The sequence below is a fragment of the Saccostrea cucullata genome, unplaced genomic scaffold (assembly GCF_032062105.1).
Source record: "Saccostrea cucullata isolate Sc308-1 unplaced genomic scaffold, CSIRO_AGI_Scuc_v1 ctg3411, whole genome shotgun sequence".
In the NCBI taxonomy this organism is placed as follows: domain Eukaryota; kingdom Metazoa; phylum Mollusca; class Bivalvia; order Ostreida; family Ostreidae; genus Saccostrea; species Saccostrea cuccullata.
This window is the reverse complement of record NW_026932846.1, coordinates 1-53,945: the sequence shown is the minus strand read 5'-3', so window position 1 is coordinate 53,945 and position 53,945 is coordinate 1. Positions and strand designations below refer to the sequence as shown.

The 53,945-nt window shown below is 33.1% G+C and overlaps 2 protein-coding genes and 2 long non-coding RNA genes across 4 annotated transcripts; all 4 read right to left on the bottom strand.

The window, feature by feature from the left end:
* Positions 1–5,957: 5,957 nt before the first annotated feature.
* On the bottom strand, positions 5,958–19,080 carry LOC134236329 (mucin-2-like). Its single transcript, XM_062718499.1, has 6 exons — positions 18,986–19,080; positions 18,571–18,682; positions 18,340–18,482; positions 17,650–18,073; positions 7,853–7,995; positions 5,958–7,692 (listed from the first exon to the last, which is right to left on the bottom strand). Exons 1-6 carry the CDS (start codon positions 19,078–19,080, stop codon positions 5,958–5,960), a joined length of 2,652 nt encoding a protein of 883 aa, XP_062574483.1.
* Positions 19,081–26,537: 7,457 nt separating this feature from the next.
* On the bottom strand, positions 26,538–29,122 carry LOC134236328 (mucin-2-like). Its single transcript, XM_062718498.1, has 2 exons — positions 29,109–29,122; positions 26,538–28,764 (listed from the first exon to the last, which is right to left on the bottom strand). The coding sequence occupies exons 1-2, from the start codon at positions 29,120–29,122 to the stop codon at positions 26,538–26,540; spliced, it is 2,241 nt and encodes a 746-aa protein (XP_062574482.1).
* A 26-nt stretch (positions 29,123–29,148) lies between these two features.
* Positions 29,149–29,846, bottom strand: LOC134236331 (uncharacterized). Its single transcript, XR_009985594.1, has 3 exons — positions 29,722–29,846; positions 29,390–29,504; positions 29,149–29,283 (listed from the first exon to the last, which is right to left on the bottom strand). It is a non-coding gene; the product is annotated as an uncharacterized LOC134236331 (long non-coding RNA).
* Positions 29,847–39,401: 9,555 nt separating this feature from the next.
* On the bottom strand, positions 39,402–40,147 carry LOC134236330 (uncharacterized). Its single transcript, XR_009985593.1, has 3 exons — positions 40,022–40,147; positions 39,640–39,728; positions 39,402–39,529 (listed from the first exon to the last, which is right to left on the bottom strand). It is a non-coding gene; the product is annotated as an uncharacterized LOC134236330 (long non-coding RNA).
* Between the last annotated feature and the right edge of the window lie 13,798 nt (positions 40,148–53,945).

The following is a 53,945-nucleotide window of genomic DNA, read 5'->3' as shown; positions in this document are numbered from 1 at the left end:
CACGACCGGAAGTGACGATCTCAATACAAAAAATTTCCAATAAGGCTCAGACCAATATCTATCAGATCTGAAAGTTTCATGAAAATCCAGCGAGCCGTTTTCGAGAACTCGCGTGCACAAAATCGGTAAGAATATAGAAAAATAATAATAAGAAGAGGGAAAAAGAAACAGAACGAAAACAATAAGGTCTTCCGTTGGAGACGGAAGACCTTAATAAAGGTAAAAAAGAAACCGAAGAATAATAGAAGGGTCTTCCGCTGAAGACGGAAGACCCTAAAAAGAAACAATAGAATAATAGAAGGGTCTTCCGCTGGAGACGGAAGACCCTAATAACTAGATACGATCTCGTTGCGAGCAACGAGTGGGTCTTCCGTCCGATTCTTGATAAGATGAGATAAACAACTATTCAGAGATTCTTTTTCGTTTTCGAGTTATTTGCATGAGTAATATTTAGAGGCCAACCCTTCAACTCCTTAATGGTCACGTTTAGCGAAAAATGAAAGGTTGCATATTGTTCAGAACATGATTTTGGACATCTTTTGTTCAATATAAGGTATCAAAATATCTCTCACTTTCGAGATATAAAGCGTCGAATATTTGGCATTCTGGCCCCTTGTGGCCCCTAATTATGTACCATACGACATAAAAATCATAATATATAGTTGTTAATGGTTGAGTTAAACATCTTTGCTTCAGTAATGTATTACAAAATATTAACTGATAAAGAGTTATCGATTAAAGCCTTTTGGCCCCTCTTGGCCACTAATTTGAGTGCCCAGCCCCTTTTTCTTAATTTCATTTTAAAGCTCTAATGATTTTGAACACTTTTTGTTCAACAACTATTCAGAGATTCTTTTTCATTTTCGAGTTATTTGCAAAAGAAATATTTAGGGGCCAACCCTTCAACTCCCTAACGGGGACGTATAGCGAAAAATGAAAGGTAGCATATTGTTCAGAACATTATTTTGAACATCTTTTGTTCAATATTACTTATCAAAATATTTCTCTCTTTCGAGATATAAAGCATCGAAGATTTAGCATTCTGGCCCCTTTTGGCCCCTAATTATGTACCATACAACATAAAAATCATAATATATAGTTGAAGATTGTTGAGATAAACATTTTTGCATCAATAATGTATAACAAAATATTGACTGCTAGAAAGTTATTGGATAAAGAGTTTTGGCCCCTTTCAGCCCTTAATGTGATGAGTCAGCACTTTTTTCTTGATATCATATGAAAGATCTTGTAGTTCTGCACAAATATTGCTCATTATGTTTTAACAAAATAATTATACTTAAAAAGATACAATGCAAAATGTCTCAAAAATCAGTCATGATTCGTGTCCTAAATTTTGACCCCTACCGAGCTTCCATACTAGGCACTTCCGGAAAATATCCTGACCCAGGTGCAATATGGCAACATGTCCTCTATCATCCCTGAAATTTTCAACATTCTATCTTGAGCCGTTTTTGATTTCCATCACAGACATGAAGGTCATCTAAATTTTGATCAAAGGGCGATAACTTCCGACCGGAAGTGATTTTTTCAAAATCGAAGTGCCGGTACAAACTTCAGATAGGAACACATAAACTCTGAAAATTTGAACGAAATCGATCGAGCCATCTCTAAGAAATCTTCTGCACAAAATCGGTAAGGAAAAAATAGAAAAATAATAATAATAACTAGAGCAAAGCTCGTTGCAAAGCAACGATTAGGTCTTCCGTCCTGTTTCACCGGAAGTAGCTTTCATTTTCAACAAAAATGAGAAATGACGCCCTAAATGGTTTGAATCCTCTAAACCTATGTTAATTAATGCAAAAAATACGGAATTTTTGCTACTTCCGGTTTAACCGAAAGTGACGACGACGCACGGAAAATTAATTTTTATGCTCCCAGAGACATATGTTACCCAAAAAACTTGACAAGAACGGCGAAAACCTGCGTTTTTGACTACTTCTGGTTTGGCCGGAAGTGACGACGCCGGACGTATTTTGACGACTCAAGTAGATTAAGCTGGTCATTTTAAACAACTTTGCTTCTTTGAAGTATTACAAATTCTCAATACTTTTCGAGATATCAAGTAAAAACTTTTGGCCCCTTTAGATCCCTAATTTTAGGGGTCAGCCCTTTTTTCGAGATATCATTTGAAAGATCTTAGAATTCTTCACAATTTTTGTTCTATATGTTTTAACAAAATATTTACAAGTAAAACGATATAATAGAAAAAGTGTAAGAAATTTTGAAACGCTCAATATGACTTTTTTCAGACCATACCAAGCGTTAACGTGCAGTACTTCCGGTAAAAGTTAACAACACAATGCAAATCTACATTTGTTGCTCTATCTTCCAGAAAAGGTTTCATCTTGCTGTGGTGAGCGGTTTTTAAGAAGAGCGACGGACAAAATGAGCCTTAAAAATCACAAAATTGCGAAAATCTTCGAACCGGAAGTGACGTCATCAAAACGAAAAAAAATGCATCAAGTTTCTTTTATGTTCTATCAGACCTGAAAGTTTCATAAAAATATAACCAACCGTTTTTGAGAAATCGTGTGCACAAAATCGGAGAGAAAAAAAATAATAAGAAAAACAGTGGAAAAGAAACAAACGAATAACAAGAAGGTCTTCCGCTGAAGACGGAAGACCTTAATAATAATAATAATAACTAGAGCCGAGCTCGTTGCAAAGCAACGAGAAGGTCTTCCGTCCGGTTTTGACCGGAAGTACCGGAAGTGACGTCAACAAAGAAAGCAATGAGCTCAGTAGTCTCCAGTGACTTTATAATTTCAATTGTGCATCAAAACCTTCAAAAGAAGCTATTTCAGGCTACTTCCGGTTTGACCGGGAGTGACGTCGACGGACGGAAAATTACGTTTTAAACTTCCAGTGACATTTGTAACCCCCAAACCTGTCAAAAACGGCAAAAATATTCAATTTTGGAACACTTCCGGTTTGACCGGAAGTGACGTCGCTGGACGTATTTTGACGAAACCATTAGATAAAGCTTGACATTTTGAACAACTTTGCTTCTTTGATGTATTACAAATTCTCAATACTTTTTGAGATATAAAGAAAAATCGTTCGGCCCCTGTGAGCCCCTAATTTTAGGGGCTAGCCCTTTTTCCGAGATATTATTTGAAAGATCTTGGAATTCTACACTTCTTTTGTTCTATATGTATTCACAAAATATTTCAAGGTAAAAAGATTTCGTAGAAAAAGTGTTAAAAATTTTGAAATTCGCGATACGACTATTTTCGGACCATAGCGAGCGCCGACGTGCGGCACTTCCGATTAAAATGAAATACGTTATACATATCTACAGACTTTGGGTTATCATACCTGAAAGTTTCATGTTTCTATCTTGAGCCATTATTGAGAAAGTCTGCGGACAAACTGACCTTTCAAAAATCATAAAATCGGCAATATCTCCAAACCGGAAGTGACGTCATCGAATCGGAAAAAAATGCATAAGGTTCAAGTAATGTAAAATAAGTCCTGAAAGTTTCATGGAAATCCATCGAGCCGTTTTTGAGAAATCGCGTGCACAAAATCGGTAAGAAAAAAAAGAATAATAAAAGTGGAAAAGAAACCTAAGAATAAGAAGAAGGTCTTCCGCTGAAGACGGAAGACCTTAATAAAAGTGAAAAAGAAACCGAAGAATAATAGAAGGGTCTTCCGTTGAAATCGACTTTTGGCTCCTCACGGCCCCAAACATTAGGGATCAGCCCTTTTTCTTCATATCATCTGAAAGCTCTCATGATTTTGATGACTTTTTGTTCAACGATTATTCAGAGATTCCTTTTCGTTTTTGAGTTATTCGCATAAGAAATATTTAGGGGCCAGCCCTTCAACTCCTTAATGGGGACGTTAGCGAAAAATGAAAGGTTGCATATTGTTCAGAACATTATTTTGAACATCTTTTGTTCAATATTACTTACCAATATATTTCAGATTTTCCAGATATAAAGCGTCAAAGATTTAGCATTCTGGCCCCTTTTGACCCCTAATTATGTAATATACGACATTAAAATCATAATACACAGTTGTAGATTGATGAGATAAACATTTTTGCTTCAGTAATGTATCACAAAATATTACCTGTTAAAGAGTAATCGAAAAAAGACTTTTAGCCCCTTTTGGCCCCTAATTTCACTGCCCAGCCCCTTTTTCTTGATCTCATTTTGAAGCTCTTGGGATTTTAAACACTTTTTGTTCAACAACTATTCAGAGATTCTTTTTCGTTTTCGAGTTATTTGCATAAGAAATATTTAGGGGCCAACCCTTCAACTCCCTAATGGGGACGTTTAGCGAAAAATGGAAGGTTGCATATTGTTCAGAACATGATTTTGAACATCTTTTGTTCAATATAACTTGTCAAAATATTTCTCACTTTCAAGATATAAAGCGTCAAAGATTTAGCCTTCTGGCCCCTTTGGCCCCTAATTATGTAATATATGACATTAAAATCATAATATACAGTTGTAGATTGTTGAGATAAACATTTTTGCTTCAGTAATGTATCACAAAATATTGACTGTTAAAGAGTTATCGGAAAAAGACTTTTAGCCCCTTTTGGCCCCTAATCTGAGTGCCCAGCCCTTTTTCTTGATTTCATCTTGAAGCTCTTGGGATTTTGAACACTTTTTGTTCAAAAACCATTCGGAGATTCTTTTTCGTTTCGAGTTATTTGCATAAGAAATATTTAGGGGCCAACCCTTCAACTCCCTAATGGGGACGTTTAGCGAAAAATGGAAGGTTGCATATTGTTCAGAACATGATTTTGAACATCTTTTGTTCAATATTACTTGTCAAAATATTTCTCGCTTTCGAGATATAAAGCGTCAAAGATTTAGCATTGTGGCCCCTTTGGGCCCCTAATTATGTAATATATGACATTAAAATCATAATATTCAGTTGTAGATTGTTGTTCCGACGCCAGTGAACTATATGTAAAAATCCCACGGAAAAATAACATTCATTACCATATTACCGTATGGTTTTACTGTATTTTGTACATATTTATATATTTCCATTTACTAAATAAATTCATTTCAAAAGCAATCAAATAATCATCTCTAGATTTATAAGAAGTTTTGAGACATTTTTCAAATTTTGCCAAAGTTTGGAACATGCCGCATTTTTTTAAAACTTATTTTTGGCTGTTAATTAGTGAAGGATATATAAAGAAAAGAACATTATTCAATATCAAAGTCCATGAACAATACAGAATAGGAGCAGATGAAACACGGACCTTCAAAACATCAGAGGTGGGATCAAGGTCCATGGAGGAGTCAACATCTCCTGCCGACAGGTCACATCCGCCTAGTGAAAAATGCTGAACTTATCTACTGAATATTGCATTTTTAACATAGGATATATACTTTGCATTCGCCAAAAGAAAAGACAATGAACTAATGTGATTAAAAACAACTCTTCCTCACTTAAATGGGCAAAATGCCTGCAAGTGAAGGTTTCAATCTATTTATCATAGCCTATTACAATGCTGTAAATGCTAGATTTGATCACAAATTAATTAATAAACTATCAATTTCAATTCCTTGAATTCAAAATCAAAGGGCAGATTACTCTATCTTCATAAAAATGCCACAAAAACCGAACTCTTTAGTGTGTAGAGTATAGAAAGCTCATAAATCGTTGTCCCAGCCCCTTAAGTGCTTAAGTTATAACCTAGATTGCTGTAAAATTGTGATCATATACTTATCCTTACAGATACTTTATATATAAAGACAGTACTCATATTTCATGCTTTAGACAAATGGTATTACTTTGATGGAGTAATGAAAATTTAAAATAAACATAAAATGATTGTTTTGCATTCGAAATTTTAATCATGCTCATGTACATTAAAAATATTTTAATACTTTAAAAATATCCATGCAAACTTTCATATTTTTCCACATATTTGTTTTTAAACTAAATAATGTAATAACCTAATTTTAATTCATGGAGAGGAAAAACATGATTATACTGATATTGCCATGACTCCAAGGTCGGTTTGTTGACGGATTTGCTTGTCTGGTCATTGATGATGTCGTGATTATCCTTGTTGTTGCTTTCGGTGTTATTGGCGGTTTTAGCGTTCTAGTTGTTGTTGCTGTTGATTTTGGTGTACTTGTTGTTGTTGCTGTTGATTTTGGTGTACTGGTTGTTGTTATTGGTTTTGGTGTACTGGTTGTTGTTATTGGTTTTGGTGTACTTGTTGTTGTTATTGGTTTTGTTGTACTGGTTGTTGTTATTGGTTTTTGTGCTCTGGTTGTTGTTTTTGTTTTTTGTGTACTGGTTGTTGTTGTTGTTTTTGTTTTTTGTGTACTGGTTGTTGTTGTTGGTTTTGGTGTTTTTGTTGGGTTTGGTGTACTGGTTGTTGTTGTTGGTTTTTGTGTACTGGTTATTGTTTTTTGTTTTTTTGTACTCGTTGTTGTTGCTTTTGGTGTAATTGTTGGTATTAGCGTACTGATTGTTATTGTTGGTTTAGGTGTACTGGTTGTTGTTGTTTTTTGTGTACCAGTTGTTGTTGCTTCTGGTGTTATTGTTGGTTTTTGTGTACTGGTTGTTGTTGTTGGTTTTTTTGTACTGGTTGTTGTTGTTGGTTTTGTTGTACTGGTTGTTGTTGTTGGTTTTGTTGTACTGGTTGTTGTTATTGGTTTTTGTGTACTTGTTGTTATTGTTGGTTGTGGTGTAGTTGTTGTTGTTGTTGGTTTTTGTGCTCTGGTTGTTGTTTTTGGTTTTTGTGTACTGGTTGTTGTTGTTGGATTATGTGTACTGGTTGTTATTGATGGTTTTTGTGTACTCGTTGTTGTTGCTTTTGGTGTAATTATTGGTATTAGGGTACTGGTTGTTATTGTTGGTTTAGGTGTACTGGTTGTTGTTGTTCTTGTTTTTCGTGTACCAGTTGTTGTTGCTTCTGGTGTTATTGTTGGTTTTAGCGTACTGGTTGTTATTGTTGGTTTTTGTGGTCTGGTTGTTGTTTTTGGTTTTTGTGTACTGGTTGTTGTTGTTGGTTTTGTTGTACTGGTTGTTGTTATTGGTTTTTGTGTACTACTTGTCGTTATTGTTGGTTGTGGTGTAGTTGTTGTTGTTGATGGTTTTTGTGCTCTGGTTGTTGTTTTTGGTTTTTGTGTACTGGTTGTTGTTGTTGGATTTTGTGAACTGGTTGTTGTTGATGGTTTTGGTGTGGTAGTTGTTGTTGTTTGTGGTATGGTTGTTGTTGTTGGTTTTTGTGTACTGGTTGTTGTTGTTGGTTTTTGTGCTCTGGTTGTTGTTTTTGGTTTTTGTGTACTGGTTGTTGTTGTTGGTTTTTGTGTACTGGTTGTTATTGATGGTTTTGTTGTACTGGTTGTTGTTGTTGGTTTTTGTGTACTGGTTGTTATTGATGGTTTTGTTGTACTGGTTGTTGTTGTTGGTTTTTGTGTACTGGTTGTTGTTGGTTTTTGTGTATTCGTTGTTGTTGCTTTTGGTGTTATTGTTGGTTTTAGCGTACTGGTAGTTATTGGTGTTAGTTTAGAGTTCGACGCTGTTTTCATTTGGGTAGTGATCGTTGTTGTTGGTTTAGTAGGGGTTGTTGTTCTTGTAGCTCTTAATGTCGCTGTAGTTGTCATTGTTGTTTCTCGTTTCTGATCACACCAAACACCAAAATAATTTGCAGAGCACGACGTCATTAGTTCCAATTTTATCCTAGATAAAGAAAAAAAAAATAAACTTATTAAACTCGAGAATGCTCCTTAAATCATTTCACGAAATTACATATAATTTTTTTCAAAAAAAATGTATGGATCTGAATGACTGACACCCGTTAGCTTTTTAAAAACATATTTTCGAAACAAAGAGAATTTACCGTAAATTTTTACTCCCAGGTCTTGTGGTGACAATCAATCCTGTATTTGTATTCCCTCTGTACACGTAGCTTGTCACGCCAAGATCATCATTGTCACCGAAAGCATCGTGGTCATAAGCATGGATTGATATTTGAAAGGAGGGCTGTGCACAAATATGGTTAAAAAGAAAGGGAATAAAAAGTACTATGAGCGCCAACTCTCAACCATCTAATTCAATATTATTTGCATTTTGGTCATTTAATCCTATTATAAAGACGAAGAATAGTTCATTAGAAATTGGTTTTTTAATTTGAATCACCGACAAAAAGTTAAATTCTTTTTTCAAATCTTTTAATAAGGGTGCTTGGTCGTCGGTGTGGCGAGGTGCATAGTAAAACGACTATCACTGGTACTTGTTTACTTGTTTCTGTGATTAATTTCTAACAGTAATTGCAAGATATACAGCTCTGAATTACATGAAGTATATCAAATACCAAATACTACACATGTTTGGCTTTTTATTTTCTTTCATCTCCGTAAACAGCGTCAAAACTCTGCTTACCGAGTGGAAAAGGCGAATTTTTATACAGAATAAAATAAAAAAGAATAATAGGGTTTTAAAATCAATTCCATTGTTAAATACAAAATTTTCAAATAAGTATGGAAGCGGATAAATGACCACTAAATCTTTCTGCATAGAAAATTTATAATTCAATGTATAGATTCAGAATATATCTAAAATCTTTTTCTTTGTTTCAATTGAAAAATACCATTTATGTTTTTTTCTGTAAACCCACGGGCACTAGAAGTTAATGTAAATATATAGTATGAGCATGTATAAAAAAAAAAAGAAGGGTAGGACACTCTTTTTTAGGCAAATTAGGGTTTGGGGTATTGTTGGCCTTTCTCAGAAGACTTGACGCGATTAATCGTTCACATATAACTTACTATTAATATATGTACCCTTTCGTTCCGCTCCAATGCCGTTCCTTCGAAGGAAAAGATGTGTTTATACTTCCACATGGCTAAGAATTTCGCTATGCTGCCTTACTTCCCTTTTATTCGCACTAAATAAAAATGTAAGTATTGATTGGTCAATAATACAATAAAATTTAATATTTTTTTTCCAGCTCGATAGACATGAAGCGTACATTCAAATGTGTAAACATTGACCAATCAAAACTTACCTTTTTATTCAGTGCGGATAAAAGAGAAGTAAGGCAGCATAGCGAAATTCTTCGCCACTTGGAGGTATAAACACATCCTTTTCTTCAAAGGAACGGTATTGGAGCGGAACGAAACGGTACATATATTGATAGTAAGTTATGTGTGAACGATTAATCGCGTCAAGTCTTCTGAGAAAGGCCCACAATACCCCAAATCCGAATTTGCCTAAAAAAGAATGTCCTACCCTTCTTCTTTTTTTTTTTATACATGTACATACTATATATTTACATTAACTTCCAGTGCCCGTGTGTAAACCTATGTTCACTATCCCCGAGGAAACAGAAAAAAAAATTGGCGTGAATTTTTGATATTATATTCCATGATACGAGTGATTAACTCACAGGCACCTGAAGTATGGTTCGTTAATAACCCCCCCCCCCTTTCTTAATGAAAAAAAAAATGTAAGAGTGTATAATACCTCGAAAATATAAAATTTTCCCGTCAAACACATCTATATGTCGTTACATGCAAGCAGATTGTACTTTTTCTCACGTTTAAAGAATGGTCCTTTATTATACCGAATAGGGCCATTCTTTAAACGGTAGAAAAAGTAGAAAAAGTACATTTTATTCATTAAAAAAAATGGGGGGGGGTATTTTCCATACTTCAGGTGCCTGTGATGAACTTTCGCTTCACCGCTTTACTTTGATTTCTATAATGAAAAGTACAAGTTTTTTCTTAGAAAATATCTAGCCTATTTTCCAATTGTAATAAGTAGTGTTTTGTGAATATTCACATAAATATCTATATAAATATAAAAAAAACTTTCAAAAATATTTTGAAACGTAAATAATTATGCAGACAATTGCTATGTATTCATTTGTAATTATGTTTTAAAGTGTAGAATTTTACCTGCCCTATAATATTCCTCCACGTGTAAGAATCAGCACCTCTTAGGGCGTTAGCGTATAAAAAGTGATGCGTGTCATTAACTCGTTGGTTTTTATCATTTCCGAAGCACATTTGTCTGAAAAAAGGTAGTAGTCATTTGATTTTAATTTACTATTTTGTAATCTTTTGTATGTAACATATTTTATCTGTATTATCAATCCACATTTTTTCGTGCAAAAATCATTTTCTTTCATTTGCATGTGAAATATTTAATGTTTAAATAATTGAAATGTCATTTAGTTACTCAAAATGTATATTTGAACTAAATTAATATCTTAAGGTTGGTCTGTACTTTCAAAATGTTCTGTCAAACCAATAATTCTTTAAATTTGAATAGCTTAAATAAGCCATAAACTAATTAAACACCCATAAAAGACATATCTTTGCAGGTGAATTTTCATACAACACGTTTCAGAGTATATACCTCTAAAACTTCCACAGCCAAATTTGATCTTAAAGAAGTGGGACATCATATTATATTTAGTTAGGCACCAAATCACATTAAATTTATTTTAAAACTTATGAAAATCAAAAATATTCATTTGCCAAGAGAATAATTGGAAATCTTTCTCGAAAAACATTAACAAATTGATGTTGAATCTGTCCACGTCTTTCAGTTAAAAATCTTAAATATTCTTTATTTTTAATATTTCTCAAAATTAAAAACTGTTTATGTTTCATTTTTTCTTTAAAACTATCAAGAATTATATCTAAGGTTTACAAAAAATAGTTAATTATGCATAACCAGATAAATTTAACAATACAACCTTTTGAACACGTATACCCCCATATTTGAAATATCAATTTTTCAATCATTCTTTGCAAAAGTTTTAGAAAAGTAAAATTCAAAAAGATGATATAGGCTTTAAAAGAATTCAAAATAGATCTCAAGTTAGTTTGTTAAAAAAAATAAAAACCATTAGGTCCATAAAGGCAATAAAGAATTTTGTGTCTGTGTATGTAATAAATGACACATAGTTCCTATGGATAGAGTACAAAGTGTTAAAATTTCCATAAATAACGATATTGAATGCTTTGTATGCTCAGTGACATCATAATAAACAAATACATAATTGGTAAACTATTTTCAATCATCCAAAAAGATTTTTTCAACAGATAATTGATAATTAGAATTTTATATTGGTGTGGAAAATCAAAACCGGATCCGTAAAAGTGTGGACCTTCCTTAAAGGTACTTGGACACAGATTTGAAGTCAATATTTTCTCTATAATATTACGACTTATATATTTGAATAGCATTTTACACAAATATTAATTAAAAATCTTATTTCATATAAAAGATATTAAAATTTCAAATTTTTGGCGGGTTTGATTGACACATCCTTGCACTTTCACAAATTAATTGTATTCCTAATCCTTAGGAAAAGTGGCAATCTCGTTGTGTATAAATGAAAAATATTAATACTATAATGCAGAAAATTGAGAGTAGACATGTTTGAAAGCAAAACAAACTCACAAAATATTGGCAGTCCTTGCAGTTGTGGTAAGCAGACTGTGACGTGACGACTGAACGCACCCGGTAAATTGTAAACATAAACAATAACAGAACTTTTGCCCTATTTACAAAAACTGTGTACATAACACGAGTTTGCTCGATTTTCAAAACTCTGTATGCAACTCTTAGTTCGGAACGACGATACTTGTGAATGAATTTTGCTTTCTAACATATCTTCTCTGAATAAAATTATTTTTCTGGATAAAAGTTTTAATATTTCTAATTAATACACTACAAGATTGCCACTTTCCCCAAGGATTAAGAATAAGTTTAAAATTTGTGAAAGTGCAAGGATGTGTCAATCAAACCCGCCAAAAAATTTCAAGTTTTAATAACTTTCAAATGAAATAAGATTTTTAATTAATTTTTGTGTGAATTGCTATTAAACTATATAAGTTGTAATATTATAGAGAAAATATTGACTTCAAATCTGTGTCCAAGTACCTTTAAAACGTTTGAGAGATATAGAGTGACAAACCCTTGTGTAGGTAGTAAAGGTTGCAGACAAACTTGAAAATAAACGTCACATTCGCCGCATTTCCAAAACATCTGATTATCACAACTACAGTCCGGGTCTCTGTTATACTCCAGTAACTTTAACGACACGTCATAGTTTCCCGTAACCTGTCAATAAACAGTAGGCCTTTCAGCTAATTTTTCAAGTTGCATATATGGTAAAAAACATTGTATAGATAGATTTATAGGTACATGAAATTATTTAAAAAGATAATAACTTATGCATACTTTAATTACATCATTAAAAAGTTTAATCATTTATAATTGACTTTTCCGATGTTGTGTTTTAAGGACAGGTAACTTAGGAATGACATATAGGCTGCTTCAGCATTGGTATTGTTATGTACACAAAAGGGTTCCTTACATTGTTTTGTACACAAAAATGTTGACCAAGAGAAAGAGAATGCCTTCACTTTACCTGAAATAACAGGGTCAAATGAATGGGGAACAGACTATATTCAATAGTTTTAACTCTCTTTGACGATTATTATGAAGAAGAAATTTAATGTCATGTTTTTTGTGTGCTCACTTTTTCGCTTCTTGTGTAAATATATATATATTCAAAGTAAATGCAACAATTGATCATCTTATTTGTGTTACTGACCACGAAGGGGAACGACCGAGTATAAAAATTTAATAAGGTTAGAACTGAGAAGGAGGGTATATTTCACTTTTTATTTTAATTAAAAATTTTAATTATATGTAGTAAACCGGTGTCCGCAACTAAACAGTAAATAAGTTTAACATTGATGCTAAATTTGAAAACCACTGGATTCTACTGAGAGCAAAGAAACACTTGGGAAATGCTAAAAACTGCCTTGCGTGTAAACAGTTAGATACCACGAGCCTGCTTTAAACAAGTTTCAGCAGTGAGTTATCGTTCATAACACAGACCCCTAGCGGCAGTTGAAAGGCCTATAAACAGTGACAAGGATAGTAATGATATGAAAATATATATCATGCATTAGTCGACTTGGATTTCACTCAATCAAAATATCTTATTTGTAAGGAGAAAATCATGGCAACCTCAGAATGACACTACAGAAGAACCATGCTAGAACCTGGACATCCGAGGGGTGATTACACGAGGGTTGTTCAATAAGTAATGCAATAAAAGGAGCAGTTAATTAGTTTTATTTTGTCACAAAATCATCGAATAAAATATGTTTTCGCCTGTATTCGCAAAGAAATTTTGAAAATCTTGAAAAAGATATTGTCATTGAGGTTAATACTGTTTTAAAAAAGACTTTTTCAAAAAGATGACAACAAGGACTACCTGAAAACTGCAGTTTGTTACAAATTTAGCGTAGAAACCGAAAAGGAAGTTTTTATCAATTAATTTCCATATTTTTTTATACAAGTGCACAACATATCTAATTTGATGTAATCATTTTAACATGATCAATTTATTGAATGGGATCGAAAAATAACATGCAATTTATCTATGATTATGCTTCTAGGAAAAAACGTAAACAGATTTATATTTTAGCTTGTAGACTTGTTTCATATGGATTTTGTCCATTATTAACAATGTTTTTTCTTAACACTTTACAATTTTCAAGTTCATTTTTTTTTAAATATCGAATTGTATTTGAATGTAGATTCATCGAGAAAATATCCAAATAGTTACAGTTACTGTTTTACATTAATCCCATATGCTAATAACATCCTAATATTTACCAGAGAGACATTCCCAAGGAAGAAAACCACGACCAATATCCATGTGTTCATCTTTATATAATTATTTTTCTTCTGAACTCAAACTCAACTCTCATCGACAGCCACCTCCCCAAGAACAACAAATTTTTAATAAATCTCATCTTAAAGTGTACTTTGTTTGCTCTAGCTTCTTAAAATCCCCTGAAGAGATAAAAATGATAAAAATTGTTCAGAATTTGGAAACACTTGTTTTTATATCTGATATTTGCCTTCGTTTTTGAACAAATCTGAAAAGTTAAGGTATATCTAATAAAAATCAATTGAAAATCACTATTATCTTTTTCGTTGTAGAATGCAACATAATTAAACAATACTGGCTGATTTGAATAGACTTAAATTCAAATTGCCCTCAATAAGAGATGACATACAGTATCCAAGCTCAAAAGTCAATTAAACATAACAAAATAGGATCTGAGCAAACACAGATCTCCAAAACATCAGAGGTGGGATCTAGTGCAATGGAGGAGTAAGCATCCCCTACCGACAACGACAATATAGTGTGTAAATAATGGTCTAACAATCAATATAAAAAGTCCGTCAGCATTTGAGTTAATGATAAATAAAATTTAATGTTTTATATTTTCTAGCCAAATCCATGGATACTATAGTTTCTTGAGAGAAATTTTAGGAAAGTATTGATTTTTTTATTATTTCCTAATTTCTTCCCTTAAAAGAGGGATTGATTCTGAAAAATATCCCCTTTAGTTCAGTAGAAAAATACATGTACCCTAGTAGTTCTAGAGAAAATACCGGTAGTAAAAAGTTTACAGACAGCACACTTCACATGATACATGACAGACAACAGACAGACAGACAGACAGACGCCGGAACTGTAACAAGTATATATGGCTTTATCTTCTATCATTATGGGTGATTCTTGGTCGATCATACAAATTTGTATCGTACTTTATTTGTCTTAGTTTTTGAGACACTTTAGAAGAGATAGATATATCTTATAAGACTTGATAAGACTTTGATAAGACTTGTCTGAAATTAGTCGGTATCTGTCTCCTTAAAAGTTTTACGATTACAATTCTTTTAACATTCAAACTAATACTAGGGCTACTAATTTTTTTTACATACATATGATTCAGATATTCATAATATTTTAAATAAAACTTAGTATCATGTATGTGTGAATTTCAAAGCATTTTAAAATAATTAAGAAGATAATAAAGTACCTGCATTTCACAATTATACGATTAGACTCACTGCCCTGCAATATCATGTGAACAAAATATCTATTAGATTACGGGTCGTACAACTGATTTTGAGACTCACCTGCTCCTCAGGCTCTATAACGTACAGGAAATTTTGAAACTTTAATTTCAAAGTTTAGATACACATTAAGCACATTAGATATTCATTGATCAAAGAAAAATATAAATCATTGTTTTAATTCATTTTTCGAGTTAAACAAAACAAAGATATTGGGCATATATAGAGGATATTCAATGTTTTGTGTTAAATATGGAAATATTTTCACGTGTGGGACAGAATTTTGGATATTTTCACGAGTGCAAAGCACGAGTGAAAATATACTATATTCGGCTACAAATAATTGAATTTTCTGTTTATTACATTATTTAAAAAGGTGAAAACACCATAAACATGGATTTAGCAACATATTTTTGGTAATTTTGACAGTTTTATTCGTTGTCAGAAGGGTTTATTTTATCTTATATTAGGTCAAGGAAGAATTTTTTTACAACATCTTTGTGATGGGAAGGGAAATATCGAGGGTTTTCCCGCATTTCTGATATTAGTCACACTGTGACAGGAAATCATTTTGATGTCCTTTCACACTGTAACAGGATATCATTTTTATTCAATGAATAAATTGCAATATTTCACGGGTAAAAATATAATGATTCGTCATATTCCATGATCTTAAAAATAAATGAAATATAGCACATTTTGACATTAAAATGGTAACGGTAGGTAATTAAAATGCGCCTTCATGTCGAATTAAAGGCCATTGCATACCTTCATCACCTGCATACGGAATATATATATCTCAGTTGATTCGATACGCAAGAGCATGCTCTACGTATGTACAATTTCTTAAACGAGGTAAATTATTGACAAGCAAGTTGATGAAACAAGAATATCAACAGTCTCGTTTAAAGTCATCTTTTCGTAAATTCTATGGTCGATACATTGACCTTGTCAGCAAATACAATTTATCATTGAGTCAAATGCTGACTGACGTTTTTCATACCAATTGTTAGTCCATTATTTATACACTGAATTGACGACGGATTTTTTCCGATATTTCCTGATCATGACAAGGAGCACACGGCGGGTGTGACCGGTCGGCAGGGGATGCTCACTCCTCCATGGCACCTGATTCCACCTCTGATGTTTTGGAGGTCCGTGTTTGCTCTGCTCTTGTTTGTATATTGTTTAATGGACGTTGAGATTGAGTACTGTTCGTTATTTTCATATTCTTCTCCTCCCCCATGTATAAGTTTAGAATAAATTTTGCTTCATATGAAAACAAAATACTAGTACATGTAGGTGTGCTAATATTCGGGCACAGTTTGTATACATTGCAATTCCGACAGTTGCTTTTAAGACATGATATCCAATAACTGTATAAGTACTGGTAACAGTTACTCAAGAATCTTCTCTTTTACTTTTTTTAAGAATAAATAAAGCTGTGTTGCTGAATGCTCCATGATGTTAACAAGTGACGTTTATGGGGACAATGTGGGTCAAATCTTTTTAACATAACAATTAAAAACAAATCAATGTAAGTTTTCAAAGATTTGGTTTGTGGGAGAACTGCCAAAGCTAAATTCTTAAAGTCCAAATTATCAGTTAAAAAGATAAATTGCAGGAGGAAGTGTACAATATTAAGCAATGAGATTTTTTTTTTAAACTTCAGTGAATAATTTGGAAAATCCGTTCTTTGTAATCAACTTTGAACTTGAGGTGGTGAACATATTTTGATATTTGCTAAAACTATATTAAAATTTGCTTTTTTGAAAAAAAAATCCACTATACTCAAAAGTGTACCAGAGCAGTAAATGCTATTTATATAATAGTGTTGTGTTTTGCGTGCACTATGCCTAAATAGTCAGGGTTTTACACATGGTGCACAAATCGTGTACAAATTGGGTGGAATATTATATGATTAATAATTGATTACTAATGACACATTTTTAAAAGAAACTAATAAGCAGGTCACACAAAAGTTTAGCTCTTTACGAGTCGTATTCACCTTTAATTGAAAATTTGAATACAATGTATAAACCTTTATTCAAGTTCATCAACAATTGTAAGATTTATATTCCAGGATCGATACGACGGATTGTGAAAAAAAATCATAAAAATATATATTTTTTTAAATATAAAAAATATATAAATTAAATCTTTTGAAAAATGACAGATGTGTTATTTAGTAAAAATATTTACTGAAGATATTACCTTGTTTTTGTGAAATACAAACACGTTACAACACCGATTATAACTAGTAATACGGCAGCTGACACGCCGACAATTACAGGCATCAATTTCTGTGTGAATGTTTATAGTGCATAGGATTAAATATAAATATATGTCTCAAACAATAATCATTAATTCATTAAAAAATAATACATCAAATATAGAGCTAACAAACACTATTCGTGCTCAAAGTCTATTTGGAGAATATGGAGATAAAGAACGGTATTAATTACCATTACAATGTCCATAAAACAATACAAAATAGGAGCAGAGCAAACTCGGACCTCCAAACGATCAGAAGTGGGATCAGGTGCCATGGAGGAGTGAGCATCCCCTGCTGACCGGTCACACCCGCCCTGAGCTGTTTTGTCATTATCGGAAGATAACAGATTTTTTTTTACAGTTTAGTATGTCACTATTAAATGACCTAACAATCAGTATTAAAAAGCCTTTCAGTGTTAGACATAATGATAAGCTGTTCATGAAAGTTTAATGTACCTTAATAAAGGTTGATGTTTTTGGTCCAGTTTTTGTTGACGGTAGTGTGACTGTTCTTGCCCTTGTTATTGTAGGTAAAACTGTCGTTCTTGTTGTTGTTGTTGATGTAGTACGTGGAGTGATTGTTGTTGATGATAAAATGTTCGTTGTTGAAGGGTTATTTGTCGCTATTGCTGGTGTGTTAGTCATTCTTTCTGGGAAAGTATTTGTTGTTGGTTTACTAATCGTTGTTCTTGGTGTATTAACCGTTGGTGTCTTGAGTGGTCGTTGTGAAGTTGATTTTGATAATGTATTTATTTCTATATTTTCTAAGGTCGTTGAAATAATTGATGTTGATTGTGTGGTCTTTTTTGCGTTTTCTATCTGTTCACAGTGCATAGCGGAATTATTAATTGAAAACGATACTGTAAGTTGTATTTTTATCCTAGATAAGAAAAATAATTATTTATAAAACATAGAATATATAATTTTATAAAACAATAGCAGGTATTATGTGAGAATAATCCCATTTTGCATCATTTATCAATACAGTTTAATGACTTGTGTCTCGGGTAAAACTTTGAAGCATTAATTGATATAACAAGAAAATAAAATAAAAGATTTCAAGGAGGAATCTAATATTATTGACTCTTGATAAGTGAAGACCCTAGTAATAAAGCCAAAAAAATATCAGTTTTATTTTCTTCTCACGATAAGTTCTTATTTCCGGGTGTTGTCGTGACGGTCAGTCCCTCAGTTGTATTCCCTCTGTACACGTAGCTTGTCACGCCAAGATCATCATTGCCACCGACAGAATCGTAGTCGTAAGCATGGACTGATATATTAAATGAGGGCTGACAACAAAAAAGTAATAAGAAGGGTAAAATATATTTGACTTTAATCCATTAAATTTGTAAATTTGTTTATTTGTAAAATACATACCTCTTTGATGCACCTCCATGTGTAGGAATCTGCGTCTCTCAGAGCGTTAGCGAATAAAAAGTGATTTGTGTCATGAACTCGCTGGTTTTCATTATTTCCATAACACAACTGTCTGAAAGAACTAATCACGTAATGCAGTACACAACAGATAAGCAAACATTTTCCTTAAATTAATTTTTTTAACTGTCATGATATTTTGCAATATATACAATATCTCTTTAGCCTATATAATACCAAAAATATCCTCGTATTTCCTCGAGATTGTGAAATCAGACATTCCACTTCCGAATGCACTTGTTTAAAAAATTACAAAAAACACCTTTGTTACCAAAATTTATTCAGAAATAAATATCCTAAAGCTTGGGAGAGAAAGAGAGATGTACCTTTGTGTCGGAATTAAAGGTTGCAGACAAACTTGAAAATAAACGTCACACTCTTGACATCCCCATCCCCAATCACAACTACAGTCCTGGTCCCTGTTGTACTCCAGTGACTTGACTGACACGTCATAGTGTCCTGTAATCTATCAGGATATATGGAAAAATTAGTGTTGGTTTAGAGAATATATATTGTTATGCACCAGTCGACTTAGAAATCAAACCCCCTAATCAATTAAAAAATTAAAGTTTAATTCTTTTGAAATTCATTTATGTCGTCACTACATATTGTACATAACAACAAGAGTGACGTGAAATATATGGAAGAAAAGAGGCTTGATAGCACATTTACTGGAATGGATCTTTGCATTAAAAGAAGATGGGCACATTTGGCGAGTGATCTGCAGGAATCATTTGTACGAAACATTTATGGTTTAAATGTCCATGATTTGGTTTGCTGAACATAGCTGGTCAAATTTTACAAGCACGTGCATAGGTTTTTTTTCATTCAGTTTGAAAGACCTTGTGAAATTGTAACATTTATGTCCGTTTTTCCTAGATGGTACTATAACATAGTAATGTTTCACAAAAAGTCAACACCCAAAATATTTAATGCATAGTTGCATGATACTTGTACATGTACATTATTGAATAGAAGATTAGAATTGATTTCGCTCGAGAACCAAACTGAATCAAAATATATCTAATTCAAAATTTTATTACATCAGAACATAAAACGAAACGGGCAAAATAAATGATCGTTTGCAGGAAAAAGAAAAACAACTCCCCATGCCAGGCTTGAACCAAAAACTTTTCGCTTTGAGTGCACTGAACAGGAAGCCCTACATACCGAGCTATCAAAGCTAGACATACATAGAATATTATAAAAGGACAAAGAAGCACCACATTCACACATTTGGATTTTTTAAGGAAAAATTCATTTTTCGTGGTCTCTGGGTCTTCAATTTATTTTTTTAAAAAGTGTATCCCTTCCATTGAATCAAAATACACACAAATAACGTTTCAAAATTATAGAGAGAAGACCCAGAGATAGAAAAAAATTAGGAAAACGTGTTTAAAAATGTACCATTTTGTACCAAATGTCTGCTCTGGCCAACTTTCAAGTTAGTTTTTAGCAATTCAAAGCTCAATTTAGTGAAAGTATTTTCCTTTCTGTTGCACAAATGCAAGAACCCGATAAATAAAAAGAATGTTAAAATTTCATGTGACATCTCGATAAAGTTTTCACTTTTCAATTACGCCCAGATTCCTGCCGAATGCCAATCAAAAGCGCCCTCGTTCTTTAGATCAGCGGAGAACTATAATTGTTCAGCATTTAAATAAATTAGAAGATTAAGTTAAAGAATCGGTTGACTTAATGTCCTATTTTGGATCTTTTTGCGGCTCGTCTACTAAGCTGTTAATGAAGCGAATCCAAAATATGTTACAAGCAATGGAAAGAGCTACGTATACTTGGTTATATTAGGTGGAACATTTGAACAAAATCAGTGCCCTGTTGCCATGTATCAAAATTGAAGCAACGATACTTGTGTCGTCATTCAAAATTTGACATGTACTCGGAGTGGTTTTTAGGTCACATAATCAATGTTTATTGGAGGAGGGGCTATCGATCGGCGTCATTGCTGACATATTTCTCTCCAAAACTTCGAATACGTGTTTAGCATATTACAGCGATGTCAATATAAAATTATTCAATAAGTTTTATGACAAACAAAATTATAACAAAATTTAATTCGCTAAATTCTGAAAACAGCAACCAAACACGCTCAGAGACGTGATTCAGAACGAGGTCAGGTAGAAGAATACAATGTAACTGTTTTGACGAGTTTTTACACTTCGCAAGTGGACATCACGTGGTGAATTGTAATATTTAACAGGTCGATCGCAGTCATAACAATGAAAGCGAGAAGTTTATTTTGAACATGTTTTTTTGTTAAATTAATTTTGAGCGCACGTTTGTCGGCACTTTTTAATATGACATTATTTTGTTCAATACATGTATACAACTACAGTTTTCTTAAGAACAGCCGACAAACATGCACTGACTATATATTCAGACGACGAAAAACGCGTGACCATGATTATTTATTGATAATCAAGAAATCGTCAGGCACCATATCTTCGATATTTATTAAGTTTACCCAGAAAAGAGCGTTTTAAATTCCCTTCTGTACCATGAAGACACAGTTAAGATTTCTGGGGTTAATATGATAGAAAAAAAAATCAAAATTTTATGAAACCTAAATTTACGGATTTTTTTCTAGCCAGTGAAGTCCATCCATTCTTTTGATATATACATGATTTTAATTGAAATCAAAGGGTAATAAAGAGAGCCTCAAAGATCTGCTACGTAAAATCAAAGAGTTTAAGCTGTTTGTAATACATATGTATGAGGAAAATAAAAATGAATACATTGTGAAATAAAATGGATGTTATTAAATACTGTATACAGCGAAAGATATTTTCACCCCCGTTTTATATTCGCTCCTTTCACCCTTGTCACAAGTCGGCGAATTTATAACAGGGCGAATTCAAAGAACACAGTATAAATTCTTAAACAGACCTGGGAGTAGGCAAATTTAAAACGAGGCAAATTTGTAAACAGGTATAAAATGGTGAAAATAACACGGGGCAAATATAACACTGTATACAGCATTCTTTGATAATTTTGATTAATATCATATTCTGTTGATAATAGTCCAAATTATATCTATAATTTATATTCAGAAAATAAGCCTATATTTAGCATACAAGGCTAAATATCTGATGGAATTTTAATCATAATAAGTGATAATTGATGATCCATGACACCTGATCCCACCTCTGATATTCTGGAGCTCCGTGTTTGTTTTGCTTCTATTCTGTATTGTTTAATAAACTTTTGAGCTTAAATAATGTTCATTATTTCTATTTGTGTTTCATTGTTCAAATAAAACATCAATTTAAAACAAATAACTCAAAAATAGTTTGCTTTAAAAGAGATCACAATTTTATAAATATTTTTAAATTAATGTGCTTAACCCTAACCAACAATAATTCTTCATTTCAGAAAAGAGCACATATTGAGTAGGTATTACTCATTCATCTTCTTGTCAATTGACAATAAAAATATGAAGATGTTTCAATGTATGCATGCAGAGCTTATTTTTCTTCTCTAGACATCCTCCACCCGGGCACAAAATTAAAAACCTTTAGAACAACAATTATTTTATAGATAGCTACACGGACTATGTAAAATAACTCGAAGTGTGCTACTCGAATAAAATCTTGATTGATTTCACAGTTTAGTTAAGATATATCATTTACACTGTTTCGGACTCGTAGACTTCATTGCTCAATTACTTCAGATGAATTTTGTCCATGACATTTGGCAAAGGAATCTGATATTGTATACATTTATGGCTTAATCGAGAAAATATCCCAAAGAAGTCTACATTTATAAAATCATTTTATATACTAAAATTTCTAATATTTACCTGAGGAACATTCCAAAGTAAGAAAATCACGACAAACATCGAATTATTCATTTGAATAATATCTTTTTTTTCCTCTTCTTCAAGCAGTTCTAAACTCTGAAAAGGATTTTCATGTCTGGTCTTGTACTATACTTTGTTTGCATTAGTTTCTAAAATCCCTTTAAGCAAAGAGATAAAATAATAATCCTATATTGGAGACACCTGTTTCATCTTTTACTTTACTGATATTTGATTACTTTTCTGTGAACTTTGAAAAATTGACATTTTTTCTCAGAGCGGAGGATTGTCCACGCCTTATACGCCCTCTTTCTTTGCAGACCTCCAAAGGCAAGTGGTGGTGTTTCCATATGAGTGAAAAAATTGTCAAGATGGGCGTAAAACAAAATAAAGAAACAAGCAAGACTTTTACTTAAATAATTTAAATTCTTTCTTCTGTTGTGGCCCTGACAATCTTACAAGAAACAACATTTTACCAAATCTGAATCTCCAGTGGCTGAGGGGACTTCTTCATTAATATGACTAATGGAGTTTTAAGAAAAAATAATTTAACATTCGATAGAAATTGGAGTTGTTCTCTGTTTAAATTGTAAAGGTCAGTCGTTGATTAAAAAAGAGCATGTAAGTCTCTTCACAAAACTTTAATAATGGCTTTGCTATATACTAGAAAGATTTTTAAAGATATGAATGTATCATATAATCCTATATAAAACGCTGTACTCTAGATGTCTTCATACAAAAACTCCGCAAACTGCGGTAAAGAGGACTGAGCTCAAGTTCATTCATCAATTTCAATAAACTTCTAGGCTTCATGCAAAGAAAAAGTTTAAGATTTATTAATTTGGAGTTAAAGATTACTTTCCTATAAATACTAAATATATAAACGTAGTTAAGACAAGTTCAACATGTTCACAATACTTTGCTAAAAAGTTCATATCCTATGAAAGACAAATTTCGAGAAAATGGAAATACAATGGTTGACTTCAAAGATCTAGTCGAATTGAATAAAATAGGACGAATGGAGATTACGAAAGTACAAGTAATCGATTTCAAAATTTATAGTACAAATACAAACAGTACAACTATATAAACACGAATCCCTGGTGGGATCAGGTGCCTAGGAGGAGTAAGCATCCCCTGTTGATGGTCACAGCCTCCGTGGGCTCTATGTATTGATCAGCTTGACAACATATTTCTTATTGAAGGTTTTTTTACTTATATTTTCATGAGGAATGCATGGTTGTTAACAGTGTAAAAAACTGTACGTGCGATTTGATGTTACTGACGACTGACTTTTGAAATTTGTCAACTTTCTTTTCATAATTGTCTTTTTCTAAGAATCCGCAACTCATATACCCAAGTACCAAATAAAGCACTTCGTCTTTCCGTTTTTACTACCTCTGATCTAGTGGAAACGAAAAGATAAATGATTTGTATGTTGCAAAAGGTTTGTGATGTTTGCTACAAGCTAGGATATCATAATTTGTACTTGAAAATACACTTTATGTTAATGTATTTATAAAGTAATTTTTTTTTCACCTTTTCATGCTTTATTAGTTTTATTATAAAATTTTTTTTTTTTATTTGCCAGTATTATTCCACAGAACAATTGTAAAGGAGTCTTGAATATCTATAGGATAAAGAGGTTTAATGGTGTTCTTGATTTTTGATCTTCACAGTTAACATTGCAAACACTTAGCCGAGATAAAACAGAAGTATGATGTACCTAAAGAATACATGTACTTGAGATACTCAGTGGGGGAGTCGTAAGATCTTGATAGGTACAATGAACATATTTATATCTAGAGAATGTTTTATATTAATTGGTCTATATCTGTGTTAAATTATTTTTAACATTGAAAGAGAAAAAAGATTTGTTTAATCTCTGATTTATGTAAAATATTAAATAAATAATAAAATAAATTAGTATCTGTCTCCTCTTATATAAATATAATGTGAAGATCTTGAACAGAAAGGAAGATCAAAATACATGCATCTGATTTAACCTTAAAAACTGAGAGCAGTCAGAACCAGATTCCTGAAAACAAAAAAGGTGCAAATAATTAGCTGTAATGGTCAGGAAGATGTAAATTTTTATTGTCAACATCATACATGCGCCACCATTCTTTGTCTTCATTAAGAAAATGATTATTGCGTCGAAAAAATGATATGTAAATAATGTTATCAATATTTGTTTTCAGAATGGCAGTCAACATTAGACCCTGTACATGTGTATATGTGAAAAAATGCATCAAGAATAGAATTTTCAAATACTGTTTAAAACTAATATAATGAAGTCCTTTTAGTCAAAGGTTATACAATATATGATATTTTTAAGAGCTGTTAGAACTTGAACTTAGAACTTGTTTACCACGAAAGAAAACAAAATGATAATAGAATATTTTTTTTTGCTTTGGTTGAAGACTTTTATATTTTCACCATAGAATAAAATAATATTTCGCAGAAGAGTTTTGATCGACATAATTTCATATCTTTCAGTTAAAAAAAGTTCAGTCAAAGTACTAAAAAACAAATGGAATGTGACGTTTACACATTTGATATCGAGAAAGCGGACGATAATCAAACTCAGAAGTTCATCAAAACAATACAAAAAATACCTTTCATTCTCCTCTGCATGAAGTTTTTAGTAAATTTACTTTTCTCACATTGATATATTAGTTAACCCTTCGGAAAAGGCTAATCTTAGTTTGTTGTGAAAAAAAATATTTCGACGATGTTAAATCCTTCTATCAAATTTGTCCCACAGATGCTCGATTGGAGAAAATGTTGGACTTTTTAGAGGTCAGAGGGGTGGATTTATGAGGTTGTTTCGCAAGAAAGTCTTAAAAAATCCTGGCTACCTAAGGCTAGAGGTGAACAAACTGACAAATTAAGCATGATAATTATACGTGTGTGAGAAACAGAAGCAGTAACGTATACGTTTAGTTGGCAACTTTATAACCCAAAATCGAGCAATGGGTTTCATTCAGTTCTGATGTGAATGTGAAGATTGTATACGCATGATCTCCCACTTGTATTAAAAGCGAACACGACGTGGCGATTACACTTGTAGCCGAATAAAAGCCCAATATTGACGTTAAGCACCACGGTTGGTAAAATAAATCCCTAAAGTTCCTCTCTGATGACGCATAATATGCTTTAATCGTGGAAAATAAAACAAAATATGCACAGTATATGATTGTTGCTTTTTCTTTACTTAAAAAACAAGACAACAAGAAATTTCCTTCAGCTGTTCCATGATTGCAAGAAAATCAATTTATCTATAAATATCAAACGTACCTCCAGTGCATGAAGTTGTATTACAAACCAAATTTAATAGCATCCCTATTTTTGTATTCATATGAAGCAGATTATGCAAGGAAAGAAGAAAGTACTTGCTGTCGCCTTCAACTCAACGTTTAGACATATCAGCGACGTATTATCAATTAACAATGGTAATTTTCATTCTTATGTCGATTTGACATATCCTTATGAGCTTGAGATATCAGATACCACAGAGTCTGACAAATTTCTTTCATATATGGATATTTTACTTGAAAAAGACGTAAATGGTAATCTTACAACAAGCTCTATGATAAATGTGATGACTTTAACTTTTCTACTTCCCTTATCTATGCAACAATATACCTTCATCACCTGCATACGGAGTATATATATCTCAGCAAGAGCATGCGCTGCGTATGAAAAAATTCTAAAAGGAGGAAAATTCTTGAAAAACAAGTTGGTGAAAAAAGAATATCAGCAGTCTCGCTTAAGTCAAATGCTTTCATACTAATTATTAGTCCATTATTTATACACTGAATTGACTACTATTTTCCCCCTATTATTTCCCGATCATGGCGACAAGGAGTACAGTGCGGGTGTGACCGGTTAGCAGGGGATGCTCACTCCTCCATCGCATCTGATCTTACTTCTGATGCTTCAGAGGTCAGTGTTTGCTCTGCTCCTGTTTTATATTTTTAAATGGAATTTTGGTCGTGAATACTGTTCGTTATCTCCATTATATATTCATGCGTACTTTTATAATTATTTCACATAATTTTCATTTTAAACCAAACATCATAAAGACATAATTTTAATTCAAAGAGAGGAAAAACATAATTATATTGATATTGCCATAGCTCCAAGGTCGGTTAGCTTGTTTGCTAATTGATGATGTCGTGGTTGAACTTGATGTTAGTGTTTTGTGTTGTGAAGGAAGCATTAATGGGTTATTAATTGTTGTTGGCGAGGTATTTCTTGTTATCCTATTGGAGGTTGTTGATATGGTTGATTTTGATGAAGTTGTTGAAAATATGGTTGTTGTTTGTCTAATTCTTGTTGGTGAAGTGGTTGTTAATGTTGGCGAAGTGGTAATGGTTGTTGTAGGTGTTGTTTTCTGTGTTGTGGTAGTTGTTGTTGGTTTCATGGTTATTGTTGCTGTGGTAGTTGTTGTTGTTGGTTTCATGGATGTTGTTGCTGTGGTTGTAGTTGTCGTTGGTTTCATGGTTATTCTTGCTGTGGTAGTTGTTGTTGTTGGTTTCATGGTTGTTGTTGTTGGGGAAGTGGTTGTTGTTGGTTTCATGGTTATTGTTGCTGTGGTAGTTGTTGTTGTTGGTTTCATGGTTTTTGTTGCTATGGTAGCTGTTCTTGTTGGTTTCATGGTTGTTGTTGCTGTGGTAGTAGCTGTTGTTGGTTTCATGGTTGTTCTTGCTGTGGTTGTTGTTGTTGGTGGTTTCATGGCTGTCATTGTTGTGGTAGTTGTTGTTGGTTTCATGGTTATTGTTGCTGTGGTAGTTGTTGTTGTTGGTTTCATGGTTGTTCTTGCTGTGGTAGTTGTTATTGGTTTCATGGTTGTTGTTGTTGTGGAAGTAGTTGTTGTTGGTTTCATGGATGTTGTTGCTGTGGTAGTAGTTGTTGTTGGTTTCATGGTTGTTCTTGCTGTGGTAGTTGTTGTTGTTGGTTTCATGGTTGTTGTTGTTGGGGAAGTAGTTGTTGTTGGTTTCATGGTTATTGTTGTGGTAGTTGTTGTCGTTGGTTTCATGGTTATTCTTGCTGTGGTAGTTGTTGTTGTTGGTTTCATGGTTGTTGTTGTTGGGGAAGTAGTTGTTGGTTTCATGGTTATTGTTGTGGTAGTTGTTGTTGTTGGTTTCATGGTTGTTCTTGCTGTGGTAGTTGTTGTTGTTGGTTTCATGGTTGTTCTTGCTGTGGTAGTTGTTGTTGTTGGTTTCATGGTTGTTGTTGCTGTGGTAGTAGTTGTTGTTGGTTTCATGGTTGTTATTGTTGTGGAAGTAGTTGTTGTTGGTTTCATGGTTATTGTTGTGGTAGTTGTTGTTGTTGGTTTCATGGTTGTTCTTGCTGTGGTAGTTGTTGTTGTTGGTTTCATGGTTGTTGTTGCTATGGTAGTTGTTGTTGTTGGTTTCTTGGTTATTGTTGCTGTGGTAGTTGTTGTTGGTTCATGGTTGTTCTTGCTGTGGTAGTTGTTGTTGTTGGTTTCATGGTTGTTGTTGCTATGGTAGCTGTTCTTGTTGGTTTCATGGTTGTTGTTGCTGTGGTAGTTGTTGTTGTTGGTTTCAAGGTTGTTGTTATTGTGGAAGTAGTTGTTTTTGGTTTCATGGTTGTTATTGTTGTGGAAGTAGTTGTTGTTGGCTTCATGGATGTTGTTGCTGTGGTAGTAGTTGTTGTTCGTTTCATGGTTGTTATTGTTGTGGAAGTAGTTGTTTTTGGTTTCATGGTTATTGTTGCTGTGGTAGCTGTTCTTGTTGGTTTCATGGTTATTGTTGCTGTGGTAGTTGTTGTTGTTGGCTTCATGGATGTTGTTGCTGTGGTAGTAGTTGTTGTTGGTTTCATGGTTGTTATTGTTGTGGAAGTAGTTGTTGTTGGCTTCATGGATGTTGTTGCTGTGGTAGTAGTTGTTGTTGGTTTCATGGTTGTTATTGTTGTGGAAGTAGTTGTTTTTGGTTTCATGGTTATTGTTGCTGTGGTAGTTGTTGTTGTTGGTTTCATGGTTGTTCTTGCTGTGGTAGTTGTTGTTGTTGGTTTCATGGTTGTTGTTGCTATGGTAGCTGTTCTTGTTGGTTTCATGGTTGTAATTGTTGTGGAAGTAGTTGTTGTTGGTTTCATGGTTGTTGTTGCTGTAGTTGTTGTTGTTGTAGGTTTCATAGTTGTTGTTGTGGTCGTTGTTGCTGTTGGCTTCAAAGTTGTTGTTGTTGTGGTCGTTGTTGTTGTTTGCTTCATGGTTTTTGTTGTTGTTGGCTTCATGGTTGTTGTTGCTGTAGTGGTTGTCGGAATTGTTGCTTTTGTTTGTGTATTTGTTGCTTCTCCTGTAGTTGTTGTTTTAGTTATTGATGTCCTTTTATAACTCATTGTTGTTTCCTGCTCACACTGTTGACCAATATAATTTGTCGAGCAAGAAATTATCAGTTGTAATTTGATCCTAGATAACGGAAACAAGAACTATTAAACATGAGTTAATATTTAAAGTTTTACTAGATTTCAAGGGAATTATTCAAGTTAATCTCTTTTTTTTTAGAACAAAATTTCTTGACTAATATCACGATTAAAACGATTCTTATATCATAAATCAATATTACAGAAAAATTAAAAAGAACTCTTTTGAATCTGAAAGATTTACTCCCTTTCAACATTTAAAACTTAGTTTCGAAACCAAGAGTGTAACATGATTTGATTGTTTCTCACGTTAGGTTTTTACTTCCGGGTGTTGTCGTAACTGTCAATCCTGTAGTTGTATTCCCTCTGTACACGTAACCTGTCACTCCAAAATCATTATTGTCACCGACAGTACTATAGTCGTAGACATAAACTGGTATACTAAATGAGGGCTGTGCGCAAAAAATGGTAAAAAGAAAAATAACATGCTTGACCCTATATCATTTATAATATGTTTTTAATAAATCATATTATATAAATATTATATAGAACATATACCTGCCCTTTGATGTTCCTCCATGTGTACAAATCAGCGCCTCTCAAAGCGTCAGAAAATAAAAAGTGATGTGTGTTATCAACTCTCTGGTTTTCATCATTTCCATAGCACATTTGTCTAAAGGAAAAACATAAATCTGATAAATTATATTTAATAAAAAAAATTGCGTAATTCAATTTTTTCAGTCAACATTTTATCTGTATTACAACCCACATTTCATCGTGCATACAGACATCACATAGACATTTTCTATATAAATAGGTATATCATATATTCTTTTATTTTAAATATCATATATTCTTTAATTTTGAATATATTCTAGATAAAGATTTACTTTGGTATTGGTAGCAAAGGTTGTAGACAAACTTGAAAATAAACGTCACACTCGCCACATCCCCATAATGTCCAATCACACTTACAGTCCTGGTCTCTATTGTACTCCAGTAACTTCACTGACACGTCATAATCTCCTGTAATCTTTCAGTTCACAGTGACATTCATTTATAGTGTTGGTATATGCAAAATATGCTATGCATTAGTCAACACGGAAATCAATCAAAATATTTCATATTTCATGAGAAAATCAATGATAATATAAAATTACAACGACAGAAAAACAATGACAGAATCTGCATTTCGAAGAGTGGTAATACGAGAGTCGTTCGATTAGTAATGCATCATACAGTATATCATAATAAATGGAGCAGAAGTTAAATTTATTTTGTAACACAAAGCAAATTCTAATTAGGAACTCCTAATCACCGCAAGGAATTTTTTTCGCCTGTTTTCGCAAAGAAATTCATTTTAAAATAGATTTTGCCACTGAGATTAAAACAGTTTTAAAAAGGACTTTGTCAAGATGATGACAACAAGGACTCTCTGAAAACTGCAGATAATTACAAATGTCGCAAAGGAACGTAAAAGGGGTTTTTTATCAACGAATTTCTATATTTCCTTATATATGTACATAATATATATAATTTGATATAATCATTTTAACTTGATTCATTTATTGACTGGAATTGAAGGCATACTTAACATACAAATTATCTATGAGTACTAAGAAAATGCGTCACCAAATGGTATTTGAGCTAGTAGACTTGGCTTACTTCATATGTATTTTCCCACAATTAACATGGTTTATTTGTTAATACTTTTTTATTTTATAAATTCAATATTTTTTTGCAAACAACCGAATTGTATTTGAATGTAGATTCAAGAAAACATCCAAACGAATATACAGTACATGTAACTGTTTACATTAATTCCATATACTAATAACATCCTAATACATACCTGAAAAACGTCCCTTAGAAATAAAACCACGAAGAATATCCATGTCTTCATCTTCATATTTTATAAATGTTTTTTTTTCTGTATGCTCAACTTGCATTGACAAACGCTTCTTCATGGAACAAAAGATTTTAAGAAGTATCATCGTAAATGTACTTTGTTTGCTTTAGTTTCTGAAAATTCTCTGAAAAGATAAAAAAAAAAGATAAATATTCAGGATTTGGAAACACCAGTTTTTATATTATGCTACACTGATATTTTCCTTCGTATTTGAACAAACCTGAAAAGTTAAGTATATCTAGTAAAAATTAAGTGCAAATCACAATTATGGTTTTCATTGTAGATTGCGCGATGACTAAACAGTTCTAGCTAATTTAAATAAATTGGAATTAGAACTTTTCTTAAGGTCTCGTCAAAGGTCAACATGTCTAAAAAATTATTTTTACAATAGCTCCAAAACTATGTGTGGTATAAAGTCAAAATGCTTACAGTTTATAAATATATCATTGATTAATAGATAGAAAGTATCACTTGAAAACAAATATTTTAAAAAAAGATATTTTTTGAGAAAAATTGTATAAGAAAATGTGCATATATAAAGAAGTGCACCTGCTTAATTCTGTCCTTTTTGTGAAAACCATCATTGCAGAAATAATATATGTTTATCATTGAAGGGCGAGTTGGACATGAATGGTCTCTGAAAGGCTGTTATTGAAAGCATGACATGTATAAAAACGAGACCCCTGTAGAACCCGCCATTTGCAATGTACTTTCGCTTTCGATTCTTAACATTTGGACAAAATAAACTGGGAAAACAACTTTTCGGAGGCTATCCAAGTCCAACTTGCCCTTCATTGAAAAACATATTTTGTTTCTGCAGTGATAGTTTTCACTAAAAGCAGGGAATTAATTAGGTGCATTTTCTGAAAAAAATATGCATTTTTAAACAGATTTTTTCTCAATCTAAATTCGGAAAATTAAGTCAATTAAATTTGAAATGAAAAATGGCAATTCAAATGACGTCTTATACACTCGAATTTCGTAAAATACTAAAAACTGCCTGATTCTGATTCGAGAAAATAAATATACAGTTTGTTTTTTATTCACAAAATAATGTTCAAATGCAATGAAAGTTGGAGGATATTTTTGTTAATGACTTACGATTTTTATAACACGGATTTTGTTTAATTACTTCTATTATTAAGATAAATTTTTGACAATTCCGAAGACATTTTACCTATTATCTGTCTCTCCATGCTAATTGCTGTTTTGATGACAATATAAAAATTAAGCTATCCCAAGAACAGTATTACACAAAGCATTAAGGCGAATGAACATTGTAGTTCGAGGGTTGCTAAATCATATCAGTTGTTGGAAATTCTTGATCTATTTTTTATAGTCCAATGTAGAAAAAAATAAATGTTTATGTTCATGTTGAAGGTCTAGTGCAACATGATTTTTAAAATGATGGATCACGACCATTTAGAGGGCTAGTAATTGTTACATCATTTAAATCTGAACATATTGTAATATCCAAATATAAACATATTTATTAAGAATTATCAGTATAATATACGTAAACCATAATTTTTTTGATTGTCCAGCTCTGATTCTGTGTCCCTACATTTGCATTTTGTTATTCTCAGTCAAAAAGTCAACTGTATTCTCAAATATTTTACGTTGTGAACGGATAATTTTGTATTGAAAGTGTATATAAATTAAAAAAAAAAATAAATTTACAAAATATGAAATAAGAAAAGTTTGTGTTTACAACCCCCCCCCCCCCCCCCCCCCTCGATTCTTGATGCAACCTTACACTACCTTAACAAAGAAGTGTGGACCAAGTTGCCTTGTAAAGTTTTTGGAGTGTTCGAGAAAATTTTGTTGTCAAGAGAAGTGTTGACTAGATCGAAGTCAAGAATGGCTTAGGCCTATCGGTACGAAAGCTTGTAAGTGTTAGGAATCACGAGGAATCTGCAGGCGCTCTTAAATTGCATAATTATACAACTCTTCTCACCAAAATATGCACACAATGTGATTCCAGATGATAAAGTTTGAGAATTTTCTTGCTAATAGAATGACCTTTCTACCTGAAAAGACAACAAATCTATACGCGGTCACGAAATAAAGAGCTACATTTCTTGAATATCAGAGATTTTTTTTTACATTCCCTACCCCCACCCCGCATGAAAAGCGGGAGGGTATAAAGTAATCGATATGTACGTCCGTCTGTTACGTTTTGGGCTACCAATCTCTTATCTGCAACTCCTCTCTCATACCATTGAATGAAATTTGATGAAATTTCACAGAATCTTAATTACATATATGTATTAAACAATGTGCACCTCATATGTTACTTTTTGATTCGACACATATTTTGGCCTTCCTATAGCAAAACATGGACAATGCCAATATATTCATATGGGAGAAGGGGGTATCATTTAGTGAGCTAATTGCTCACAGTACCTCTAGTTCATTTTGCATAAGGTTTTTGAAAAAAATAGATTTTTAACATTTGAACATAAATGTGTTGTTTCTTGAGTGTTTATTGATTGATTGTATATTGTTTAACGCCGAGTCGGCAATTTTGCAGCAATGTTTCGGCGGACTATCAGTTTAATTAATCGGTTTTTGAAGGATTGTGGTTTCTCTGGCGGCCCCCAGTGAGCTTACTCTTTTTCAAACTCCAGAGGAACGATTTTTTTACGTGCAAAGGGGGTTGTCATCCTTGACATAGGGTACCAGTTTACTTGAGTGTTGACAATACCAAAATTCCGTAGACATACTGAAACATTTAGCAAATAAATCTGGAACAGAAGATGTTAGGGGATAATACCAAGTTTTTATAAGTTCTAAAAAGCTGGAACAAAGTGTTCGATGAAATCGGACAAGAATTTCTTCAGTTATTTGAATTGCCATTTTGAGCTAATTAACACATTTCAAATTTAATTGACTTAATTTTCCGAATTTAAGTGATAAAATCAGTGTTCTATTGTTATTTTACATGGTTGTACTACGCTCAGTAAGATATTCACAAATCCTTTCTCCTATGTAAACGACATTAAGAAATAATTTGACAAAAAAATGAATATCCGCCATTTTGAATGAGATGAAAGGGGAAAATACAAATTTGCAGTGTATGGATATTTACAAATGTAAAATCCTGAGCAAAGAAGAATATAGAAACAATATACAAAGATATCAGAGAAAATTCGAATTAAGTGTAGAAACGACTAAATTTTCTGAGTTGAACTAATAATGTTAGAATTCTATTATATTTTTTATAGTTTTATTACACTCAGTGAGATATTCACTCATTATTTCTCCATTTTGAACGACATTAAGAGTAAATTAGAAAAATTTGATGTCCGCCATTTTGAATCGCCATTTTGACCTATTTAACGCCATTTTCATGAAGGCCAGCATATTTTTCGGATTCAGCATACTCGAATTAGGTTAAAAAACTATGCTGGACCAAATAATGATTATTTGCCGTTAGAAGTATTTTTTTCCATAAATCGGACCAGACTAAAAGAGCACACAATGGGTAAGTATACTAGTAATTCATTCATCTTCTTTTAGCTATAAACTATGTAGATGTTTGAACGTATGCATGCAGAGCTTATTTTTCCTCTTTAGACATCCTCCACCCGGGCACAAAATTAAAAACCTTCAGAACAACGCCGATTTTATAGATAACTACATGTAATATATAATATTACTCCAAGTATGCTACTCAAGTAAAATCCTGATTTATTTCACAGTTTAGTTAAGATATGTCATTAAAACTGTTAGACTTCATTGCTCAATTACTTCAGATGAATTTTGTCCATGACATTTGGCAAAGGAATCTTTTAGTGTATACTTTTCTGACTTAATCGAGAAAATATCCAAACGAAGTCTACATTTATAACATTCATTTCATATACTAAAAATTCTAATATCTACCTGAGGAACATTCCAAAGGAAGAAAATCACGACAAACATCGAATTCTTCATCTTAATAATATCATTATTTCTTTCTTTTTCTCTTCACCATCCAGTTCTAAATGTGAAAAGGGATTTTTGTCTCGTCTTGTCCTGTACTTTGCTTTAGTTTCTAAAATCCCCTTAAAGAGCTACAATGAAAAAGATCTCCAGAAGTTGGAGACACCTATTTTTAATCTTTGATTTACTGATATTTAAATACTAATGTAGCGGTGTTACAATGTGAAATGTAATAACACCGCAAAATGTAATGAGGGGATTTATAAAATTTTGCGTTATTACATTTTGCATCGAGATCAACGCAAAATGTAATAATCTTAAAACATGTGTTGCTACATTTTGCGTTATTACATTCTGCGTTGATCTCGACGCCAAATCTAGTCACGCAAAATGCAATTATGTAGATATAGTTATTACATTTTGCGTTGTCATTTCTATAACATTTCGCTTTGTAACATAGCGGTTTACAGAAAAAAAATCACCAAAATATTTCAATTGTGGAGACAATCAAGGAATTTTGCACGTTTATTCGACGTGCAGTATAAGAAATTCTCACAACTTCCTGATGGATTAAGATAAATGAAAAAAGTTATAAAAAAGAGAATTAGTTATTTGTTTACCTAGATTTAATAAGACATTATCCCTAAGTTGACATTATTTTGTCGCTCAGGTGTAGTTGTTATAACCTCGGCTCTAGAGTCCCAGTAAGGAGCTGATCCTTACGACGCAGGTTGGAAAGCAGGACATGGAGACCGGTCCTTCGGATGAGACTGTATAAACCGAGGTGCCATTTCACAAAAGGTGTTGTAACGAAAAAGATCTCTCACTGCCCAATTCCCCTGCCGACCATTTTATAAATTTGTAGCCCTGCACCGACAAGTGGTGGCGTCCGTAAGAGTGAAAGAATTCTCAAGAGGGGTGTTAAACAAGAAAAAAGTAAATTAGCTAATGATTTAAATTTGATCTTCTGTTTTGGTCTTGCCAATCTCAGAAAAAAAACGTAATTTGACCAAACTTGAATCTGCAGTAACTGAGGGTAATTCTTTATCAATATAACTAATAATGGGTTTGCTTTACTGGAGAGTTTTTTTTTGAATATGTCTTCTCTATTCCTGAGCATAACTTTGATCTCCTACGTGAAGGTGATTGAGTAATGATTTTAAAACAATGACTTGATTTTAGACTACCTGAGGATGTAAAACGTTGTATTCTAGATGTGTACATACAAAAACTCCATAAATTGCTGTGAAGAGGACTCGACCACCTGTAATTCATCAATATCAGTAAAATTCAAGGCTTCTTGCAAAGAAAAAAGTTTGAGATTATCTTGGAGTTTAAGATCACTTTCCTAAATACTAAATACCGGTATGTATATATATTGCTGTAGTTCAGACAAGTTCAAATTGTTTACAATACTTTGCGTGAAAGCTCATATAATACGAAAAAACAAATTTTGAGAAAAGGGAAATATATAAGCTGACTTCAATGATCCAGTCAAATTGAGTAAAATGAGAAGAATGAAGAAAACGAAAATGTCGTGTAAATAGTTGCCTATGCGGAGTAAGCATCCACCATTGACCGGTCACACCCGCCTTGAGCCGAAATGTATTGATCAGCTTGATAAAATTTTTTATATTATTTTTGTGAGGAATGGATGATCATCGTTAACAGTGTAAAAAATTGTACGTACGGTTTGATGTTACTGACTACTGATTTTTGAAGTTTGACAATTTTAACTTTTCTTTAAAAAATTCTCTTTGTCCTTTTTGGAATCCGCATCTGATATACACAACTTCTAGAATAGAACATTTCGTCTTTCTATTTTTTAACCACCTCCGATCTAGTGAAAACGAAAAATATAGATGATTTCAATGTTGCATAAGGTGGTGATGTTTGCTACAATTATGTCATAATTTGTTCTGGGAAAATACTCTATATCTGTATACGTTAACATACTTACAAAGTAATCATTTTACCTTTTTTATATTTTATTTTTAAAGATATTGTATTCTTATCTTGGCCAATATTGTTCCAAAGAACAATTTGCATACGCAATTTTTTTTTAATTTCAAGAAACTAAGGAGAACGACATATTATACTGGAATCTGTACTGTTAAGAATGAATAGGGTTTTATCTCAAGTATAGACACATCAAGGAGTCTTCAAGATTTATAGGACAGAGAGGTTTAATTGTGCACTTGATTTTTATCTTCACAGTTAACCTTGCAAACACTTGGCCGAGATTAAAACAGAAGTATGATGTACATACAGAATACATGTACCTCTGGAGTTTCTCAGTGGGAAGTCGTTAGAACCTGATAGGATCGAACAACGTTCATGTAGAACAAATCTGGTCTACATCTATGTTTAATTGCTTATCATTGTAAGAGAAACAAACAGATCTGTTTTACCCTTGATTTATGTAAAATATTGTCTCCTCTTATCTAAATATAATGTCAAAATATTGAACATAACGAAGAACAAAATACATGCATGATGAATATGGAGATAACGAACAGTTTTTAATATCAAAGTCCGAAAAACAATACAAAATAGGAGCAGAGCAACCACGGACCTCTAAAACAGCAGAGGTAGGATCAGGTGCCATGGAGGAGTGAGCATCCCCTGCCGACCGGTCTCACTCGACATGTGCTACTTGTCAATATCGGTTAATGACGGAAAAATCCGTCCACAATTCAGTGTATAAATAATGGACTAACATTTAGTATGAAAAAAAAATAAGTCAGCATTTGACTCAATAATAAATTTTCCTAAAATGCGATAATCATTTTCAGTTTGGGACTAGGCATAATTTTACAAATAATAATTTTACAAAGATTAAACTAAAAGCTAACAGTTTAATCAAGTTTAATAGCGTAACACCTGTTCACATGCATCTTTCATCTTTGACTCAATGATAAATTGTATTTGCTGACAAGGTCATTGTATCTACCACAGAATTTACAAAATGATGACTTTAAATGGGACTTCTGACAATCTTGCTTCAGCAACTTGTTTGTCAATGATTTACCTCGTTTTAAAAATTGTACATACGTAGAGCATGCTCTTGGGTAACGAATCAACTGATATATATATATACTCAGAGTGCTAGAGTTTTTAAATAACAATATCCATGTGGTTTTTGGAGACCAGGCCCTTAAATAATTTATTGAAATTCGCATGGGTACTAATTGCACCCATTTACTTTTAAGGAATGGAGTGCTACGAGTATATTAATCTGCGTAAATCCGCCTTTCTGAATGCTTGTTTTTATTGTTTGTTAATACATAATAAAGAATATTAATATGATACATTGTAATACTTTTTACATATTAGTAGTGTTATTTATATATAATATAGAAAGAAAAACTAAAAATAGTGTAAATCCATGTCTCACAGCTTCGTTAGCTCAGTGAAATGAGCATCGGACTGCTATGATGAGGATTTCGGGTTCGAATCTCATCACGGGTGCTCTAATTTTCTTAATGTGAAACCAACATTTACAATTTTCTAAAACTCTTCTCTAACATTTTCTAAGTTCTTTCCTTGGTAGAGGCACGGAAAGGAGAATAAGACCATAACAAATTTCGTTTTCAATGAAGGATATGGAGATAACGAACAGTATTCAATCTCAAAGTCCATAAAACAATACAAAATAAGAGCAGAGCAAACACGGACCCCCGAAACAACAGAGGTGGGATCAGGTGCCATGGAGGAGTGAGCATCCCCTGCCGACCGGTCACACCCGCCGTGTGGTCCTTGTCATGATCAGGAAATAACGGAAGAAATCCGTCGTCAATTCAGTGTATAAACAATTGTATAAACAATTGGTATGAAAAACGTCAGTCAGCATTTGACTCAATGATAAATTGTATTTGCTGACAAGGTCATTGTATCGACCATAGAACTTACGAAATGATGTCTTTGACAATGTAATTTGCAACTCTCTATTCCTTAAAAGTAATGGACCGCTCAAACAAAAGAATGGCGTCACAGGTGGATTTAACTATGATATCCTGGTTAGATTGAGATAAAAAATACCACAGATTATGACACATCTGATCTATATATGGATATTTGCTTGAAATAGACGTCACTGGTAATCTAACCACCACTTCTCACTGCTCACTTCTCCACTTCTAATGTTTTGGAGATCCGCGCGTTTGCTTTATGTATTGTTTTATGGACTTTGATATTGAATACTGTTCTTTATCTCCACTTCCTTCATCCACTAAAACTATTTATAATCCAGAAAATTCAGAGTAGAAATGTTTGATAGCAAAACATACACACAGTATATTGTCAGTCCGTGCAATGGTGAGCACACTTTAACAATTAATTGAACACATCCGATGCATCATAAACCGTAATGATAACAGAGCTCCTGCCCTGTTTACATGAAATGTGTACGTCAAATAAATGGGTGTGTTCAATTTGCTAAACTCTGTACACAACACTAAGCGCGGAATGACGATACTTGTGAAGGGGTTTGCTTTCACATATTTCTACTCTGAAAAGAATTATTTTTCTTGCTTAATTGTAATATTTTTCATTAAAATACAACATAATTGCTTTGATTACTTTTTCTCAGTATTTATCATTTTTTCGTGTGAAAAGCTATCACAAAATATAATTCGTGATATTATACAGAAAAAATTAACTTCAAATTTGTGTCTATGCACCTTTAAATTCAGTAATTAGCCTAAATAACGATATTGAAAAACACGTTTTTACAATATGGACAGAACAAATAATAAGTGTTACGAGTTGTGGTCACCTTTACTTTAGTGAAAATATGAACACTCTTTTTAGAATCCATCAAATATTGCTAGATTTAAACTTCAGGATTGATACGACGGAATCTGAAAAACAAACATACAAACACATATAGTTTTATTACACAAATATACACCTTTTAAAAGTGAAATAGTTTTTGAATATGATATCGTTAAGAATAAAATAATGATATTACCTTGATTTTGTCAAACACAAACACGTAACAGCACCAATAATTACTAACAATACGGCAGCAGAAACACCGACAATTACAGGAAGCCATTTCTATGTGAAAGATTGCAATGCATTTGATTAAATATAAATATATGTTATACACAGTCCGTTTAAACAATAAATATCAGTAACCGGGGGAAACACGGACCTCTAAAACATCAGAGATAGGATCATGTGCAATGAAGAGTTGAGCATCCCCTACCGACCGGTCACACCCGACGTGTGCTCCTTGACATGATTGGGAAATAACAGGAAATTCAGTTTGAAAATTAAATGGCCTAACAATTTTTTTATGAAAAACATTTTATGCATTGATAATTTGGATTTTAAAAAATTTACTCTACCTCAATAAAGGTGGTTTTAGATGTAATCGCTGTTGATGGTAATTTGACCGTTTTTGTTCTTGTAGGCATAATGGGCGTCTGTTTTGTCGTTGAAGTACTCGTTGCTCTTGTTAGTGTTCTAGGTGGAGTGTCCGTTGTTGTTGTTGTTGTTGTTGTTGTAGAAGTAAAAACCACTGTTGATGGAGTAGTGTTTGTTGATGATAGAGTTTTATAAATCGCTGGGATTGATGTGTTAGCCATCGTTTTTGGTGAAGATTTGTTTGATGGGGTTTTATCATTCGCTTGTGTTGGAGCATAAACCATCAATTTGGGTGAAGAGTTTGTTGTAAAAGATTTTAAAATTACTGCTATCGGAGTGTTGGCCATGGATTTTGATAAAGATTTTGTTGTTGTTTTATTATTCGCTGGTGCTGGAGTGTAAGCCATTGTATTTGAAGAAGATTTTGTTTTTGTAGTTTTATTATTCGCTGGTAACGGAGTGTAGGACATTACATCTGATGAACATTTTGTTGTTGTAGTTTTATTATTCGCTGGTGTCGGAGTGTTGAACATTGATTTTGATGGGGTTTTATTATTCCCTGGTGTTAGAGTGTAAGCAATTGTTTTTGGTGAATATTTTGTTGTTGGGGTTTTATTATTCGCAGTTGTCGGAGTGTTAGCCAATGTTTTGATGAAGATTTTGCTGATAGAGTTTTATTATTTGCTGGTGTTGGAGCGTAAGCCATCGATTTGGGTGAAGAGTTTGTTTTGAGGGTTTTATAATTCGCTGGTGCTGGAGTGATCGACATCGACTTTGATGAAGATCTTGTTGATGTAGTTTTATTATTCGCTGGTGCTGGAGTGTTCGCCATCGCTTTTGTATTCAAAATTGTTTTTGTATTAGTCGTTATTGTTGGCATAGTATTTGTCGTTTTTAAATTTGTTGGTCGGTTTTTGTTCATCATCGAAAGCCTTTTAAACTTTATTAATTCTTAAGACACTTGGATCGCCTATCAGCAAACATATATATCATTTGACTTTATGAATTCATATACATGTAAAACACAAACTGGGTACAGCGTACGTTTTTATGCTATAAGTAAAATTTACACTCTCCATCCAGTTATCTTTCGCTACGGTCACATCTCTGTCAACGCTCTTGTACAAATTTCACACAGCGAAGATTCGAATGATAATTAATTATTGTAAATATTGATAAAGTTGATAATTCATTATTTATTTTAAATCTATAATCACTTACAACGACTTATTTTCAAAGATTTTGGGGAACTATTTTATGGAGTAAAAATTAAAATCTGAAATAAAGATCCATTTAAGGTGTAACAAACTAAAATATATAGTGTTTTCTGATAAAAAAAAAAAATATAATTAAACACTATTATTTTTTCAACTTTTAATCAAAAGAAATTTTTCCAAGAATCTTCTATAACAAGCGTTGATATGTGGGAGAAAAGCGATAGTGACAACTCAGGGTAGAGAATGGTAAAATTTTATGTTCTAAAAAGGGGACCTGTCTTCTTTTTCGATAGTAAATGATATGCAACTTTATACATGCATATCAAATATGAAAAAAAAAATTAAAGATGTACTTCATGGAGGTACACAAGAAATATATCCACACATAATATTTATAATTATGTTCAACATGTGTTTATTTTAATATATATAATATATTTTAATATATATTTCTTCTCACAGGTGTGTTACATCTGTTTATTACATGCTATCAATATGTTTTACATATAAACGAAAAACATACTGTATTTTACCTGTATTTAACACATTTCGACATTTTTCTTGTTTAAATATTGTGTATATCGTAATTTATAAAGGGAAAGAACATTCTTATGTATAATTTTTTTAATGTACAGTTGACTTTAATTCTGAATATCTTCTTCCATCTCAACCCCCGTACAAAAAACTTAAATTTATATGCATAGAGCTATCCGGTCTTCAGGGCTGCTATAACGTTTTGCATCATTTATAAATAAACTTCAATGATTGATGTCTCGGACAAAACTCTGAATTATTGATTGATATAATTTGTAAATTAAAAACTATCTAATAAGATTAACTTTTGTTAAGTGAAAACCATTATATTAAAGTAAAAGATTTATATTTTATAATAATAAGCTTATTTCTTCTCACCGCAAGTTTTTATTTCCGGGTCTTGTGGCGAAGATCAATCCCGTAGCTGTATTCCCTCTGTGCACAAAGCTTGTCACGCCAAGATCATCATTGTCACCGAGAGAATCGTAGTCGTATGCATGGATTGATACATTAAAAGAGGGCTGTGCACAAAAAAGCAATACGAAAAGGAATAACATGATTCTCTCTATAACATTTATGACATATTTTATTATATCACTTGTATTTTGGTTTCATTGTATAATATTTACTTGTCCCCTGATGTTCCTCCACGAGTAGGAATCAGCGTCTCTCAGAGTGTTAGAGAATGAAAAGTGATGTGTGTCATCAACTCGCTGGTTTTCATCATTTCCATAGCACGTCTGTCTGAAGAAAGTTCAGCAAAAAAAAAAAAAAAAAAAAACGATTCACGTAATGTTTTATACAATAGATAGAGAAATTTTTCCTTGAATTCAATTTTCTCGAAACTCTATTACTAGTATTTTGTTTTAGGCAATAAAATCTCTACTTATTGAGTTTTTTTTTCTTTTTCTTCATAGCATGAAAGAAATTCAACCACACATTTTTTTTCCATAAAGGATATGGAGATAACGAACAGTATTCAATAATTTGAAAGATTGTCCATGAAGATGTACATGATGTAAGAGGACTGTGAAATCAGACTGTGGACTTAAGAATGTGCTTATTTAAAAATTATAATTCGTATTTTTTTCGATGTTTTTTTATGAAAAGAAAACTTTTGTTTATAAAATTCATTCAGAGAGAGATTAACCTTTGTGTCGGTAGTAAAGGTTGCAGACAAACTTGAAAATAAACGTCACATTCGTTACATTTTGAAGAAAAAAGCCACCCTGTTTTAGGATCACAACTACAGTCCGGGTCTCTGTTGTACTCCAGTAACTTAACTGACACGTCATAGTCTCCTGTAACCTATCAGTATAAGGTGACATTAATAGTAATGATATGAAGAAAATATAATGATATGCATTAGTGGACTTGAAAATGAAACGTTTTCAGAGTTTTTAAACATTTTGAAATAGAACTGGTCGTACATATTTAAATTGTTTAAATTTCAATGTTATGAATATTCTCAAATTAATGTGCTTTAGTCATATCTACAATAACTCTTTTTTTTATATACATGTATATATATAAGTGAACACACACGATGTTTATAATGGGAAGTTAGCATTCATTCATCTTTATCCCAATGAACAATAAAAATATGAATAAGTTTCAATGACAAAAGATTTTCATGCAGAGCCTTTTTTGTTTTCTCTGGAAATCCTCCAGGCACAAAATTAATAGACCTTTAAAACAACACGAATATCTAAAACTGATTCAATACATAAGTAATAACGGTATATATTAACAACATGGTTATCAATATGCAACTCGAAAATGATATTCTGATTGATTTTGATATATGATATCTACAGTACATACTAGTATTTACATCCACTTTTTTTATACTAATAGCATTTTATATATACCTGAGAAACATTGCCAAGAAAGAAAACGATGGCAAATATCCAGGTCTCCATCTTATTAATATTATTATTCGATTTTTTTTTCTCTGCACCAACTAGTCCTTGATAGGGCAAAAGATTTTTATAAGTCTTGTCTTGTCCTGTACTTTGTTTGCTGTAGTTTTTCAAAACCCCTTAGAGAGATAAAAAGATAAAGATCGTCCAGAAATTGGAGACACCTATTTCATCTTTTACTTTACTGATATTTGCTTACTATTGTAGAAGTTTTCAAAAAAAAAAATCGACAATATTTCACTCAGTGGAGACAATCATAGAATCGGATGAGACAGTAGAAACCAAGGTCCCATTTCTCAGTAGGTGTTTATACAAGAAAGATCCCTCACTGCCAAAAGGCCCATAGTGCTGATCATAAGTTACAGCTCGCCACCGGCAAGTGATGGTGTTTCCATATGAATGGAACAAAATCTCGATAAAAACAAGTTTACATGACTTTATATTAGAAGGTTTTTCCTAAATAATTTTAATTCGATCTTCTGTAGTGGTCTTGCAAATTCCACAATTTATAAGGTAAATGTTTTTCACCTTATCATGTTTTATCAATTTCATTATGAAGGGTGTGTATTTCTATTTTTGCCAATATTGTTCCAATGCATAAATTGCTTTTCTACTACTTTAATCTAAATAAACTAAGTGAAACAACATATTGGACTGCCATGGAATCTATACCGTTGCAAAGTCGCTTCTGTAACATGTCACCTTTTCCCTACATTTTTTCCTGATTTGTAAGAATAAATCGAGTTATATCTCAAGTTAATACGAGCCTTCGACAAAAGACAAAGATTTTTAATGGTGCTCTTGATTTTTGATCTTCACATTTAACCTTGCAAACACTTAGCCGAGATTAAAACAAAAGTATGATGTACCTAAAGAATACAGGTACCTCTTGAGATACTCAGTGGGGAGTCGTACGAACTTGAAAGGAACTGTGAACTTTTTTTATATTTAGAGAATATTATTTTAATCATGGTATACATCTATGTTAGACTATTAATTATTGTTCAAAATAGAAAAGTTCTGTTTTTTTTAATCATTACGTTATAAAAGAAAATATTTAAGGAATCGCTGTCTATTTAGTATAGTATGCCAGAGCATCAATGTAATGTAATTCAAATCCAACATCAAAAGTAAGTATGAGAGTGACCATCCCTTAATGCCAATATCCATTTAAGTTTGGTTAATATAGGCCTTATAGTTTCTTGGTAAAAACTTGAACTTTGTACATCTGGAAAATGTTTGTCGGATTCAGCTTTCGGAGCAAGTCTATTAGTATGCATCCTCATTTGTACAACATATTATGACTTATACCTACTTTACAATGAACCTGCTCCAAAAACTTTAACCTGATCATTAATCCGGAAAATGTAGGTCATATCGAGCATCTGAAGCAAGTCTGGTAGTGTCCTAAGTGTATCATCCGTGCAAGTTTGCTCAACATACGGCTTATAGTTACTTGGAAATAAGAAAAAGTTTAAAATTAAATTGGAGTTTTTTAAAAATATATATTTCTGTCCTAAATACTATTTGTCTAAATATATTTTATATATATCATGTAACGTTTTTCTCTCTATGGGGTGTTTGTTTCTACCCGCGTCACAAAATATTGTGGATCCCGTGTATAAATTCAGGAACTCTAGATCTTTATAGATCTAACATAAGAACAACGACAAAGTTCGTTTCAACGAGTGTATTAATAATATCCAAGAGTAGTTTTACAAATCAAATCCAAGCTATGTATATCAACTCACTAACTCTCTCCCCTTATATACCCTGTCTGACACCTAACGTGATTTAGGGCACCTAGTTAGGGCATTAGGCTCCATCGTTAGGGCACCTGTTAGGGCGTTAGGCTGCATCATTTGGGCACCCTGTTAGGGCAATCGGCTCCATCATTAGGGCACCTATTAGGGCAATCGGCTCCAAGTATTAGGGCCTCTGCACCATCGTTAGGTGTCAAGACACTTGATACAATTAGGGCATCTGATAAGCGCCATGATTAGGACACTAATTAGACTTCCAAGATAAGGGCACTAATCAGGTACCATGGTTAGGGCTTATCAGATAAACAAAATCCCTATCTCTGTTTCATTTATAACAATAACATATTTTCATACATAAACAAAAACATTACATTGGTCCCTCCTTTTGAAACATGACTTCCATTGTCATCAATATTTAAAACATGAACATGAGTTATACGTAAAATCACATTATGCAAATAAAAAAAAATTGCCCAATACACAAAAGCCAAACAATCAATAAAACGACAAAAAGTAAAACAACAAAATTATATCAAATAAAAATGTCACTAGATTAAATCAAAAGTTTATCACACTGGTAGCTTCACATTTGGATTTCCCTGGCCTTATTTTCAACATTTTCTCTTCCCTTTTTCCTGATTTAGGATTTTCTTCCTTAGGTTTTAGGCCGTATAAAGTTGACTGACACCTGACCTGCGGCATCAGTCATCTTAGTTAATATAATTCCTTACAGTTCTCTTTTCAACACAATTATGGTCTTGAGAACTGTCACTTTGTTGAAGTCTTCCTCCTTCTCTCTGGTTCCACGGGTTGTAAGGGCGTCCCCTCCTCCCTGGTCCTGTACTGGTACATGCACTTGGGGTTCTCATATTATTATAGATACTGTTGCATCCGTCACCCGCGCTTGGAGGTTTGGCAGTATCCGCAGCTGCTATTTCATTATTCCATTCCCCATCTTCAATCTCATACACAGGCTTATAGCCTGGTTTTGTCTCCTTTGGCAATTCTTTTTCCCCAATCCGCAAGCACTCTTCTTGCATTGCATTAAGAACTGCTTCTTGAAGTGTCCTAGGTCTGGTCCGTTTCACTGCGAGTCGAAAATCCTCAGATTGTCCACACTTATCTAAGAAGGACTGTATAGCATTTTCTTCAACTAAATCTGGATTTCCTGGATAGGCCCTTCGGTACAAATCTTCGATGGCCTGTCCTAAATCTCGCAGGGACTCGCCCGGTAGTCTTCTTCTCAATTTGGCGTCTGCAATATACCTTTCTTTCATTGCAGAATGCCCGAATCTTTGGTTCATCTTATCCTTAAGTTGCTCATAGTCTTTCTGTACAGTAAGGGGCATTCCATATGCATAGCTCTCGGCTTGTCTTCGCAAGGTGCTAAGCAAAACTCTGCGAGATTTCTCGGGTCCCCATGAGTTTAATTCTGAGATGTTTTCAAAATAGTGTAAAAACTCATCCCAGACATCATCATTGGCCCCTGAGAAGGTCCTCCTTACTGGATATTCATTGGTTCGTTGACCAGCATTTGGTGTCATAGGACTGTTTCTAGGTGTCCCGTCAGCCATAGGAAATTCAAAATTGCACCCAAGTCCCTGAGGGGACTGATTGCCCAAATTAGAAGTAGCGCGTCCAGATTGCCCAAAAACCTTAGGTTCCTGAAAGGTACCTGTAGGGGCATTAGGTGCACTACCACCACTATAGGGTGTATCATTAGGTGTCAAAGAAATTTCCCTTTCCTTACTGGCATTTGGCAGACCGGATCCTCCATACCTCCATATTACTCTGATTACTGTAACAAGCAATAACATGCTCGTTATCGCTACTAGAGAAATTACTGCATTTTCTTGAGATTCCTGCACGATCTCGTTTTCTGGAAAATAGATCCAGGTCATCACCATCAGGGAGCATCCCATCAAAGCAAAGAGTACCCAAATAAATAGGATTCTCTTTAAGCTTGGCCTTGGATTGTACTCGTTTTGAACAGAAAGATCCTGCGAATTTTGCCCGAACTCCTGAAAGTTAGGATTGTCTGGCATTACTCGACTTGTGGGCTGCAAACTTGTTCTACACCCCGCATCGACCTCTATTCCAGAGTCATTCAGAGGAGCTGGACTGGTGAAGTACTGTCCTACCTTTCTAGGCGTAATTCTCCTCCTTACGATGGGTGTCTCCATTTCAAACTTTGTGTTGTCTTGTTCCTGTGTTACACGTAGAATAATTTCTATGGATCCCACCGCTGCCACCAATTGTAACGTTTTTCTCTCTATGGGGTGTTTGTTTCTACCTGCGTCACAAAATATTGTGGATCCCGTGTATAAATTCAGGAACTCTAGATCTTTATAGATCTAACATAAGAACAACGACAAAGTTCGTTTCAACGAGTGTATTAATAATATCCAAGAGTAGTTTTACAAATCAAATCCAAGCTATGTATATCAACTCACTAACTCTCTCCCCTTATATACCCTGTCTGACACCTAACGTGATTTAGGGCACCTAGTTAGGGCATTAGGCTCCATCGTTAGGGCACCTGTTAGGGCGTTAGGCTGCATCATTTGGGCACCCTGTTAGGGCAATCGGCTCCATCATTAGGGCACCTATTAGGGCAATCGGCTCCAAGTATTAGGGCCTCTGCACCATCGTTAGGTGTCAAGACACTTGATACAATTAGGGCATCTGATAAGCGCCATGATTAGGACACTAATTAGACTTCCAAGATAAGGGCACTAATCAGGTACCATGGTTAGGGCTTATCAGATAAACAAAATCCCTATCTCTGTTTCATTTATAACAATAACATATTTTCATACATAAACAAAAACATTACAATCATATATATTCAGGGCGCTTCTTCTGACTCACAAGGGGTGGGAGTGACGGTCAACAAGAAATGCTTACTCATTTGGCGTAGCCTTTCTCCACTTTTGCCCCCGATCCTATCCGTAGAATTTTCAGGCGCCCATGTTTGATTCCTGTTCACAGTATACAGTTGTTAAATGGGGTTTCCCTCTACCCCAGTCAACAACTGTTTTGTCGAATGAAAATATAACTTGGTTTAACGCCATTTGATGTCATTGAACAGCATTCTTTTTAACAATCTATTTTAACAGTCTCTGGACCGACAGTCGGGAAAAACAGTTGAACTGTTGGACTTCTATAAATAAGAAATTATATAGTGACTGTTTAGTATGGGTATAAACAATATGTATTGTTTATAAATCGGTTATTCATTATTATCTTCACGTTTTTCATGTTGCCAAAGCTATAATCATAGAGATATAATGAATCAACTTTTAAATGAAAATAAATATTTCTAGTTGATATATTTGAATAATACAAGCAAATAACACCTAGTTCCCAAGCTCAAAAGTCAATTAAAACAATACAAATCAGGAGCAGAACAAACAAAGGTAATCAGAGCTCAACGAATGTTGTCTTTAAGTAAGGCAAAGTCCCACATTAACTAACAATCTAGAAGTTTACATCCCAAAATTCATTAGTCATGCAATTGTGATGGTTAAATTTGCAGTAATTTGGGAATACGAGTAGACTAATTTAAAAGCTTAAAACTACATGAACTAGTTGCTATAAAAAATGTAATTCAAATCCAGTATCTAAAGCAAGTTTGAGAGTGATCATCCCTTAATGCAGCATCCATTCAAGTTTGGATAATATGGACCTTATAGCTTCTTGGTAGATTGTAATAGACCTCTACCTTGGTCAATTATCTGGAAAATAAATGTTGGATCTAGCTTCCGAAGCTATTCCATTAGTATGCATCCTTAAATGTATCATCAGTGCAAGTTTGCTCAACATATGACATATTTCTACTTCAAATTCAGAATGAACCTGCTCCAAAAACTTTGACCTGTTCACAGCATTGGTAGTGTCCTTAGGTGTATCATCCATGCAAGTTTGGCCACCATAGGGCTTACAGTTTTCTGGTTAGGAAATGAGACCAGCACCTAAACATTTACATGTTCACTTATCCGGAAAATATAGCTGAGAGGCAAGCTTAGCATTTGTGGTGTGCATCCTTAGATGTATCATTCATGCTAGTTTGGTCAAAATAAGACATTCAGGTACTTTGAAATGAGACCTGTACCAAAAACATTAACCTGTCCCAAAACCGTTAAGCTGCTGCAACACCTTAATCTTGTCATTTCTCTACTGAAATTGCAACATCTAATTAACCTGGGATGCCGAAAGTACGAGGGTCATTCAAAAAGTTTTGTCCTCCAAGTCCTCCATAAAAAATGAATGTAGATCACTTCAAACACACTTGTTATTGTTCTTTGAATTCATTATCAACCACGCCGTCCTTGCAGAAAAAGAATTGCTTCCGTTTTTGAAGAATTATTAAGTTTTGAAAATACTCTATTGTTTCATCATGGGGAAGACAGTGAATACAACAGCAGAAATGAGAAGCTACATAGCAGCCTGTGCTAAACTTGAAAAATCAGCAAAGGAAACATTCGAAGAGGTACACAATATCTATGGAGACCAACAGCCGTCATACAGAACCGTTTCCAGGTGGCTGAAAAAATTCAAAGATGGGAGAGAAACTGTTAAAGATGATGTACGATCCGGAAGACCAAAAACGATTAGTACCGGTAATGCAAAATACTTGTTGAAATCAAAGATTTAGTGGAGAAAGAGGGAAGATACACTGTTAAGGACTTAGCTCGAATAGTAGGGATACCAATGGGAGCAATTCACAAAATTCTTCCAATAGATCTCGGTTATAGGAAATTATCTGCAAGGTGGATACCTCATTTACTGAATGAGGAACAGAAAGCTAGTCGTGTTTCACGTGCGAAAAGAATTGTCAAACTACATGTATTCAAAAAAAGAGAAAAAATCGACTATTTTCAGACATAGTAAGAGAAGATGAAACGTGGGTGCATTACTTTCACCCGCAGAGAAAATTTAATAATAAAGTATAGATGACAAAACATGGAAAGCGTCCAGTTATTGCCAAACGCTGTCAAAGCACAAAGAAGATTCTTTATGCCATTTTCTTGGATAGGGAGGGTGTTGTGTTGCAATTTCCTATTCCCAAGAAGAGAATACTGCAAAGATGTACAAATGTGAAATTTTGCAAAAACTTAAACAGCAATACAAAAGCAAACGGCCAAAAACTGGTATTAAGGGTCTCTTCTCTTGCACAATAATGCTCCAGCCCACAAGTCCAAATTAGTAACAGACTTTCTCAGTAAAGAAGGAGTTAATGTCATCCCTCATCCCGCTTACTCTCCAGATCTTCCCCCTGTGACTGTTTTCTCTTCCCAAAACTAAAAAGACATTTAACTGGAAGACGCTATAACTCTAGGTCATCACTTGGCTCCGTAATTCATTAGTTTGTGAAGGGTCTGCCTAAAGAAGAATATAGGAAAGCTTTTCAGTAGATTTCTCGACTAAAAATGTGTATACGTGTTAAAGGAGAGTACTTTGAAGGAATAAAATAAAGAAATGCAAATTATATTATTTCCTTATTTTTTTTAGTCCACTAAGGACAAACTTTTTGAATGACCCTCGTATCAACCTAGATGAAGCGAGCTAAAGAGGACATATAAACCACCAGAGGTCAAAATAGGTATCAAGAAAGAGTAAGCAACCTCTGCCCCCCATTTACACTTGCCGTGTGTTCCTCGTCATGATCAAGCACACGAAAAATTTGTCAAAAAATAGCGCTCAGCCCTACTTTACCGAACATGCTCGGAAGTGGCGAATAATTATGCTCCATGACTGTACGTTTGGAATAAATACATCCGTCAATATTCAACTTATTAACGGTAGATTATACTTGCACACAAGATCATTGTATTGTCAACAGAACTTGCAAAATGCCAACTTTGAACGAGACTATCGATATCCTTGTAACAGCAACTTGTCTGTCAATAGCTTGTTTTAGAAATTGTTCACCTAGCTCTTTCGTATTGAAAAAACTGAGACATAAATCCCATAATGGTCATATGGTTGATTCAATGATCTTGTCAGCATATTCAACCTCTCATTAAGTTAAATTGCTGTGTAACAATTTTATGCCAATTGTTACACCATTATTTTCACACTCAAAAGTCTATATATTTTCCTGTTATTCAATAATCTTATCAGCAAATTCAACCTCTCATTAAGTTCAATGCTGCCTAACATTTTCCATGCTAACTGTTAGGCCATTATTTTCACACTTACAAGTCTATAAATTTTCAGCATTATTCCATATCATGTCAAGGAGCACACAACAGATGTGGCCGATCAGTAAGGGATGCTCACTACTCCATCATGACCATGGCACTTGATCCCAGTTCTGATCATACAAAAGGTCTGTTTTTGCTCTCAATTTGAATTTTTTAAATGAACTCTGAGCTTGAATAATGTTTTCTCAATATTTCATGTCAGTGCATTTACCATATATACTCGCCTATAAGTCGGTTTTTTATGAGTTAATCTCTGGTCCAAAACTCTGTGTCCAACTTATATGCGAGCTATAAAAAGAATGGTATTATATGAGGTCAGTCCATCTGAAATATAAGCTTATAGGCAACTATATACAGTTCTTAAAGGAATCAACAGCTTAAATCAAAATTATCTCTGCCTCGTTTAAAGAGTTTGTGCTGGGTCATATCTGACAAACTTTAATGACAAGAAAACCTTTTTGCAATATTTGGTAAAAAATTTATTCACATAGAATTTAATTTATTCTATGCATATTTACATGAAATAAATAACAGTTATCGATGAACTATGAACAATATGAATTGATGCATAACAAATGATTTTCAGGATTGACAAAATAATCTTAATTTTACCTTCCCTTCCCCCATATAATGCATACATTCTGCCTTCTTTGAATTATTGTCTTACTATTTGGGGTAATGCGCCAGGTGCTGGCATAGATAGAGTTTTTAAATTGCAAAAAAGGGCAGCCCGGATTATTTTAGATGTAGCTTATGATGCCCCTTCACTACCATTATTTGAAAAACTTGGATGGCTGACCATTTATGAGTTAATTGATTTTCATAAATATGTATTACTGTACAAAACACTTCATGGTATGGCACCAACATATTTAAGAGACTCCTTTGAATTTATTTCCTCTAATAGTTATGTTCTACGATCTGAAACGAACTATGACCTTCATCTACCAAAATATCGAACAAATCAATTTAAAAATTCTTTTCATTATTCTGGAGTTCATTTATGGAACAAATTACCTTTGCATATCCGTTTCTCACCAACTGTACAAACTTTTCGTAAAAATGTAGAAAAATTCATTATAACATGTAGAAACTAAAAGTTATATAATTTCATGTTCTTGAATCAATCTGTATATGTACATGTTTTTTTCACGTCACGTTGTATTATTTATTATAATATTGTACGATGTTTTTAATATTGTATTATTGTGAATGTGTTTAGAGGGCCCCGAGGAAGACTAGTGCATTGCACTAATCGGGTTACCCTCTTTAAATAAAGTATTATTATTATTATTATTATATCATTTGTTTTGTTATTTTAAAAAAAAAACACTTAATTGTTACTAACAAACAAAGCATAAATACGAAACTTTGGGAATGAGCATTAGATAAATGCTGATAATGTGATGATGATGGTATATATACAATGCTGTGGACAGGCAGTTTATCCCCAACAATGGGAACATTTATAGTACTGGTACCGGTATGTTTTATCTTCCCTGCAGTTAAATGTAGTTCCTTAAACGTACGTAGAACGAAAATTTCTTAACAGGACAAATGGCTGCACAATGAGATGGTGATGAATAAATGTTTACAAATTGTTACTTACAAAACGAAAGGAAAAAAACACAATTCATGCAAACTTAACATACACCCTCTATCAAACACAACATTATAAAGTAAGAAAGTTAATGAATATCCCAACTCAAACCTCTATCTGAATATTTAAGTAAACCTCATCATTTCTATTTGATTGAATCTTTATGTCCACAATCTGTAAAAATTTCATAAACTAAGATAAAACAGTAAATAGCACATTTACTCTAAAGAACTTAAAACTTCTATTTACAAGTATTGGGACTATGTACAAATAGATCTGTTTTCAACATTATCACATTAATGCTTATCACTACCAAATATAAAATGATGTACAAAATGAAAGTATAATTTATAAAGCTTTCCATGTTCAGAAACAAGTATACAAACTATTCACTAACAAGTCAATTCTGGGAATTATCTTAAACTGTCCAATATTACCGGGTAAGTATTTTTGTTCAGTGCACATTTATATGTATTGATATATCTACTGAGGAAAATTGTCAAATCTTCATTTTTAGCCAAAGTTCACTTTCCTTTTGCTTTTGCTAAGTACAGTTTGATAATAAAAAGACATTTTATACTTTCACTCAAAAAATTTCTTTGGAATATTTCTTTAAAATTGTGTGAATATTTTTTTAGTGAATTATGAAAAGAAACTTTG

Bases quoted from the DNA above. Each gene is read 5' to 3' on its own strand.
- LOC134236329 (XM_062718499.1), bottom strand. From the start codon at position 19,080: ATGACGTGTCAGTCAAGTCACTGGAGTACAACAGGGACCAGGACTGTA. The intron at 18,683-18,985 runs GTTTGTCTGCAA...TAGTTCTTTCAG, and splicing joins AGTGTGACGTTTATTTTCAA to ACAGTTGTGTTATGGAAATA. The intron at 7,996-17,649 runs GTACATTAAACT...ATTTGTGCACAG, and splicing joins AAACATCAACCTTTATTAAG to CCCTCCTTTCAAATATCAAT.